Raw genomic sequence first — 62349 nt, 5'->3', positions numbered from 1 at the left:
GAGTTTGCCTGCCGCGCTGCCTTTGGTCTCCAGCCCAGCCCCGCGTCACCAAGGGACCCCCCGCGCCTCTGGGACTGCCCGCCGGGAGGGCGTGTTCCTGGGCGGGGCGTCTCGGGGCTTTCGTGGGAACTGCGGGAGGGAGCTCGGCCCCGCTCATGGCCAACACCCTCCCCCCCACCACTGCATCGAAACGCTGCCACCCACCCCGGCATCTTCGCTGTAGCCCCTCGGCAGCCCCGGAGCCTTCCTGTCAGGGGACGTGCCCTGAATAGCAGCGACATGCTGGACATGCTCTTGTGAAAGCTGGCCGACCCCCCCCCCCCCTTAATAGATTACAAGCGGCCAGTAAGGGGGAGGGGTGAGTACTGCTCATGGACACAGTAGCCTGAACTTTTTCACTCTCTCTTTTCTGCTGCCTCAAAGCAGGAAGGTCCTGCTCCAAACCAGTCAGTACTAGCCAGATAAGGGGAACGTGAGATTTTACACTTACCAATCAAGTATTAACACGCAAGGGTCTTTGTCTGAACGCGTATAAAAGGTTTGTGAAATTTGTGTAAGACAGAGTCTTTTGTGCCAAGGTGCAGGCTCTCCTTTTTCTGCAGAATAAAGCATTTTTCCTTATCCTTGTCAGGCTGTTAACTGGCTCTCAGGCTACGTCCAGACTACCCGCCGTATCGGCGGGTTAAAATCGATTGCTCAGGGATCGATATATCGCGTCTCATCTAGACGCGATATATCGATCCCCAAGCGCGCTTATATCGATTCCGGAACTCCATCAACCCCAACGGAGTTGTGGAATCGACAGGGAGAGCCGCGAACATCGATCCCGCGCGGTGAGGACGGGTGAGTAATCCGATCTTAGATATTCGACTTCAGCTACGTTATTCACGTAGCTGAAGTTACGTATCTAAGATCGATTTCCCCCTGTAGTGTGGACCTGCCCTCAGCTAGGCAGACCCGATATTTCGGTAACACTCTCCAGGGCTGCGTGTTTCTGGGCGGCTTGTGTCTGTGCTCCAGATCAGGAGTCTCAAATGACCAGAGGGCCACGTGAGGACTAGTATATTGGCCTGACACCTCTCCCCGCCCCTACTCCACCCCTTCCCTGAGGCTCTGCCCTTGCCTCGCCTCTTCCCACCCCTTCCCTGTCCCCAGTCCAACCCCTTCCCCGAAATCCCCACCCCAACTCTGCCCCCAGGGGGTGCAGGAGGGGTGTGGCGGGAGCTCGGTGCAGGGGGAGCGAGGGGTACAGCAGGGGCCCACGGTGCGGCAAGGGGCTCAGGGCAGGGGCTTGGGGTGCGGCAAGGGGCTCATGTCTGGGGTGCAGGCGGGGTCAGGGTGCGGCATGGGGTTTGGCTGCAGGAGGAGTTCGGGGGGCAGGATCTGGGCCAGTGCCCACCGGGGGCAGGGCAGGCTCCCTGCCTGTCTGCCGTGCCCCCAGCTGCTCTGGGAAGAGGCTGGAATGGTGGGGGCGGAGGGGCGGTGTGTTGCTGTTGCTTCAGGCACCGCCCCTAGCAGCTCCCATTGGCTGCGGTTCCCTGTTCCTGGCCAATTGGAGCTGCTGGGGGCGGTGCCTGAAGCAACAGCAACGTACAGCCCGTCCGCCCCCCCTTTCCCATGTTCCAGCCTCTTTGCAGGGCAGGGCATGAAGGCAGGGAGCATGCCCTGCCCCAGAACACGTGGGGCCGGAGCCGCTCTAGGTAAACACTTGGGGAGGGTGGGGGGGCTGTGAGGGGCTCGCGGGCTGCAGAAAATAGCCTCGTGACCACGTGTTTGAGACCCCTGGTACAGATCCACTCTCAGGAGGCTTGGGGAGAAGAAGGTCCTGGCTGCTTCTCTTCTGGATTGACCTACTTCAGCCTACCCCGTGCCCCATCCAGAAGGTAGGGTTGGTCCTGCTTTGAGCAGAGGGTTGGACTAGATGACTTCCTGAGGTCCCTTCCAATCCTAATCTATGATTCAATGATTCACTGCTAGTCCATCCTGGTCACAACCCACATCAGCCTGTGGAGTCTGTCGACGCTACGCCTGGCTCATGAGACAACTCATGGTGTCCGACACGATCAGGTGGTCCAGAGACATTTATATGGAACACATCACAGGATACTGTCAATACCACATTGAGTAATCGATAACCCACTTCCTTCCCTGACGATCCAAGGGACGCACCCAACCCATGAACTTATTCACTACACCGATACTGACTTGGACTCTTTATACATTCCATGGGTGGCGTATCTGAGCCCACTTATCCACTGACGCACTAAAAACTCCCACACCCCAATCTGGGTCTATGCTGGTTATGTGATATATATGTATCTCTTCATCCTTGTAACAGATACCTGTAATTCCTCATAACTCAAGACTGACCCCAGATGTACAGTACCTTCCCGCTTAACTTGTGTATATTTAATTTTAAACATTAATTTTAATAATTTTTTAAAATTTGAACTCAAATGCAGCGCTTCCTTCCCCTTGCAGCCTGGTGACGCCATGTACCTTGGTGATATTCACTCTTTTGCTTCCCCCCCTAGCAAAATGGAGGACCAGCAGAGATAACTTTAACCACCTGAGAGAGCACAGGGTGGGAATTAGGAGCGGCTCCAGGCCCCAGCACGCCAAGCGCATGCTTGGGGCAGCATGCCGCGGGGGGTGCTCTGCCAGTCGCCGGGAGGGCGGCAGGCAGGCAGCCTTCGGCGACATGCCTGTGGAGGGTCTGCTGGTCCCGCGGCTTCGGTGGAGCCGCGGGACCAGCGGACTGTCCGCAAGTACGCCTGCAGGAAGGTCCACCGAAGCCACGGGACCAGCGGACCGTCCGCAGGCACGCCTGTGGGAGGTCCACCGGAGCCGTGGGACCAGCAACCGGCAGAATGCCCCCCTCGGCATGCCGTCCCTGGTGGGAATAATCATAAAATTGTTTGATTTCACACAGTTTGCTTTCATTCCTTGGTTTGAATGATTGACTGATAGCTTGGCTGTTTCAGTTAATAAAAATAATTCCAGGTCCCCTAATTTTTGGAGACTATATAACACCTTCATTTTCTTGTTGGAACAATGATAGACATGAGCATTGGGCCAGATTTTTAAAGGCATTTATGCACCTAAAGATACAGATAGGGACTTATATACCTTTAAAAATCTGGCTTTTTTCCTTGTCCCTAGGAATTAAAGATTAATCTTTAATTAAAGATTATGTCGTGATGAAACCTCCAGGAATATATACACCGAAAATCGGCAACCGTATATTATTCATTTGCTCCAAGGTTCCTGTTATTTTTTGCACTGATGCTTTTGCCCAGTTACCAAGCTTGGAAGGGGATTAAAAATAGGGAGATTGTGATCAGTGCCTTCTGGATTTGTCACAGGACTCATTTAACAGTCAGTTCTGAGTGAAATTTTAAATATCTTATTGTAACATGCATTACAATATCCTTCCTTGCAAGAAGGGTTTGCTTTTGAACCAACCTTCACATTAATCCAAAATAGTGAGAGCTGGCAGTTCTGTAACATCAGGGTCTCTCAGAAATTAGATGTATATCCCATGGGTACCATTTTAAATAAATACCAGAGCCTTCTGCATTCCATGCACACATACTTTAGCAATAAATGATGGCTGAAAAGTTCGCTTTCTCATGCACAGCTCAGCGGACACATTTATATATCATTAATATATAATATATCATTATCACAACTGTCATTCTTTCCATCAAAAAATGTTTGATAGCACTGGTCTACAATTTTTGAGAAGTCGTCTGCTTCAGAGATAAAATGTGATATTTATTATGTATTTTGAGGTGCTGAATTCAAATATGACAATTAAAACAACTGATTGGCTACTGTTTCTAAGATATTTAAGTTTTTACATTTTATGTCTATGTATATTGTGTAGATAGTAGAGTTTTAATCATAAATTGTAAACCTAGGTCTTTTCATGTGTTTATGGTTGCTTTACATGATAATATTTCACCTGTCCTGTTTATGTAGCACTTTAAAAATCAGCAAAAGGGTTATATAAATAAAATGTATTATGAAACAAAAGGCAAAAAACAACTATGTACATAGTTTAGTCCTATTCAGTGTCTACTCGGCGCTTCTTGGCTTGTCTCTTGTATTCATTAAATGGAGCATCTCTTGTCACTGTCCAGCAAGAGTCTGCACGCATTGATGGGCTCCATTTGCCCTGATAGCCTGCCAGGAGATTCCACTGCTGTAGTCTGGAGCCCAACAGCTCTGCCTTACTCTTGAGTAGTTCCAAATCCCTGACAAGGTCATTCAGTTCACCTTGTGTTATAAGGTGTGGTTCAGAGGAGGAGGATGGGAGAAAATGTGGGTCCTGTGACATTGATGGTTCAGGACCAGAAGTTTCATCCTCTTTCTCTTCCTCGTCTGACTCAAGTGAGAATGATTCTGGTGCATCAGGAACCGGCAGTCCTTCTCCGTGGGGTACTGGGCGTATAGCTGATGGAATGTTTGGATAATGCACAGTCCACTTTTCTTCTTTGACACACCTTTCCCAACTGGAGGCACCATGCAGAAGTAACAATTGCTGGTATGATCTCTTGGCTCTCTCCAAATCATTGGCACTGCAAAAGGCATAGATTTCCTTTTCCTGTTCAACCACTGGTGAAGATTTGTTGCACAAGTGTTGCAGCATATGTGTGGGGCCCACCTCTTGTCCTGATCTCCAATTTTGCAGCCAAAATAAAGGTGATAGGCTATCTCAACCGTAGTGGTTATACTGTGCTTTTGTGATGCAAAAGTCACTTCACCACAAACATAGCAGACGTTATCTGCACTGTTCACACAAGTACGAGGCATCTCTGCTTACTTTGGCTAAACAGAAATGTGTCCCTTTGCAAAATCAAACACTGACAAATAAGAGAGCATGACGTATGATTTCTAGAGCTGATATAGGGCAATTTGTTCAGCAGAGTGATGTAAGCTTCGTTATGATTGCATCATCCACGACTTCTAGGAATAACATGATGCAATTCATATGATGTATGACGCAATACCAGCTTCAGATTGCATCATTCATTGTTTTGCCTAAAAAGCAAGTACTGTCCAAACCCAGTCATAGATTTATTCATAGATCCAGTCAAAGATGTATTTTGGTCATTTCTGGTTTAAATTGAGATCCCTTCCCTTTATAACTCACTTATCCTCCGCCATTCCCAAGTCAAGGGTCATATATACTGACCCAATAGCATATCTTGAAAACTAGAGCCAATCAACAATTTTAAGCATCATTTTCATTCTCAGTGACCCAGAATTAGTAGAGTTGGACTACATTTATTTCAGAAGCATTCTGGCTGTAGAGCAGTGTAGTTTTTGTTTTTTGTTTTTTTTAAAGTAGGAAGTTGCCTGTCTGTGGACAGGGAAGAGTTGTTCTAGAATCAAAAAACTAAAGAAAAAGATAATCACTTTCAGGATCTACTAGCCCAGAGGTTCTCAAACTGGGAGTCAGGACCCCTCAGAGGGTTGCAAGGTTATTACATGGTGGGTTGTGAGCTGTGAGCCTCCACCCCAAACCCTGCTTTGCCTCAGGCATTTATGACGGTGTTAAATAGATTTAAAAGTGTTTTTAATTCATAAAGGCGGGGGAGGGGGGTGTCACACTTAAAGACTTGCTATGTGAAAGGGGTCACCAGGACAAAAGTTTGAGAACCACTGTACTAGCCTGTAAAATAAATTTCTAAGGGAAGCGGTAGGAGCCTCAACACTTGGAACATGTAAACTAGCTGAATGTATTTATTGTACGTTTACTAACTTGCACTGGCAGCAGGATGGACTAGGTCTGACAGTTAATTATCTTACCCAACCTTATACATTTTCGGAGTATCCTTGTGGAACACTGTTGCTGCTTGGGCTGGGGGCAGGTGCCAGGAATGAAGGTTTTGGCTTCCATGAGACATGAAGCATATAATAAACTGCATTGAAAAGGCACCAGTAAGTTAACATTATTTGCAATTACCAGTTTATAGAAGACACTCTCCTCCACAACTGGTTGTTTCCCTCTTCTCTTCCCATGGTCTCTCATTGCCACAAATTTGTCTCCTGTCCAGTCCTTTTTTCTTCCTTTCCTCCTTACTTGTTTTGTCTCCTTCCTGGATTCTCCCACTCCTTCCTGGCTCTGTCTTCCTGCACTTCATTTGCCACTGTGCTCTTTCCACACCCGGAAAATATTTTTGCCCTATTATAAAGCCTTAGTCCGGGGAAGTCAGTGGATAAGTACCAATTGTTCACCAGGAAAAAAAATTAAAAAGGAGCTTCCAATTCTTGATTTGGCCAGCAGGAAGGTCCTGGTGTCATTCTGGGGACTCAGGTTAATTTCAGAATGCTGATCCTAGTGACAGAGCGCTGACCTCCAGCTTGCTTGTTCATTTTTTGGGGGAGTCAGGGGATGACAGGCTAAACCAGGGCAGCAGTCTTTGTACACTGCTGTAAAGATCTTTATCAATATGTTCAGCTGCTATTGAATAGGAAAGAAAAGGGAAGGGATAAAAAGCAGGCAATCTATTGCTCTGCAGGATGCAGAAAACCTTCTGTGTTTGCTAAAGGAGATAGTCACAAACAGTTTTCAGAGTAGCAGCTGTGTTAGTCTATATCCACAAAAAGAACAGGAGTACTTGTGGCACCTTAGAGACTAACAAATTTATTTGAGCATAAGCTTTCGTGGGCTACAGCCCACTTCATCACAAACAGAGGATTCAGAAAGACTGTTTGGGGAAGAAGGTATCTACGTTAATTTATTCACTGTGCTTGGCCAGAGCTGGAATGCGGAAGCCGTTACAGGAAAAAGAGCCAAAATTTTGTTTGATTTTGCAGGACGTCTGTATGTTACCCACATTGTTAAAGCCCTGCTGGTCAATGGCATGAATTTCCCCAAGGGAACTTAACAGTTGCCTGACCAGACCAGTAACAATTCCATTATATTTGAATACCCTTCAGAGGAGGATCTATTTCTATTTAGCTACTGTATATTATGAGCTATGTCTAGATACCCTGACAAACAATAGAAGCATATTAACAGTTGTGTGGTTACAATACCATAGGTCTCATTGCTATTAGAAATCTAAACTAAAATAATCAGTTCTCTTTTCTTCATTGCAAAGCTAAATACATTCAGGAATCACACAGCCACCTCTAGAGTAGGTGCACAGCTAGATGAACAACCAGCACACTGCAGTGGTGGAGAGGTGCCCAGGGCAATTCCTTATCTTACCCTGGGATCCAGTTGCCAAATCTCTAATCACACAAACCCAAACACCCTTGCTCTGCCCCCTTAACTGCCCCTTCCTCAAGGCCATGCCCATGCCCCGCCCCTTCCCCAAGGCCCTACCTGCACTCACTCCAGCCCCCGTCCCTCTGTTGCTCGCTCTCCCCCTCACTCATTCGCTTTCATAGGGCTGGGGCAGGGGGTTGGGGTGCAGGAGGGGGTGGGGGCTGCGGGGTGGGGCCAAGGGGTTTGGAATATAGGAGGGGGTTCTGAGCTGAGCTTCGTGCAGGGGGTTGGGGTGTGGTAGGGGGTGCGGGCACCAGGAGGGAGTTTGGGTATGGAAGGGGGCTCAGGGCTAGGACAGGGGATTGGGGTGCAGGAGGGGATGAGAGGTGTGGGCTCTTGGGGGCAGTTTGGGTGTGGGAGAGAGTTGGCTGAGGTTCCCCATTCCTGGGCAATGAAGTCTGCACTCCAGCCAGGGGCAATGCGCAGAGACCCCTGGCCACGCCTCCGTCTGGGAGCCATTGTCGGACATGTGGCCGCTTCTGAGAGCAGCATGGAGTTAGGGCAGGTAAGGAGTCTGCCTTAGCCCCACTGCACTGCAGACCGGACTTTTAGCCACCTAAAATCTCCCAGATTGGCTTAAGTAGCCTCCGGGAGATCGAGCCCTATTCCAGGAGACTCCTGGCCAAACTAGGAGGGTTGGCAACCCTATCTCATGTGTATGCAGAGCAAGCAGGACCATAGTTTTTAAGGTCTCATTCTAAAATTCTGTACACCATAAATGGAGCCCTCAAAGGACCAAGACAATCTTGCCAGGATTTCACCTGCAATTCATTCCACTGAGTCTAGGCATTTAAAACTCATGGTTTAGATTGCTAAACCATTATAGACTGTTTGTTTCTTGTTAGGAAGAATTATTGGGAACACTGACTGAGTGCACATATTTTGCCACTGAATAAAAGTTTTAGATTGTACTATCTGAGTACCTCACAATCTTTAGTGATTTTATCTTCACGACACCCTTATGAGATAGAGTACTAGTTGTCACAGATCCACAGGATTGGTGCTATGCCCTCAGCTTTGTAACAGGCTCTTGGAGGATCCATTTCAGTGTGCCAGACCCCCAACGGTTCTCACTCTTCCTCCAGGGCAGGCCATGCTACCTCACAGTCTCCTTGAGACCTCTGGAGTTTCAGCTCTTCTGCTTCACACTGTGAGCTTTGTTCAGTGAGTTCAACTGAGAGAGACTGCTGGCAGAGACTTGTACCAAGTACTTGCAGTGACACTCACGGTGTTGTTACAACAGTAGCATTTATTAGTCAGCTAGAACACAACATAGGAAGCCCTTAGGTTAGCACAGAGAACAAAGTTAAAGCATAGATCAGGGGTGGGAAAACTACAGCCCACGGGTCCTGTCTGGCCCATCAGATGTTTTAATCCAGCCCTTGAGTCCCACCAGGGACCAGGGTTGGGCGCTTGCCCTGCTCCATGCATGACGTGGCTCCGTGCGGCTCCTGCAAGCAATAGCATGTCCCCCCTCCAGCTCTTATGCGTAGGGGCAGCCAGGGGGCTCCACATGCTGCTTCCGCCCCAAGCGCTGCCCTTGCCGCTCCCATTAGCTGGGAACCACGGCCAATGGCAGCTGCAGGGGCGGCGCCTGCAGATGAGGCAGTGCGCAGAGCTGCCTGGCCAGCACAGCGCCTCCACATAGGAGCCAGAGATGGGACATGCTGCTGCTTCCAGGAGCTGCGAGAATGGGGCAGCATACAGAGCTGCCTGCCCATGCTTCTACGTAGGAGCCGGAGTGGGGATACGCCGCTGTTTCTGAGAGCTGCTTGAGGTAAACTCTGCCCAGACCCTGCACCCCTGACCTTGTCCCACGCCCGAACTCCCTGCCCCAGTCCTGATCCCCCTCCTGCCCTCCAAACCCCTCATTCCCAGCCACCGCCAGAGCCCTCACCCCCTGCACCCAAGCCTGGTCAGCAGTGCATCTGCCTTGCCAGAGGACAGAGCCACTGACTTAAGTTAGCAAGTGGCAAAGTCTACCACCACCAGAATGTATTTCTTCCCTGACCAGGTTGCCTTGCTATGGGGCCCCACAATGTCCATCACCACCTTTCTGGAAGGGTTCCCTCTATTATGGGCAGTGGTCTCAGGGCTGCTTTACACTTACTTCTACCCTCTGACAGGGATCACAGAACTTGCAGTACTGCTTGACTGCAGCAAAAGTCTGGGCCAATAAGTTCCGCAGCAGTTTTTGCCTGGTGCACTGGATCCCCAATATCCTGAGAGGGGAACATCATGGGCCAGCTATTATAGCCTCTGACGGTACCTCTGAGGAACCACCAACTACCTCCTGGTGACCCAAGACTCAGTGCTGGGGAGAAACCCATTTCCTATACAGGTATCGCTTCTCCCACAGGAATCTTATCCTGCAGGTAGCCTTAAAAAGTATGTAGCAATGCAGCTTGCCATGGCCCTCAGCTTCTCTAAGGGGGGATAGGGGAATATCCTCTTGCAGTCCTGCCTGAAATTCAGCTGCTAGGGCAGGGAGTGTGACCTGTCCCTCCTTGCTGGCAGGGACTGAAGTCAGAACCCCCTTATCTGTGCCTTGTTTTCCCCCGCTCTGGCTTAGCCCAATGCAGCATTGCCCCAAGGAGCACACTCCTTCAGTCAGACGCTTGCTAGCCTCAAGCTTGCTAGTCTGCAACTCTGGGTCTGGGCGGGGTGGTACTCTGTGCTTCTTGTTCCTGGTAAGGACCAAGCCATTCTGGGCACCATCTGGCCAGTCATCCAGATCATTTCCCAGGAACACCTTTGCAGGTCCTATATCCCAGTCTGTGTGCACCCCTCCTTAGTACCCCATTACAGGTACATCCTCACTATAGGCACCTTAACTGAGGGTCCAACCTCCCCCTCAGGATTATTCATTGGGCACAAACTGATCTGGGTCCCCCACTTTGGGCCTTGCCAGTATCACCTCAGCATCTGTGTCCCAGTACCCCAGACTCTTTCCCCACCTCTATCATCCCCTTTCACCTCTTATGGGGATGATAAACTGATTACGCCCCCGAGTCTGCTCTGTCTACACCCTGTGAATTGGATACACTGGTGCATGAGAGTTAAGACCAGAGGCCTGAACTTCACACTCCCCAAATGGAATAGCCTGGCTTGGAAGCCACCAAACCCCCCACCCCCATGCCACAAGTATGCTGTCAGCCCTGGTTCCAAGAGGATCTGAGTGACAGAGGCAGCAGCATAGCATCCTCAAGACCCACTTCCCCTTCCAGCAGGGTGTCTTCATGACCAGGTTTCCCATTGACAAATTTGAAGTGGTGGGAGTTGAAGCTGAGCACGAAGGAGCTAGCAGACTGAGAAGGAACCACTTGACCATGGGAATCAGCAAAAGCACCAAGGGAAGCAGAGAAAGTAGCAGAGGGGCAACAGGACCTATAGAGGGGTAAGAGGAGAAAGACCCCATGCTGCAAAATTCCCGCAGGGAGCCTAGATACCAAATTGTTGCCCCAGTTTAAGAAAGGGGTGGATATAGACGCCTACCTCACAGGCTTTAAAAAGACCTGCAATTTGTATATGTATATGACCCTGTAGACTAGCTCCGCTGTCTCACCCCCTCAATCCCAAAGCTTTAGAGGCATACAGCCAGATAGATGAGTTGATACTGGGACTCTGAACAGTTCAAAAATATCTCTACTGCTTACATCTGAACTGACACCTGAGGTTTATAGGGAAAAGTTTTGAGGTATGCAAGATACCCAGAGGTTCAGTCAAGGAGGCAGTAATGTAGCATGACCTACCCTGGAGGAAGAGTAAGATCCCTTAGGGAACTAGCACACTGAAGGGTTCCTCCTAGAGACTCTTCCAAAGCTGTGGACATAGCACCGATCCTGTGTATCCATGACATTGTTATCCCTGTTTTACAGATTGGAACGCATCAGTGAGTTTCAGTGACTTACCTATGGACAGACGGAAAGTCTGTGACAAAGAAGGGAATTGAGTGTGGGTCTCAAGTCTTATACTAGCACCGTAAGCACTAGATCATCCTTCCTCTACAATCCTTATATTTGTAGCCCTCTATTGTCAAGGTGAAGTACTACTGCATCAATCAGGGTTATAACTTTAAATGTTTAAAATTTCTCCTACTTAAATTGAATTGGTACTGATCTGAAATCAATGTGAACTGGTATCATTGAAAACTGCTGGTGCTCAGCCTCTCTAAACTTGGATCCCAAATACTGTAAAAATTACACTTGTCTGGTTAACTCAATTATTATACCTATTGTACTCTTTAAGCAGCAAAACACATGAAAGTTTCTATCCACCATAAACCAAGTAGTACTCTGAATATACCGTATTAGGTTTGAGAAATCTGTCTGCATCCATGCCATTAAGTATAGTGTGCATCAACAGGTATATAAAACCATATTTTATTGCTATTCCATAAGTAAATAAATACACACAAATGTCTTCCCTCACACAGGTTTTCCACAGAGTGATCACAACGCCATTTGACATTAGCTTGAACAGTGAAACCTGCTTTCAGGACTCCCAACTCCAAAAGGGATCACACCTTGCCAGTCTTTAGAAGCAGTTTCATTACTGAAGTTTTGGTACAAGTTGGTACAAACTTTACGGACCCATCTACAAATTGGTGACTGATTTTTGCTTGTTCATTGGTTGGCTGTTTATGATTGATGTATCAACAGTTCCAAAAGGGTCTATATCTCAAAATAAATAACAGCATTTCAGCACCAAATCTTTTATCTAATTTATTCCAGTCTGCAATGGCTCATTAAAAAATATTTAAAACAAACACCCCCCCATCCACTAGGGAAACAAGCCAACAAAAAAAGTCTCCTTTCAAATGAAACTATGATGCCACTTCAACAGTGATGACTTCACATTTTCCCGTATCTTGATCTGTGCAGGTAACATGTAAGGATCCATCCCTAAGCAAGAGAGAAATAAATATTTACAGATTGTACACCAGAAGTCTTGAAAATATATCTCAACAAAGCATGTATGAAAATTTTATTTAGGGACATCAAGAATCAACATTAACATTACTTTTGGGGAAGGCAGAAAAAGATAAACCAAAGATTTGCCACAAATTCATTCCCCTGTTGCAAGAGCCCCACAAATAATTAACTGCTGTTCTTTCTTAGAGAGAAAATAAATATAATCAATTCTCAGATGAAGTTCAGCAGCAGAAAAAAAAAGTCTATTTCTCTCAAATGTAGTTTTCATAGACACTCAGTGAGTTAATGCACAGACAAGGAAGTATTCTGGATTTCTCGTACCTTTTCATAGTGAGAACAGTTAATATGTCATGAAGACCACCTTCTTTTTTATCTAAATCCTGGAGTACAATCTGTTAAAAAAAAAAAAAAAAGGCTAAAGTTGATTATATGCACTGATACAAAGTAAGCTAAGCATGTGAACAGACCTTGTGTGCAAATTCCAGAAATACATTAGTCCAGGGATCGGCAACCTTTCAGAAGTGGTGTGCCGAATCTTCATTTATTCACTCTAATTTAAGGTTTTGCATGCTGGTAATACACGTTAACATTTTTAGAAGGTCTCTTTCTATAAGTCTATAATATATAACTAAACTACTGCTGTATGTAAAGTAAATAAGGCTTTTAAAATGTTTAAGAAGCTTCATTTAAAATTAAATTAAAATGCAGAGCCCCCTAGACTGGTGGCAAAGACCTTGGCAGTCTGAGTGCTACTGAGAATCAGCTCGTGTGCCGCCTTCGGCACCTGTGCCATAGGTTGCCTACCCCTGCATTAGTCGTTAGGAATGAAATCCCTTGCTCTAACTTTCTAGGCCACTGCTCACTTGCCTATTCTGCTGCTGTCTCTCGAAAGTCTAGAAATTTAAAACAAGAACCTAAACTCAGCTGACAAACTGAAAAATAGTCTGATAAAATTCAGTAAAGACAAATACAAAATACTACACTCAGGAAGGAATAATCAGTTACCCAAATACAAAATGGAAAATGACTGCCTAGGAAGGAGTACTGCAGAAAAGGATCTGGGGTTACAGTGGATCACAAACTAAAGATGAATCAACAATGTATATTTTTGCTAAAAAAGAGAACATCATTCTGGGATGTATTAGCAGGAGTGATGTATGCAAGATATGAGAAGTAATTCTTCTACTCTACTCAGCACTGATAAGGCCTCCCCTGGAGAACTGTGTCCAGTTCTGGGCACCACACTTCAGGAAAGATGTGGACAAAGTCCAGAGGAAAGCAATAAAAATGACTATTTTTTTAAAACTTCAAAAAAACAAAAGAAAACTCATGACCTATAAGGAAAGTCTGGGGGGAAAAAAAAAAGATTTGTTTAGTCTGGAGAAGAGAAGACTGACACAAGTCTTCAAGTAGGTAAGAAAATGGTGATAAATTATTGTCCTGTTCTCTGGATAAGGAGTAGTAGTAATGGGCTTAATTTGCAGCAAGGGATATTTATCTTACAGATTAAGAAAAGCTTCCTAACTAAGCGCAGTTAAGCACTGGAACATATTACCTAGGAGGGTTGTAGAATCTCTGTCACCGGAGGTTTCATGAACAGGTTAGATAAACACCTGTCAGGCATACTACTACCTAAGTGCAAGGGACTGGACTAGATGACCTACTGAGGTCCCTTCCAGTCCTACATTTCTGTGATTGTAACTCTCCCAAATGGAGGTGACCAAATCACAAGTACTGCATTTTCCGAAAATAATCAAAATTGTACATGCTGTAATTAAGCTGAATGTTATTTATTCTGTTCAGAATTTATTACTGGTAATTTAAGATACAAGGTAGGTTGCAAATCAGTAAGTCCATGTGTATGTGCAAGAGGGGTCCACACAGGAAGGGCTCTACCCTTCTGTTAAGGTCACTTCATGTAAAGGTAGCTCATTGAAATGGGAAAGACTATGCAAGGTCTGATCCTGAAAGGGGCCAGCACACCTTCAACTCCCTTTAACTTCAGTATCAGTTGAGCATGCTCACCACCTCTTTTGATCAGGTCCTAAAATACTCACTATGCGAACTTCAGAATACTCCCATTCCCATCCTCAAAACCTCAAGTTATGGAAAACCTTTGTCTTTGTCTACTAAGTGGTATGAAAGTACCTCCAGCTAGAGGTGATCAGCACTCTGCAGACTGCAGATCAACTAAAGTGCGCTTTTAGGAGGTGGCATTTCTTCAGGGATTCTGTTGATTTGCAGCAAGTACTCTATCCACTAAGCTAAAATTGAATCCTCTCCACTACTCATCCAGGGAGTATTAGATGTACGTGACTGATTTTTAACTTCTCTAAATCAGAAGTATATGCTACATGGTACTCTACTGTGTTTGTTTTTCAAAGCAGTATTTGAAACTAAGATCCTATCCAATCTAGGTGGACTTAAATAGATCCTGTAGCACTTTGTGTGCTATTTACCCCACCATTCCTGGCCAAAAAAGTTCTCTCTCCTAATTTACCATTGTGAGGTAAGTTGCTGGGCTGGTTGCTTGCTGCATTTCAGCAGTGCTCATATATAAACAGCTTGCAAAGCACTTGCAGGATTCTTCAGCATGATAAAGGTGCTAGGTAAAGGTAGAATTCCTTTTTAAAAAAATACTTTGCTTGGAAACTCAGTATGATCTGTTTATGGGAATGATTTAAAGGGAATTTCTAGTGAGACTGGTGTAGGGACTACCACTCCTCCCAACAAAAAGTCTGTTCTTGTACATCCACTGAATTTCCAAATAATTCCCAGCAAAAATTTTATATTAACTTCTTGTATGTACTCACCTGTGCAAATTTGCCCTCCTCTTTTGCAGGATTTTTCCCTAGAGACTCATACAGTTCAAGACATACAGAGGAATTATTTCCCGGGGCAAGCAGCGTGTGCTGCCTTCGTGCTGGCAAGGGAGTTCCCGACGGAAACAGCACTGTGAATTTGTTAGTCCCCGATTCATCTACACCCTAACAAACAAGAAAAGTCTGCATGAACTTTACAGAAGGGGTCAAATGTAAAGACATTAGTCTATAGCTTTATCCAGCTCTACTCAATGAGAGTTAAGCTAGCAAAAACTGATTTTTAATTATCAGATGGCTACATACAGTGGTCACTGCTTCAAAGTATAATTGAGCATTAATACTCACAATAAAGGCAAATGCTGCAGCATGGTAGTATTTGCAGCATTTCCTACTGCAGCTATAAAAAAATACTGCACACAGAATGGTAAATTCAGCTTTTATAGCATAAGAAGGATTTGATCCAAAGCCCAATGAAATCAATAGCAGTATGTCTATTGATTTTGATAGGCTATGGATCAGGCCCTACATGTTGATTTATTTAGTAGGAAGTTGCAATGTAATTGCTAGTGCTAGAATGGTTATTGGAGACTACCACCCCTGTAAATCAATGAATACAACATTTCCAAGTGAGTCACCACCAATATTGATCAATTTTTGCATTAGTGGAGTAAAAAAGTTTCAATATTAAACTGAGACTTACCTTAACTAGAATATCTTTGGTAGAACACTCAATAGATAGTGCCTCCTCCTCTAATGAGAGGTTCTCTTTCCCTACTAGGATCCCTGCTTCTGTGGCTGCCCCAATGGGAATGACCTCATCTGGTGTGATAGAATTCAGCAACTCCACAGCTGGGAAAAGGTCTTTAATCAGCTGTTGCAGCTTTGGGATTCGAGCAGACCCACCACATAGAACTACCTGGAAAATATTATTCCTTAGTGACTTCAGAACTTTTACAGAATGTAAGTGAACATGGAGCTACATTGTGGAAGGTTAAATTGCTCTACAATGTTTAATGCTCTATGGCCCATTGTATAAAAAACACACAGAAATGCTACAACAAAAAAAAAATGTTATTTTTGCCTGACCTCTGGATCCTTAGCATTTATCTTAAAAGACAGACAGCTTGCAAGCATGAAATCATTTCTGGAGAAGGCATCCTACTGTATTAGTCAGCTAGCTAAAAAACAGCATTCCATACAAGAAAAAAAAAAAAACCCATTGTTAAAGAACCCTTTAAATCCCCCCCAAAAAATACAACAACAGTGTCTTAGCTGAGGCCAACTAGACCTGGAAATGAAGCAAAAAATCATGACAGCCAACTATTTACATAAAACAGAGCTCAGGAGTTTTACTGCAAGGTAAAAGCAGAACATTTATCAAAAATGTTCATTTTTAAAAGACACTTCACTTAACATTTCACTTTTATTCATTGAATGTAGTTTCCTTTTAAAAAATTTAATGTTGCAATTTTCACTCACCATTTCCTGTTAGAAATTTCTTTTAAACACACTATGCTCAGTTCAGACTTGCAGGCACCATTTTAAGTGAGCTTTTCACAGCTTTCAAATCCCTGTGGAATACCTTGATGTGTTATTTTGCCTGCAGTTCCCATTCAAGGATCAGTTCCCACTGTGCTAAGAGGATCTGTTAGTTATTGCAGAACTTTATATCTTAGATGCCATCCCTTCTCTATACTATCACTGAAACTAAACAGATGTCACATGTGCAACACAGACTATGGAAATCCCAGTGGCATGCAGTAGTATCCTTTGTGCTGAACAACAGACTTATTGGCCTCAAGTATTCTGCAATATTACTGTAATTTATCTTGAGTTCTGCAAGCAGAGTTACAATATAAATGTGCAAATCTAAAAAAAAATTTTTTTTTTTTACTACTACTACTACATTACATACGTATATACATATGTACTTTACATACCTCTCCATCTTTAAGGCACTTTTAACTCTAGCTAAACAGCTCATATTTTTGTGATCTGGGTAAATACCAACCCAATTTAATGGGCCAGTGAGGCAGAGGTTAAGTGATTTACTCAAAGAGTAAATTTCAGAGATGAGCTAGAACTCAGGAGTTCCTTTAAAGACATGCGAAAAAGCCCCTCTCACACATTCAGAGCACAATCCAATTCCTGATGAAGACAAATGTAAAATTCCACAGACTTCAGTGGGTGTTGGAACAGACTTTTAGCCCTCAGTTATATAATGTACATGGTTTAAATTTTAAAATGTTTAAAAACTTAAAATAAACCTATGAAATCACTAGTTATAATAAATCTCCAAGTATAAAAGATTTTTGATAGACAACATTTTAGATAAGGTTAGTACAGTACCTATCCCAGCTTAGGCATATAAAACACAACATTAAAAAAAATCATATAACTGATTTTAGTTTCCTTGAATTGATCAAGGATTTGTTATCAATGTGCTACATAGATGAAAAGGGCAGTTAAACATTAAGGCTTTAGTCATCCTTTAATTTTTATAAACCCAAAGTCTTGCGTATGATAGGTTCTTCCCTTAATGTGAACACAATACCCCTCGGCAGTAATAAGCGCTACACACACGCAGAGGGTAAAGTGTACCTTTAACTATCATGACATTTAGCAGCCAGAAAATGCTTCACATACAATAATATACTTTGAGCTCCAGAAATTAACAGCTATTGGCTAATTCCTTGTTAATATATTCCCCAGGTGTTCTTCCAAATGAGTTCATAAACATCCTGAGAATAAAGACTGTTACCTTGTTAATGTCATCTGCTGTAAATCCAACTTGTTGCAAGAGTTTTTTAATTGCTTCTACACATTTATTAAAAAGTGGAGAACAAATCAGTTCAAATCTGGCCCTGTTTAACAAATAGAGAGAAAATGCTAAGTAAACAACAAATACAATCTCTCACCCGTTGGAAGAATCAGCAGTTAAAATGGAAGAGAAAGATATTTTCCATCACATACTCTGTTTCCATAGCCATGAACTGGTAGGGTTAAGTAACAGCAGGAGCAATGTACTGATGTGAAAGAGTCTCAGAAGGATTATGGCTTCACAAATATACCAAGAAAGCTGTGGATTCAATTTTGGTTTTGTGAAGAACAGCCGAAAAAAATGCAGCAGTTTAGACATACAAAAAAACCTGGTTTTGTCCCACCCAAAGTTTCTCCAATACACATTAATCCTGATGAGATAATGTGGTGGAGAAAGTGCCTGCATGCTATGAACTCCATCAGTGGCAGTACACCGGTAGAGAATTACAGGGCCAGTTTTTCCTCCTATAAAGACATACCCAGATGGTCCACAGAAAACAAACAGTCTCCATATGCAAGTTGTGGGGTGCAACAAGGTGGTAAGACAAAGTGGAAAAATTGAATCTAATTCTGATTTTTAATCTGAAGATGCACTGAAACACTAACACATTGTTTCACCTCTGCAGATAAAAGTAAGAAGAGTTCTTAAGAATTAACTGTCAACCTCTCGCTTTATGTTCACAAGCAAGTAGACCGTGGACCCGAGTATGTTTTACTACCTTTAATCAGGGCTTGAGAATACTGCTTGCCAAAGGTGACGGGGGAAGTTCTATGTGGTTGAAAGGTATACAATGAATCACTTTCATTAAAACAAAATATTAGTCCATAATGCTTAACTAGAGCAATCCAAACTGTTTTTTTTTTAAATCTGCAGATGGACTGCTCCTTTGTCTCTGCTACTGTGGTAGAGTTTTTTTGTTTTTGTTTTTAAATTTGTTTTTATACCAGGCTGCAGCAGCAAAATGGAACTGCTGCTATTCAGTTAAGAAACTGTCAACCATCCTATTTTATTCTGTTTCTACTGCCAACTGGGAAAGCAATGAGCAGTAGCAGAATTCACAGAGGACAATCTGCCTCCAAAGGAAAAAAAAAAAAAAAAAAGGCAAGCCTCTAGGGAGGGGTAGAGTAATATAAACAGTCCATTCTCACACCAGAGAAATGAGGAGGCGTGAAGGGAGAGAAAGTTTCTGCCCCTCTCAGCAAAAAGGATAGAACTTACTCTGTGCAGGGTCTTGGAACAGAACACTTGGTACAAATCCCAGCTCCCTACACCTCTCACTAATCAGGGCTCCCTATACACTTTTCTTTGATATCTAGCTCTGGCCAGCAGGTGTCTGGTAAAGTTTTCAAGCCTCGTCTTCAATAAAGTCAGATGCTATGTCATTATGCTATATTAGGCTAGTCATCCTTCAAGTAAAAGTCTGGAAAATAGTGCATAAGGAATAAAGATGAAATTCTGCTCCCAAACGTATACCTAAATTCTGGGGGACCTTTTCAAAAGTCAACAGTTAGAACCTGCAATGCAATGCTAGAAGCCTTCCTTAGTACTTAGAGCCCAATTCTTGCAGCCTTTACTCATCTGACACTAAAGCCAACGGAACTATTCACATAAGCAGAGACTTCTAGATATTGCAGGAACGCGCGATCAAAAACCCAGTTTTCATCTTCAGTACTCCCCCGCCGCTGAAATTCAATTCCCCCCCACACACACACCCAAAAAACAAAATCAAAATTGAAATATAATCCTAGAATTAATCCTAATAAAAATATCAAAAGTAATTTCAAAAGAATCACCCTTACCTGGACACATTACAATCAAAATCCAGACCATCATATAATGAGTCTACAAAACAGTTTGAACTTCCCAAGGTTGACAAAGAGTGCTTTGCAACATCAGCGCTGTTCATTAGCTTCATCATAGCTCTGGAATTTCCTCTTATATCATGTTTATAAGATCTGTATTAGAAAGAAGTCTTTAGGGTGACTGAGAAACTGTTTTAGACAAAATACATTAGACATTAATGCTTTCAAGAGGTTAGTATTAAAGTGGCTCCTTTCCCCATTCTTCAGTAAATTATTCTTGTAATGCCACACTGAATGACATTCAACATGTACAAAGCAAAATGTCTGCTTCAAATTCAAGCAAAGGACACATTCTACAGTGCTATTTGGGGAAAGCCAGGAATTAGTGTTTTAACAAGTACAGATTTCATCAATCTCTCCTCAGAACAATCTCCTAACCTAAATGAATGTAATATGGGGAAAAGATGCCTGAAACTAATCAATTTAAAGTTCAATCATCAGGGTTGTTTCAAGAAACAGAAAAACATTAAACAGAAGTTGTGACAACCTCATCCAAAAGATCTCAAAGCATTCTATAAACTTGACTAAATGATTAGGAACAATATATAGCAATTGTTTCACCAACTTCTTAATACAAGCTGCCATTATTTAAAACCAAAACAAAACACTCCAACAGCCCAGAGCTGGAATGAGACAGCTTGTAAACAAAAAAAGCTTACAGCAACACTGCACACCAGTTTGAGTCAGAAAATGAACGCTATCCATCTGAAACGTAGAATTCACCCTTCCCTACTTTTGCTGAAGTGCATGGGATTATTAGTCAATATTTATATGGTGGTAGCACCTTGAACAGGGGTTCTCAAACTGGGCGTTGGGACCCCTCAGGGGGTCGCAAGGTTATTACATGGGGGGGGTCGTGAGCTGTGAGCCCCCACCCCAAACCCCACTTTGCCTTCAGCATTTATAACAGTATTACTATATTTTAAAGTGTTTTTAAAGTATAAGGGAGTGTTCCACTTAAGAGGCTTGCTGTGTGAAAGGGGTCACCAGTACAAAAGTTTGAGAACCACTGACCTAGAACCTTCAACCAGGTGGAGGTTCCTACCATGCAAGGCACCTCACAAACAGCAAATGACAGTCCCTTTATTAAGCTGAAGAGCTTAATTTACAACCTTGAAGACCACAATTGGTGCAAACATTGGATTTACATCTTATCTAGAAGATGGCACATCCAGAAGCATGGTGCCCACTGATTTAGTATTGTCTCAGAGTAACGAGCAACATTCCTTCCAACACAGCTTATTTCAACAATGGGGCACTGCAGAGAATTTAAAAAAAGGTAGTCCTAACATTAATAGCAATGTATGTTTTTCTGTAGCTGTAAAATATTCAGCACTTACCTCTGAAATTCAGAAGCTAAATGTTGTGCTAAGGCTTCTGTGAAACAGACACCACCTATACTATCATCTGTGTTTGTGGCAAGAACACGATATATTCCACTATTTACTTCTATAACTGTCACAGAGAGCGATGTTCCTCCAAGCTTAAAAACCAACACATTGCTGCCAGGTTAAAAAAAAACAAAACAACAAAAAAATCTGATAACTAGATCAGTACAATATATACATTTCCTCATACTCATTTTTTCTAACTAAACACGTACACTATATAAATTAAGTTTTTTAAATTGCTTGTCAATAACATTTGATTGGAAGTACTGAAATATATACATCTATCATATCTATGGCTATTATTTTACAGTATTCCCCCAAGAAATAGAACAGTTGATAGCATGCTTACAAGTAGCAAGCCGCCTATGACTAAACAGAGCATAACTGGGAACTAATATTTACTTGCAGTTACGAGCCCTAGTTATACTTACAACAGGATAGAAAATGGATGCGTAGGCAGATCTCAACTTTTTAATTTTGTCCAGCACTTGAACACTCATGTAATAGAAGTTACACATATTAACTTAAAATTTGGATAGAACAGTAACATTTTTACTATTGCCATGACTTCCATAACAAACTGACTTACATTTTGGTTTTTATTTTCAAGTTAAGTAGGCATGGTCTTTTGTCAATCCAATCACAGCTCACTACTGAGCAAGACTTAATTTTTGTACATATTTTTCTCCATGTCCAGTGTAGCACAGTATGGGTTTTTAATTATGGTTATCAGTTCAAAGTCACGTAAGTAATTTAAAACAAATCTGTATTGAAAATGAAAGCTATAAAAACTTTTCAAATTCCAGTGACAAACTTAAATGTTAACTATAATATTGTGTACCCTGGGCATTTCCTAGCAAAGTTATGATTTTTTGCATTTATTGTTATGACAATACCACGACATCTCCCCATTTTTATAGTCATAATAAAGCCTTAATGATTACATCACTATTGTTTATCAAACCTCCAGTTTTCAAGCAACCACAGTTAAATCTATTTTAAAAAGCACACATGAAAGAAGATCAAAGCATTCTACCTTTTCCCAGTGGGTGAATCTTGTCCAATTCCATATGCCAAGAGAGCTGCAGATGGCTCATGAATTAATCTCAGAACATTAAATCCAGCTGCCCCAGCTGCTTTCCTGTGATAAGACACACCACAGCTAAAGGTCTGCATTTCACTTACTGTAATGGTACATATTAGTGAGGCCTCATCAGTGCACCTATACCACAGAGCCATGTTACCCGGATATAATATGATATTTTCAAGGTTTTGGCCTAGTCAAGGAACACTATTAAAAGTCCTGTCTATAATGCAAATTGTTACTGCATCCCCTGCCTTAATTGTATATATGAAGTGTCAAGGAAAAATGTATTGCAATGCATTAGAGTCTCTGACCCAAAATATAGCAAAGTGAAATTGACTGTTTTATTTGACAGCGGAAGATTTAACTTTAAGAACAAAATCTAACCGATAACATTCCAGAAAAAATCCCCATCAACTGTTCTGAGCACTGATATAGCAGGAAAGTTTGGTTTTATATCTGATCCAAATCACCTTGATTGCTTCAAAAAAAAAATCAATCTCTTGAAAATTCAATGTCTCTGAAACTCCTACAATTCATCTCTTCCAGGTAAAAGTCTACTACCTTTATGCTTGAAACAGAAGTACAGTTCTAAGTCATTCTGACACACTCCAATATGCATCTTGTAACAGCCACTGAACTAATGTAGCCTCTCTCAGATTAACTGGCGAGTTCGAAATGTTCTGAGTAACACTAAAACCTCAGAAGCGCTTTGCTCAATGACTCTTAAAAACCATTCGCTGGTTTAAGACTCACAATGCTTACTGTCCAAAGGGATTTTTAATAGATATCTGGCATCTGATTTTTTTTTAAATCTAAAAGCTGGAGCATTTCGACTTATAGTAAAATACTTTGTTTTTTTTTTAATGACCTGTACTTGTGTAATATAAAAAGGAGTGACAGCCCTGGAGAGAGAACCCCTACAAGAATAAACAGTGGTACAGCAAGTGGCCCTGTACTGTCCTGCCAGCATGCCTCAAACCTAGCATGGTGGGATAAGAGTTCAGTTTCCATACTCATACAGCATCTAATCTCCCTGGTAAGATCGCCCATAAAGGTGCAATTTGGTGCCAATTGTAATGCTCAGATTTATGATGTAAAAACTTAAGGAGGAACAGCATCAATGTCATTTGCATTTCAAGTGGAACACAACAGTCACCAGGTGATAAAACCTCTGGGGTGAAGTCTTTTCTACTGAAGTCAGTAGCAAAACTCCCACTATCTTCTACATGGCCAGGATTCTACCCCTGGTTATTGCCGGTGTATAATAACCAAATCTGAATTATCAAATTTGAACCAACAAACTGGGGTTCCAATCCTGTAACTATCAGAGGGGTAGCCGTGTTAGTCTGGATCTGTAAAAGCAGTAAAGAGTTCTGTGGCACCTTATAGACTAACAAATGTATTGGAGCATGAGCTTTCGTGGGTGAATACTCACTTCGTCGGATGCATGCATACAATCCTGTAATTTTTAGTGGACAATCAGACTGCTACACCTGTGAAGGCTCCATAGATGCACAGCAACCTGCCCATGCACTATCAGTTACAGGATTGGGGTCCAGATATGGAAGTCTCCATATCCCATCAGTAGGGCCTTACCAAATTCTCATCCAAGAAAAACGCATCAAGGAACAAGAAATATGGTCTCCCTCCATGAAATCTGGTCTTTTGTGCGCTTTTACCCTATACTATACATATTTCATGGGGGAGACCAGCATTTCTCAAATGTGGGGAGGGTCCTGACCCAATGTGAAGCTTGTGTGTGTGAATCTTATGATACCCCCTCCGCCCCCAACTCCCTTTTGGGTCAGGAGCCCTACAAATACAACACCGTGAAATTTCAGATTTAAATAGCTGAAATCATGACATTTACGGTTTTTAAAATCCTAGGACCACAATACTGACCAAAATAGACCATGAATTTGGTAGGGCTCTACCCATCAGCAATCCCCCTGCATCTAAGTGAAAAGAAAAGTCATTCTTCTTACCCAAGGGCATTTTTCTGGTTCTCTCCAAACTCAAATGGTACAGTAATAACCACATCACTGGCATCGGAACCCAAAGCAGACTGAGCAGTTTCTGTTTACAAACACAGGCAGAACATGTTGATTAAAATATTACTATTTTAAAAAGGTGCCTTAATATAGCGAAGGTGTTGATAACTTTTAAAGTTTTACTCCCTATTTACCTTTCATTTTACTGAATATGAGTTTTGCAACTTCTTCCGGGCAAACAAGTTTGTTATCTATTTCATACTGGAGTTTTCCATTCTTCTCAGTGACCTAGGAATAAAGTCAACATACGTGCATGTGAAATGATAAGACTCATTTTGTTTGTAATGAAAATTAATGTTTATGTCTAACTTGGTTTCCATTCTCAGAAAAGAAAACTAGACCAAGGAAACATTTTCATGTTTGTATTTAGTTCAAATGGTATGAAGGCTCCCCAACAGATCTGACCAAGGACGGGCTCATAAAGACATCTTACATTATCCAGGCCCATGGCACAAAACATTTAAAAACAAGGGCAAAAACGTTTAAGGATCTGGACCTCAAACATCATGGAAATGTTGGGGAAGGTTGCACTAAGACACAATTTCTCCCAGGCATACAGGGAGGACTTTGAGACCCTCATATTATCTCATTTTTTGCCCCAATTTACATGAATTTATCAAGATGGGAGGTCAAGGATTAACATAACCTGTGGGAAGAAGGAGGTGAGGCAAGGGCTGGATACAGAGCAGTCCACCGTTGATCTGTTACTCAGACTCTCCCATGCCTGTGAGCTCCTGAGATAGAGATCAGGCCAGTATCTTGATTTAATAAAGTTTTCTTTTAATCTTACTGTGCAACAAAGCTTTCGAGTAGCAAAGATAATGTGGTCTTAAGATTCAGTAATGTGGTTGCTTGTGTAATAGACATTTTTAATTTCATGCTTCCTAGGCTGAGCATTTTCTGCATTTATTTATGATGTTTTTAAAAGATAGTACCTATTCTCTTGGACTGCATTAAAGAGTCACCCTCCCTGGAGTTCTCTTTCAGACATACTGCCCAAGGGAGAACCCACATATAATGGATGGCTCTAACTCCACAAGAGAGAGACAAAAAGAGGGTTTGAAGCAGAATATAGCAAAACCTCTCTCATTAAAAAAGAAGCTTCTATCACACATGGTGTCCTGTAAAGCTTCAGATTGTGCCACATGGGTCTGATCACTAAGACACTGTAATGAGGTGTTTATGACACTAAAATAAATGATGGAATCAATGCAAATTTTTTCAACTCTAGGGAGAAAAAAGAAATTGGATCATACTTACTGGACATTTGCTTTCTGCAACATATTTCTCAGCTTGTGGGTCACCAGGGCTGTCAAAGCAAATTAAGAGTGATAGTTTTGCAGGTGGCATTGGACGTGTAGTTCCGCCTATCTAGCTGTTTATTTTTTCAGCTTATGACACTCAGTCTATGTGGTCCACTTGTATTTTATTTATTTTAGTCAAAACTCCTGTTGCAATTACTAGTAATAAACAGCAGGTCTGGGGCTCCACCCTTGTCATGGAAAAACCCAAGAGAAAGGGGCAACTTTTCTAAGGTTTTATCTACACTGGAACTTTGTCAGCAAAACTTTTGTCATTCAGGGGTGTTTAAAAAAACATTAAGACACAACACCCCTGACGACAAAAGTTTTACTGACGAAAAGCACCGGTGTGAACAGTGCTTTGTCATCAGGAGCGCTTTGCTCAGCTACACTGCAAACCTTTTAGCAGCACAGCTGTGTTGCTAAAAGGTGTGGAGTGCAGACAAAGCCTAAATTACATTTTAAAAAAAGAAAAGAAAGTGTACCCTGGAAAAATATCTGTAACTTCTTATTTACTTAATGCTACCCTCATGGATAAAAAATACAATCTGAACAATTAACAGTATCTTCTGCATTCAACATGATTTTTATTTCAGGACTATATTTCAATATAATTTTTGTTATATCAGTTATAAATAATCATAGCAGTTACAAACTGATTAACTTATTCTAGACGATGAGTGAAAGTTTAACTGTTAAAATCTACACCAGAAGGAAAATAAAATAAAAATCAGACTATCCACAGGTAGATTCTCTCATTCAACCTGCCATAAAGAATTCTGTTACAAATCTCTCTTGTTGACTTATTTGTCATCTTTCTGATTACACGGCTGGGTATTTTATTAGGCAGGACTAAAACCAAATAAAGTAGAACTTTGATAATTTGCAATGATGATTGATTTTTGTGTTCACTGGAGTTCACAAGATGTTCTTTGTTAATTTCTGGATTTACTTGTACTTTACTTTAAATTCAAGGTAATAATTCAGTAAACGCATTGCAGTATATTTTAACCTTTGTAACATTTTCCGCATACAAATACAGAAGTCTTGGCAATAAGAGCCCTCACCACAGTGGACAAGTAGGCCAAACCCACCATTATTCTGGGCAAGTTATGAAGTGTGAGGATTACCTATTGGCAAAGTCTTATTCTAGTTTGATTCTGCAAACAAATGCAGGCAAAGAATACTCAAAGTCTCTAACTTCTTATTCCACAGTTCATTAAAGAAAGGAAACTAACAGAGACAATTTTAGGGATGTAGTGACCTCTCTTATCAAAGCCAGATTATTAAATTGATTAACCTTTAGATCTTAAATTATATCTCATTAGCAGACCAGCTTTAGTGAGAAGACTTGTGAACAGATATGAGTTAAATAAGCATTTGCTATTTACATCCCCAATTTGTAATACACACACACACTCCTCAAATGAAATATTTTCTTTCGTATCTATTCACTTACCTTCTCCCAAGAATCTGCTTTACTTTAACTACTGTATTTGCAATATTTCTTACTCTACTTTGTTTTGCTGCCAAACCAACAACCTGCAAAATGGAAAAAAAATTATGAAATGAAAAATGGACATTCCTCTCTGCCGAAACTGCTAGTGAGGAAAAAAATTACCTCTTCATTTTTTGAGTAAGCAACAACAGCTGGCGTGACTCTGTCACCTGCATCATTGGCAACCACATCTGCACGGCCATCCTAAAAACAAAATATACCATCCAAAGGTAGAGAGAAGTCATTCAGTGAAATATTAACATACCTACCTTAGCAATGAAATATGTAGCATCAACGTTTATTACCAAACACAGCTAATGGTGCCAATTAAAAACCTGTGCTCTATGAGTGAGCTTAGTATTTCATTATTCCATCCTGCAGAGCGAGATACTCTATTGGGAACATAAGAACGGCCACAGAAGGTCAGACCAAAGGTCTATCTAGCCCAGTATCCTGTCTTCCGACAGTGGCCAATGCCAGGTGCCCCAGAGGGCATTGACAGAACAAGTAATCATCAAGTGATCCATCCCGTCATCCGTTCTCAACTTCTGGCAAACAGAGGCTAAAAGACACTATCCCTTGCTTATCCTGGCTAATAGCCATTGATGGACCTATCCTCCATGAACTTATGAAGTTCTTTTTTGAACCCTGTTATAGCCTTTGCCTTCACAACATCCTCTGGCAGAGTTCAACAGACTGATGGTGCATTGCGTGAAAAAATACTTCCTTTTGTTTGTTTTAAACCTGCTGCCTATTAATTTCATGTGGTGACCTCTAGTTCTTGTGTTATGAGGAGTAAGTAACACTTGCTTATTTACTTTCTCCACACCAGTCATGATTATACAGACTTCAATCATATTCCTCGCCCCCGTCATCTTTCCTAAGCTGAGAAGTCCCAGTCGTATTAATTTCTCCTCATATGGCAGCCATTCCATACGCCTAATCATTTTTGTTACCCCTTTCTCAACCTTTTCTAATTCCAATATATCAGGGATCAACAACCTTTAGCACATGGCCCGCCAGGGTAAGCACCCTGGTGGGCTGGGCCAGTTTGTTTACCTGCTGCATCCACAGATTTGGCAGACTGCGGCTCCCACTGGCCGCAGTTCACCACTCTAGGCCAGTGGGGACAGCGGGAAGTGGCGGCTAACACATCCTTGGCCTGTGCCACTTCCCGCAGCCCCTATTGGCCTGGTACGGCGAACCGCAGCCAGTGGAAACCGAGATCAGCCGACCCTGTGGATGCAGCAGGTAAGCAAACTGGCCCGGCCCTCCAGGGTGCTTACCCTGGCGGGCCGATCCCTATAATATATCATTTTTCACATGGGGCAATCACATCTGCACGCAGCTTTCAGGATGTGGGCGTACCATTGATTTATATAGAAGCGATGTGATATTTTCTGTCTTATTATCTATCCCTCTCTTAATGATTCCCAACATTCTGGTTTTTTTTTTTCCTTTTTCTGCCTGTTGCTGCATATTGAGGGGATGTTTTCAGAGAACTATCTACAATGACACCAAAATCTTTTCCTTGAGTGTTAACAGTTAAATGCCTCCCCTGAACAGCTCTGCTGCTAACAGCAACCGACTGACACCAGAACTGCACTTTGGCACATAGTGAGGTGCCCCGTACGGCCCAGTCCAGCCCAGAGAACTGCACCCAGGTGCCCCGTGTAACGTGGGTCCCACAAAAACACCAAGGGAGGGAGGGAGGAGGAATCCGTTACGTCCCTCGCTGGGCTGTCCAGGGGTTACTCATCCCGGCCCTTAACAGCCCGGGCCCCTGACTGTGCCGCACACGCACCGCGGCCACAGGGGTCCTGTCAATGGTGGCCCCGGCACCCCGCCCCCCACAGCAGCACCGGAGATGGCTCCGCCCGCCCAGCGGTTGGCCCGGAAGGAGACCACCCAACCCCCAGCGCGGCCCACCTTATACACGGCCACAGAGGCGCAGGTGCAACCCAAATGGACGCCTATGGCCGCCATGATCCTCTCACTCCTCGCGGCCGCAGCTTTCCCCTCCCACAATGCACCGCGACGCCGTCCGCACCAATCCTGCACGGCCGCTCTCCCGCCCTGCCAATCACATTCCGCATCCCCGGCGAGGCTATCGTTAGGACCAATCCCAGACACAGGGTCAGATTTAGGGGCGGGACCAGTCGGCCAACGACCAATGAAAAATCTAGCCGTATTCATCGTCACTTAGCATAGCAACCCAGGCACTTTTTTTCCTCCTGGCAGCCCCGCCCCGGAGGAGGGAAGGGGCGGAGTCTTGTCTCGTGCTAGGCAGCGCCGCCAGCACCATGCAGCGGCAGCCCGCGCGCGCTGTGCCCTGGGCCTGTGCAGGTCTGGCCCTGGGCCTCCTGTGCGCAGGTCCCTGGCTCGCTGCCGCCCTTGCCCCGTGGGGACAGGAAGCTCAGTGCGAAGGTGAGCGGCGCAGGGGGACCGGGGGCCGCTTCCTTACTGCACCGTTTGCTGCTGCCCTGGGCATCGCCCCCGTGCTATAAATAGCTGCATCCCCATGGCTGTTCTCCTCTGCGTGGCTGCGCAGACTCTGAAGGCGTTTTATTAACAATGTAACAGTCACCGTCCGTGTGTGAGGGGGAGGGGAGTGAGCGACCCCCCCCCCCGCCCCGAACTGTTTAATCCTCAATGGAAAGTGCAACCCCATGCATGGCTTAGATCCCTGCCTCTTCAAAGTGCTTTGCAAAAATTGATTCCTCCCGGCTCCCCGGTGCAGATCTACCTCCACTGGTTTGAATCTGAGCAGTCAGGCGAGTGTTAAAGAGGTTATGGGGTGGGCTACGCTGCCTGGCTCCTCCTCACTTGATTTTTGGAAGTGCTTAGACAGCCCATGAAAGTAAAGTGGGAGCTACCTGTGCTCGCTCAGCAACTTTGGAAATCAGATCAGAATCATAGAATATCAGGGTTGGAAGGGACCTCAGGAGGTCATCTAGTCCAGTCTGCTGCTCAAAGCAGGACCAATTCCCAACTAAATCATCCCAGCCAGGACTTTGTCAAGCATGACCTTAAAAACCTCTAAGGAAGGAGATTCCACCTCCTTCCTAGGTAACCTGTTCCAGTGCTTCGCTACTCTCTGAGTGAAAAAGTTTTTCCTAATATGTAACTTAAACCTCCCCCACTGCAACTTGAGACCATTATTCCTTGTTCTGTCATCGAGTACCACTGAGAACAGTCTAGATCCATCCTCTTTGGAACCCCCTTTCAGGTGGTTGAAAGCAGCTATCAAATCCCCCTCATTCTTCTCTTCCGCAGACTAAATCCCAGTTCCCTCAGCCTTCCTCATAAGTCATGTGCTCCTGCCCCCTAATCATTTTTGTTGCCCTCCGATGGACTCTTTCTAATTTTTCCACATCCTTCTTGTAGTGTGGGGCCCAAAACTGGACACAGTACTCCAGATGAGGCCTTACCAATGTCAAATAGAGGGGAATGATCACATCCCTCGATCTGCTTGCAGTGCCCCTACTTTTACAGCCCAAAATGCTGTTAGCCTTCTTGGCAACAAGGGCACACTGTTGACTCATATCCAGCTTCTCATCCACTGTAACCCCTAGGTCCTTTTCTGCAGAACTGCTGCCTAGCCACTTGGTCCCTAGTCTGTAACAGCGAATGGGATTCTTCCGTCCTAAGTGCAGGACTCTGCACTTATCCTTGATGAACCTCATCAGGTTTCTTTTGGCCCAGTCCTCTAATTTGTCTAGGTCCCTCTGTATTCTATCCCTACCCTCCAGCGTATCTACTACTCCTCCCAGTTTAGTGTCCTCTGCAAACTTGCTGAGACTGCAGTCCACACTATCCTCCAGATCATTAATGAAGATATTGAACAAAACTGGCCCCAGGACCGACCCTTGGGGCACTCCGCTTGAAACCGGCTGCCAACTAGAAATAGAGCCATTGATCACTGCCCACTGAGCCCAACAATCTAGCCAGCCTTCTATCCATCTTATAGTCCAATCATCCAACCCATACTTCTTTAGCTTGCTGGCAAGAATACTGTTGGAGACCGTATCAAAAGCTTTGCTAAAGTCAAGGAATAACACATCCACTGCTTTCCCCTCATCCACAGACCCAGTTATCTCCTCATAGAAGGCAATTAGATTAGTCAGGCATGACTTGCCCTTGGTGAATCCGTGCTGACTGTTCCTGATCACTTTCCTCTCCTCTAAGTGCTTCAGAATTGATTCCTTGAGGACCTGCTCCATGATTTTTCCAGGGGCTGAGGTGAGGCTGACTGGCCTGTAGTTCCCTGGATCTTCCTTCCTCCCTTTTTTGAAGATGGGCACTACATTAGCCTTTTTCCAGTCATCCGGGAGCTCCCTGTTCGCCATGAGTTTTCAAAGATAATGGCCAATGGCTCTGCAATCACATCCGCCAACTCTTTTAGCACCCTTGGATGCAGCGCATCCGGTCCCATGGAATTGTGCTCATCCAGTTTTTCTAAATAGTCCTGAACCACTTCTTTCTCCACAGAGGGCTGGTCACGTCCTCCCCATGCTGTGCTGCCCAGTGCAGCAGTCTGGGAGCTGACCTTGTTTGTGAAGACAGAGGCAAAAAAATCATTGAGTACATTAGCTTTTTCCACATCCTCTGTCACTAGGTTGCCTCCCTCATTCAGTAAGGGGCCCACACTTTCCTTGACTTTCTTCTTGTTGCTAACATACTTGAAGAAACCCTTCTTGTTACTCTTAACATCTCTTGCTAGCTGCAACTCCAAGTGTGATTTGTCCTTCCTGATTTCACTCCTGCATGGCTGAGCAATATTTTTATACTCCTCCTGGTCATTTGTCCAACCTTCCACTTCTTGTAAGCTGCTTTTTTGCTTTTAAGATCAGCAAAGATTTCACTGTTAAGCCAAGCTGGTCGCCTGCCATATTTACTATTCTTCCTACACATCGGGATGGTTTTTTCCTGCATCCTTAATAAGGATTCCTTAAAATACAGCCAGCTGTCCTGGACTCCTTTCCCTCTCATGTTATTTTCCCAGAGGATCCTGCCCATCAGCTCCCTGCGGGAGTCAAAGTCTGCTTTTCTGAAGTCCAGGGTCTGACAGACTGATGTCTTACACAAATGTCCCTTGTCTTTGCTCCTGTTGCTCTAGAGCAGTGATTTTTGAATGCTGCTTGCATAATTATACTTCAATGTCACTGACAAATGGTAGTGACTGTGATCCCAGGGGAGCCAGCTGAAGTCACTCAGCTAGGGTGAACTGCAAAGAATGGGGCAGGCAATCCCTAATACTGGTGGATATTCCAATACTTAGATTTACCAAGCCAGCACAAAACAGCTTCTGTTACACCTCACTGGTTACTCAGAAATCAACAACACAGTTCCCTTAAAATAACCCAGCCTCAGACATCCACCTGGACACTCAAGTTGGGTATGATGATTTCTGAAAATCTTATGTCATCATATAAAAAAGTTTCTACCAATCCCAAATGATTGGACACATTACCTCCCAGACAATTCTTATGAACTAAAATTTATCAAAAAAGAAAGGAGAAAGAGAGTATGGTTAAAAGATCAATATACATACAGACATGAGTTCAGTTCTTGAGGTTCAGATTCATAGCAGATATGATGAGCTTTGTAGTTGCAAAGAGTTATTTTAGAATTTAGTCCATAGATTATAGTCCAATATCATATTCAGGGTGTTCCAGTTTAACTGGGATCTCAGTCTTGCAACTCAAACTTCCCATGATGAAGCTTAAGCAGATCTGAGATGACAGGATCAGGACCCAAGGATCTTTTATACAATTTCAGGCCTTCTTTGATTGTTTGTAGTCCCTTGGCTTACAATAGGCAATCAAGGCAACTGTGAAGGAGGTCCATCACCGGTACTTAGCTACATAAATTAACATAAGGCAATTGCCTGTTTTTCCACCATTTGCAGGCTATACATTTCAAAGACAGATGAATACAACAATATCCCATGTTTACAGTTCATTTAAATGCTAAAATGTTCTTTTGATCTCTGAATTAACAGAATACAGCATAGAAAGGGACTGTTTGATTACACTGTTGACCTCTACCAATATATATGTAACTACACAAAAACAAACATTATCTCCCCATATGTTTTTAAGGGTTGAATTTGAGTCATTCATCCTGCAGGACGCTTAACCCTTTCTGGTCATGCGTCACAGGTAGAAATTGAGATTGGAATTCAGTTGTCAAAATTAAGGCTGCAGTTTCATCGAGCCAGGCCTCCATTTATTAGAGGCCTTTTTTGTAAGCACTGGTTGCTCTGGCCTGTTACACTTTGCCATTGATGGAGAAATAGAATAAAGAAAACAAAATACTGGCCACCTTTTAGGAATCTCTGCCTGGATCCAAGTGGTTCTGTCTGTTACACCAGGTTGTGTATCTGCTTGATTTAATGGGATCAGTGTGAAAGGCTGTAGAAAATGTTACAAATATTATTTATAATGAACCTCATAAATATGCTAACCACTGTGCAAATATACAAGACATGCTCTCTGCTTCTCAGAACTCAATCTTGTGGTCAAACAACAGGTGAAGGTTAGGGCAGAGGGATAAAACCTGCAGTGAAAGTTTTCTTCATGCCTCCTCTCTCGCCATTATGTTAGTTAATGGCTTGTAGAGGGGAGTCTTAAGGAGGGGTTGACAAAGAGCATTTTGAGCATAAAGAGGTAGTGTGGGAAAAGAGGACAAGGGGGTCAAGACTGGTATGTGCACAAGGTGTCAAAAGTTGGAATTGGGGCGCAATTGGGACTGTCATTGACAGTTGTAAAAATAACCCCTCCACCCAGTTAAATGAGACTCTTTGTGTAACGATGGCAAAAATTCAACTCAAGTCACACCATTTTGCCATCATGTCTCTCCTTGCTTGTAGCTTATGAAACTGTGGCTCATCTCTGCCACAGATGTACAATAATATGTGCTAAGTAAAATGTGTAAATAAAATTTTCTAACCTACCATCTGTGGTGGTGTGAATTTTCTTTAAAAGCTGTTACCGCTCACTGTTCAGCCCCTTGTTTCCTGCAAGTCCTGTATTCTAAATGAACACACAATCAGTCCATAAACAGTAGATGAATGTTGATATGATGCACACAAAAGCTTTCTCCAGCAGCTTTTCTTCTTGCAGCAAGATGGACATGGTGACACGCCAGTACTGTTAAGCAACGGAAAACAAACATAGGTCCCCAGAGCCTATGTGTGTGTGTAATGTTTTAGAACACACTTGATTTAAATGGAACGTGTCAGCTAAAAATTTTAGGCCCTTTTGAATCTTTTTTAAACAAAATCCAAATTGTAAAATGAATAAACATGTTTTATGCTCTAAACACTTTAAAAACCTCAAATACTGTGAGCCCCAAATGCAGCATTGTATTAGTACATGAGAATTGAGGCCCCGATCCTGCAAACCATTCCCATGCAAAGGCCCAAGCCAGTGTGGTTCCACAGAGGCCTGGGGGTTTGGCCCATGTGGAGCAGGTTTCAGGATCAAGATCTTAAGTGTTACACTGCAGTGTGATAATAGCATGGTGCTAGTGCATGCCAACCAGAAAGTGAAATTAAGCAATCTAATTTCACAATCCAAACTGACTAAAAAGCTGCAACTACCATAACTAGTGAAAAGTAAATGGAATTTTAAGAATTCTTTTGTCTTTAACCATTTGAGATGGTAACAGTAGCATAGGCAAAAAGTTCTTTTAAACATTTTACTTTCAACGAGAAAGTGGCGCACCATTACTTTAATCTCTGGGCTTCTCTAGTAGAGCTCAGGGACAGATTTCTCAGTGCTTCCATTCCATTGGCAAGTTAGTACTTCAGAAGGTGCCTGGGCAGCTCTGGAGCTGCCCTGATCCTGGGACTTACCTGGCACATGGGGCAGCTACCAAGTAGTTACATTTAAATAAGGAAAGTGGAAGAGATGCCCAGCTTGCATTAGCAATGTATTGTAAGTGTATTAAAGGCTTAATGGTGTTGACCTTCTCCTGCCTGGGGGAGGAGGGATGGTCAGGAGTGCATTGGATTGGGACTCAGAAGATCTGGGTTAAATTCCTGGCTCTGCTACAGAATTCCTACATGCCCATGACAAGTCACTCGCTGGGTATGTCTGCACTGCAACTGGAGGTGTGATTGCAGCACGCGTAGGCAGACCCAAGCTAGCTAGATCCAAGCTATCTCAAGTGACTATAGCAGAGGAACTGTGGGGCAGCATGTGCAGCGGCTGCTCAAGAATGTACCAGGGGTCCTGGGTGGGTGGGGCTAGGCCATGCTGCCATGGCTTCACTGCTGTTGTTACTCAAGTTGGCTTGGATACCAAGCAGTGAAGCTGCAGCAGTGTGGACTAGTCACCAGGGTCCCAGGTGGGCTCATACACCTTGTGCTGCAGTGGCTTCACTGCTCTTGTTATTCAATCAAAGCAGGCTCAGGTATGTCTACCCCTGCTGCAATCATGCCTCCCCAGTGCAGCATAGTCAGACCCTAAGATTCAGTTTCCCCTCTGTAAAATGGACACAGTACTACTTCCCTCTGTCATAGGGTTCTGTGAACTAAAATTCATAAATACGTGGAAGATAGGGTGACCAGATGTCCCAATTTTATAAGGACAGTTTTCATATTTGGGGCTTTTTCTATATAGGTGCCTGTTACCCCGCCACCTCGTGTCTCGATTTTTCACCCTTGCTATCTGGTCACTCTGTTGGAAGATGTTCAGATACTATAATGAACGAGTCATGTGTGTCTCTGAACAGAGAGGTTCAATTTCCTTTAAGTCTAGAGAGATCTCACACTGAATCAGGGCCGCTCGGGGGGGGGGGCAAGTGGGGCAATTTGCCCCGGGCTCCGCAGGGGCCCCCAAGAGAATGGGTGAGGCCCCGGCCCGCCTCCGTCCCTCTCCCGGAGCCTTAGTGCATCCAGGAGCGTCCCTGAACAGCGCTGCAGCGTGGCTCTGGCAGGGCCTGAGCTCCGCCCCGCTCAGAGCTGCGTGGTAAGGGGACGGGGCTGCGAGCTCCAGGCCGAGCAGAGGGAGCTCAGGCCTCACTGGAGCTCTCAGCCCTGCCCCCTTACCACGCAGCTCTGAGCGGGGCGAAGCTCAGGAGCCCCACTGGAGCCCCGCTGCAGCTGTTCAGGGACGCTCCTGGATGCGGTGCACTGAGGCTCCGGGTGAGGGGGCGAGCCGGGGGTAAGAGGCTGGGGTGGGGAGTTTGGCTAAGGGGCAGGGAGTCCCAGGGACAGTCATGGCACAGGTAGGGGGCAGAGGTTGGGGGGGCGGTCAGGGGACAGGGAACGGGGGGGGTGGATTGGGGGCGTTCCGGGGTCTGTTAGGACTCAGCGGGGGGTGGGGGGTGGATAGGGGTCGGGGCAGTCAAGGAACAGGGAGCAGGGGTGGGGTCCCGAGGGGGTGGTGGAGGGTCTCTGGGGGATGGTGAGGGGACAAGGAGCAGGATGGGTCGGGGATTCTGAGGGGGGCAGGCAGTTGGGGGGCAGGAAGTGGGTGGGGGTCGGATAGGAGGCAGGGCCAGGCTGTTTGGGAGGCACAGCCTTCCCTACCCTAAAGCTCATTCAGCAGTTTGAGGCTTGCAGAAGAGCCAAGCTGTTAGCTTTTCCATTAGGGCTACCATCACTTTCACTTCTCAAATGCTAAATTATAGTGTATATTTAATTTCAGTGCCATAGGGAGATTCAGGTCAGGGGAGGGTAGCTTCATTTAAAATTAGCCACTCGGGGAGGGATCACATGAGAAGAGCAATGTCCTACACCACTTACCTCCTTCCCAACCCTGCCAAGGGAGACCCTCCCCATCCCCGCATTCGTTGAGGCTTCAGAGGGGTTAATTCAGTGGTTCTCAGTCTTTTGTCCTGGTGACCCTTTTCATATAGCAAACCTCTGAGTGTGACACCTCTGCCCCTTATAAATTGAAAACACTTTTAAATATATTTAACACTATTATAAATGCTGGAGACAAAGCGGGGTTTGAGGTGGAGGCTGACAGCTCGCAACCCCCAGTAATAACTTTGTGATCCTCTAAGGGGTCCCGACCCCCAGTTTGAGAACCCCTGGGTTAATTTAATTTTAGCACCCTGTGACTATTCACATGCATGTGCTATTTTGAGCATGTCAGTTTTCACAACTGTCATAAACAGATAAGAAAAGTTAATAGCCCAGAAGTACTTTATATCTCTTTGACTATAAAGGGTTAACAAGTTCAGTGAGCCTGGCTGTCACCTGACCAGAGGACCAATCAGAGGACAGGATACTTTCAAATCTTGAGGGAGGGAAGTTTGTGTGTGTGCTGTTAGATTTTGGTTGTTGTTCACTCTGGGGGCTCAGAGGGACCAGACGTGCAACCAGGTTTCTCTCCAATCTCCCTGATACATGTTTTTATATGTCCAGAATAGTGAGTACTAGGTAGCTAAAGCGAGTTAGGCTTATGGTTGTTTTTCTTTATTTGCAAATGTGTATTTGGCTGGAAGGAGTTCAAATTTGTACTTTGCTGAAAGGATTTTAATTTGTACTTGTTTACTTAGGCTGGGAGGGTATTCCCAGTGTCTATAGCTGAAAGACCCTGTAACATATTCCATCTTGAATTTACAAGATCATTTTTACTGTTTTTCTTTCTTTAATTAAAAGCTTTTCTTGTTTAAGAACTTAATTGTTTGGTTTTTTATTCTGGTGAGACCCCAGGGGACTGGGTCTGGAGTCACCAGGGAATTGGTGGGGAGAAAGGAGGGAAGGGGGAGAGAGGCTAAATTCTCTCTGTGTTAGGATTACTGTCTCTCTCAGGGAGAATCTGGGAGGGGAAGAGAGAAGGAGGGGGGAAGGTGCATTTTCCTCTCTGTTTCAGGATTCAAGGGGTTTGAATCACAGTGATCTTCCAGGGTAACCCAGGGAGGGGAAGCCTGGGAGAGGCAACGGTGAAGGAAAGGGTTTACTTCCCTTGTGTTAAGATCCAGAGGGTCTGGGTCTTGGGGGTTATGGGGGGACCAGAGTGTACCAGGCCCTGGAATTCCTGGTTGGTGGCAGCGCTACAGGTTCTAAGCTGGTAATTAGCTTAGAGGAATTCATGCTGGTACCCCATCTTTTGGACGCTAAGGTTCAAAGTGGGGAATTGTACCATGACAACAACATAGGCTCATCCCAGATTCTGGAACAAGCTCATATGCTCAGTTCTTGAAGTATGTACATAAGCTGTACTAAAGACAAACCCACAGTAACCATCTCCAGTTTGTGAGGGACCCCATGGAGCCAGTCTCTAGGAAACAAATAAATGCATGGAGGTTAAGTCCATTAATGGCTATTAGCCAGGATGGGTAATGAATGGTGTCCCTAGCCTCTGTTTGTCAGAGGGTGGAGATGGATGGCAGGAGAGAGATCACTTGATCGTTACCTGTTAGGTTCACTCCCTGTGGGGCAGTTGACATTGGCCATTGTCAGTAGACAGGATACTTGGCTGGATGGACTTTTGGTTTGACCCAGTATGGCTGTTCTTATGTTCTAACCTAAATGAACCCAAAGTTATGGAGACAGATATGAGTCAAGGAAGCCAGCAGAGTATCAGAAACCTGGAAAAATCTCTGACTGGATGGGCTCAGGCATTTGGTCACAAGCTGAGGTGGTTCAAAAGTTTTGGATTTTTTTTAAGCAGAATTTTTTTATTGTTTCTTTAAACAACCAAAAACAGCAAGCAGCAAATATTTGGCCACACACTACTGAAACCCCAAACCATATTCAGGATTTGGCAGACTAATTTCAGGTTTTCAATTAAAAAAACAACAACAAATTTTGAAGGAAAGCAGACACTGTCCATGATTTTTTTCTGCTTTTTAAAAACTCCTAGTTTTCTATCCAAAAAAAGTTTTAACAGAAAATATTTGTCCAATCCTTTTAATGAGCTTTAGTGCCTCTTAGCACTAGCTGATTCTGAGAACCAGTGATACCTTGTAAAGAAGTTTTCTCAAAACTGGGTTTGTGCCGAGATGCGGAAGGTTTATTTTTCCCAGGGCTGCCCATGGGGAGAGCAAGTGGGGCAATTTGCCTAGGCTCCGCAGGGGCCCCCATGAGAATATAATATTGCAATTTTTTTTTTATGGAAGGGGCCCCCAAAATTGCTTTGCCCCGGGCCCCCTGAATCCTCTGGGTGGCCCTGCACTGAAATTCAAGGAGATAGAGTTTTAGCCAAGAGTTCTGCTGAAATCTGTTAGTTCAGCTCCTCAGATGGCAAACTATCAGCACCCGCCTTCAGTATAAACTACTGATGGCAGGCACTGAGCAAAGCAAACATTTCCCAGTCTGCAGACCTATTTCCTTCCTCAGTAGCTAGGCCTGTGGGGGAGATCACACAAGTCACCACAGGCCTGCATAATCTCCAGTCCCCCTCCCAGGAGTGGGAGGCAACTCATGGCATGATTCTTCTCATCTGGCACATTGGCGCTCCACAAATTCAAAGGTCAGACCTGCCAGCGAGATGCACTGTTAGCACATTGTGAGCCCATCTATAGTAGGAATCCAAGCTAATATGCACTGAAAGCCCAGGGTCAGCCTGAAACGCTGAGATTCAAAAAGCTCTCCCTCAGATTTTAGCAGGCTGGCCTGTACCTGCAGTAAAATCACAGTGATAAAAACAAGCAAAAACATCTGTTAGATATTTAGCTAGGAAACAAAAACATGTATGCAGTGCCCAGCATCAGTGGTATATTGGTAAAAAAAGCAGGCAAACTAATCTAACCTAACCTCCATATTCCTCAAATGAGAGGCAGGTAACCTGAATTTACCCTTGACTGTACTACTGCCAAGCATGCTGCTGGTGCTCAGTAAATAATATATGTTCTAAAATGTCCCTAGGGGGTAAAAGAATCTCTTTTAATTATCTTTTGCATGTGCTGCCTTAATTCCTGGAAAATTAAGCTTGTAGGAGGCTGTGGGTGACAGCTGTATCATCACGGTCTGTGCTCTTGTCAGATTGCAGGAGGTAAGCGAGGCAAACTGAGTCAATACTTAGGAAACCCCCAGGGAAAATCCAGATGCTGCAGGAAATGGTGTTGGTGAACCAGTAGATGGCACTTTCCCCTCTGAAAAGAGAACAAGGAATCCTTGTGGCACCTTAGAAACTAACAAATTTATTTGGGCATAAGCTTTCTTGGGCTAAAGCCCACTTCATCGGATGCATGCAGTGGAAAATACAGTAGGAAGATAGATATATAGATATAGAGGTATACAGAGGACTTGAAAAAATGGGTGTTGCCATACTAACTATAACAAGAGTAAAGTCAACTGTTGAAAATGGGCCATCCTGATTATCACTACAAAAGTTTTTTTTCTCCTGCTGATAATAGCCCACCTTAACTGATTACTCTCATTATAGTTAGTATGGCAACATCCATTTTTTCATGTCCTCAGTGTATATATATCTCCCTACTGTATTTTCCACTGCATGCATCCGATGAAGTGGGTTTTAGCCCACAAAAGCTTATGCTCAAATAAATTTGTTAATCTCTAAGGTGCCACAAGTACTCCTGTTCTTTTTGCTGATACAGACTAACACGGCTACCACTCTGAAACCTTTCCCCTCTGAGTTTGTACAGAACCAAATTCCTCACTATGGTATTAGGAGCATTGTGCTACTGGAGGTGCTGGCTTTTTAAAGAGATGTAAAACTGAGGTTCTGATCACTTGTGATCATGAAAGTTCTCATGGAAGTTTTTATAAAATTAGGGCTATTAATCTCCACCCACCCCCGGCTAAATTCCATACAGCGTAGCTACATCCTGCCCAGGTCAGAATACTTTCTTCAGTTTCAGATAGACACAGGGGTACTCTTCATTTCCTGTCGTAAATGGTTATGTAGTGAATCTGTTAAACTGCTGCTCCCCAAAGGAGGATAGATTTCAGTGGAGTGATAATTCTCAGAGCACTTTGGATGAAAAATGTGATATAGTTGTAAGGTACAATAACAATATTACATAGAGCTTTTCATCAATAGATCTCAAAGCGCGTTACAAAGGAAGTCATTATCATTATCCCCATTTCAGAGTTGAAATAATTGGGACATGGGAAAGTGACTATTAAATACTTTATAAAACCTGCCATTAGTGAATTATATGCCTTAAATGTTTTGGTTAATTAATGATAACTTGAATAGGATTTTTTTATGAGTGGAGTGTCCAGTGATACTAGATCATCAATCTTGCACAACAGCAATTAAAAAAAAAAGTATTCATGCAAAGCTTTACAAGCAAAATCTCTTGAAGGGATGTGTTATTTCCTGTAGGTGGCATGAACATATCATACAATTACCACCCGATAAGTCTTTTGCAGCTTTGAGACTGTTTGGCAGGTTGGTGATTTTGCAGTAAAGTTTTAAGCATTGGCAAAGCTTGGTGCCAAAGGGTATATTAACCAACATCACTGGGCTTTTTGTTAGGTTTTTACATAACAAACACCTATAAAATTCCCTTTGCTGTTGTCCAAGAGTTGAGTTGTTGCTTTTCTTCTTTTTCCTTGAAAGGACATTGATAGCCTGGTAAGTGGTAACCACACCTCCTTTATAATACACTGAGTGACAAGTTTTAGTCACCCAGATGGAAAAATTCTATTGTCTGACAGCCTGAGACAACCAAAATCCAGACTTGCAACAAGAGTCTTTAAATTACTGTCCCCTAGACAAAGCTGCTTCCCTGCACCAAACAATCCTGGGATAATTGACCAGTCAGTCCAACTGATTTTGTTTGCTTGTAAACAGCACTGAACTGAATAAAATAATCAATGACTTGCTAAATCCCTTCTCTTGCTCCATTCAGTCAGCAGCTCCCCGCCTAATTCTTCACTTTGGAAAGAGCGCACATGGCTGACTACACAAGGCCACCAAGTTATCTTCCATATTTCCATACTTTATAGCTAGACTTGAGACCTTTGAATAAGTTACCATTTTAAAAAATAACATTTGTAGCTGTCATAAACAGATAGCTAAGGGTTAATGTTCTTTTACCTGGAAAGGAGTAACCTGAAACACCTGACCAGAGGACCAATCAGGAAACAAGACTTTTTCAAATCTGGGTGGAGGGAAGTTTGTGTGTGAGTTCTTTGTCTTCTGCCTGTACTCTCTTGGCTATGAGAGGATTTTTCTGCCTCCTGCTTTTCTAATCTTCTGTTTCCCAGTTGTAAGTACAAAAGATAAGATAGTGATTTATATGGTTTTTATTTTGTATTTACATGTGTGTAGTTGCTGAAGTGTTTTAAATTGTGTTCTTTTGAATAAGGCTGTTTATTCATATTTCTTTTAAGCAATTGACCCTGTATTTGTCACCTTCATACAAAGAGACCATTTTTATGTATTTTTCTTTCTTTTTACATAAAGCTTTCTTTTTAAGACCTGTTGAAGTTTTTCTTTAGTGGGGAACTCCAGGGAATTGAGTCTGTAGCTCACCAGGGAATTGGTGGGAGGAAGAAGTCAGGGGGATAGCTGTGTGTTAGATTTACTAGCCTGAGTTTGCATTCCCTCTGGAAGGAGGGGGGTAGGGGGGGGAGCAGCTTGGCTCTCTCTCTCGGTACTTCCGTTTTCCAGGACTGAAAATAAGGAGGGTGAAATCCCTCTGTTTAGATTCATGGAGCTTGCTTCTGTGTATCTCTCCAGAAACCCAGGGAGGGAACATCTGGAAGGGAGAAGTGGGGGGGAAATGGTTTATTCCCCTTTGTTGTAAGACTCAAGGAATTTGGGTCTTGGGGTCCCCAGGGAAGGTTTTTGGGGGGACCAGAGTGCCCCAAACACTCTAATTTTTTGGGTGGTGGCAGCTTTACCAGGTCCAAGCTGGTAACTAAGCTTGGAGGTTTTCATGCTAACACCCATATTTTGGACGCTAAGGTCCAAATCTGGGAATATGTTATGACAGTAGCAAATCATCATATTCATGCCCACATTGGATTATCCTCAGGGGCAGATACCAGGATGTTGCAAATAAAATTACATCTGCACTTCACATTAATAAAACAAAAGAACAAATAAGCAGCATGTTCCCCAGATTACCCTACTGGAAACTTCAATAGACTCCATTAAAATCATTCAAGTAGTCACTGGCAGATTCTGCTGGCCTCTGGTAGTTCTTACTGGAGGATCAACTGCCCCAGGAACTAAAAGACTGATTGCTTTGTTCCAAACCTATACCCCAACTCAGCAAAGTATTTAAGCATACATTGAACTTTAAGCAAGTGCTTTACTGAATATGGGTGCTTTGCTAAACTGGATGCCTAGTTAACAACTAGAACTAGTAGGAACCTACTGAACATTTTCAACTGGAATTTCCTCCAGGGTAGTAACTGGCAATGCCAGTACTTACTCTGCAAGTTCAAATATTTGTAACTGATGAAATGAGGGGGAAAATCGGCCCTTTTAAATTCATGTTCAGTTTACGTTGTCTGCATGCAGTATTAAAATCTGGATTTAGGTACCCAGCAGCAGATGCCAAGGTTTGAAAAGGTTGGCCTTTCACCTCTCTAGGCCCCAGTTTTCCCACCTATTAAATGGTGCTAATATGTCAAAGCAGTGTTGTCAGGCTTAATTAATTAATGTTTATGAAGCATTTTGAGACCCTTGGCTGGAAGGAACTGCATAAATGCAAAAGTATTGTGTTAATGACATAGCTCCAAGATGGGTCATGGGAAATTGTAACAGGGGACACTCCTTGAGTGCCTCTTGTTGCTGCATGCAGTACTGCAGGCCTTCTTCTGTGACTGGAGCCCCCTGTATGTTGCTGATCTTTCTTGGTAGGTCTTCAGTGGCTTGGCTTTCTGGTCAGGTCACACAGTCAAAAAGAAACCCCTTCTGGGATAGCAAAAAAACCAAACAACTGTCTGCCCTTGCCAGGGTCTTCAGTTGCAGCTCTAGGGTCTTTAAATTTAGTCATTTGCTTGGGCTTCTAAACAGGTCTTGTCTTCTTTTCAGATCTTAGGTCACTTTGCCAGTGGCTGGTTATGGATATCTTTATGCAGATTCAGCAGAGTTTCTGTACTGTTTTGCCCACAGCTTTTAGTATCTGGCTTAGTAACACCTGCTTTTGTTCTTTCTGTACTCACACTGTTGCATGGATGCCATTCAGTATGTTAGGATCATTTTTAATCTTCCTTTTTCCTCCTGGGGAGAGCTCTTTTTAGCTGGGTCTGGCTGTGGCTTTGCCTTGCAGCCTTTTTGTGTTCCTGTATCATCTGAGCTAAGGTGAGGAGACAGCTCTTAATTTCAACTGTTTGAGGTCTCGCGTGGCTCAAGCTATCATTCAGGGTGCAACCACTACAACTCTTTTCAAGTGTAACCCACACACCTCCTGGGTGTGGTGTTCTGTCCCCTCTAGTGGCACCGAGACCACTTAGAGATTAATGAGACTGCTACAGCCTTAACTAAGGGTATGTCCAGACTACCTGCCGGATTGGTGGGTAGCAATCGATCTATTGGGGATCGATATATCGCATGTCATCTAGACGTGATATATCGATCCCCGAATGGGCTCCTGCCGACTCTGGAACTCCACCAGGGCAAGCGGCGGAAGCAGAGTTGACAGGGGAGCCGTGGCCGTCAATCCCACTCTGTGAGGACGGGAAGTAAGTTGAAATAAGATACTTCGACTTCAGCTACGCTATTCCTGTAGCTGAAGTTGTGTATCTTACATCGACACCCCTACCAGTGTAGACCAGGCCTAAGAGCAATGTGGCTTTTAGCTCATGCATTAAGCTCCAGAGGTCCCAGGTTCAATCCTGCCAACGACGACTGGGGTCTGTCAATGTTACATACGGATGACTCCTTCAGGCTCTCCAGTTCCTCACCTTTATCCATGCTGGACCTGAGGCAAGCTGGACCTTAAGCAAGTTCTGGAGCTTAGTCTGCTCCTCTGCAGCATCAAACACTTGTTCCCTGTGACGGGGTCTGGTTACCCCACACAAGCCCAGAGAGGGTTAAGCCCATGTTATTGACAGTGGAAGTCCCGCCTCCCAGGCAAGACTGGGCATGCTCCAAGTGCTCTAGTAGTATAAAGAGAGGGAGCCCAGCTCATTCTGGATGGGAGATTGCAGGGGAAGTGCCTGTGGAGGGCCAGCCACAGCCCCTGACTTCACTAGGAATTGAAGCCATCCACAGCCTGCCTGCACCCTGATGACTGGAGGAACCCTTGGAGATAACTAGCCCTGCTGAACACAGAGAACCTGACATCTCATGGTAAATCACAACACAGAAACTGGTAGGAAGTGACCCTGGGAGGGTGATGGAGTGGTACCTCCCCCTGGGGAAACTCAGTGTATTTTGGTCGGACCCCCCTGCTGAGTCAGTGGCAAGCTGTTAGGGCCCTGGGTTGGGGCCTGGTGGAGTTGGGTGGGCCTGGGACCCCCTACTGAAGCTGCCATACCCTATAAGGGGTGCCCCAATGCTATAGACTCTGGCTGCTAGGCCATGCTACCCTGCACTGAAGGGCTGCTTTATAGACTGACCGATGGGCCATGCAGCCCTGACCCTAGGGGTGTGTGGACCATCACATTCCCCAATCTCTTTTTCAATTCTGGCCAAGTCCTGTTCCCAATGTATAGCTTGAGCTCACATCCTGTCTCTTGAGGAGTACTTCTCTTTGAGTTCTTGCAAGTCCTCAACCCTTTAGGCCTGTAGGATATTGAGTTGAGCCATGACTTCCTCTTTGACCCTGTCTTCTGTTTTTCTCCATTCCAGTAGGGGTTGGGTTTGTTGAGTAGCTGTAAAGGCTATGGCCATCACAGCAGCCTCTATAGTTGACACAATCTCTGTATTAGTGGCTGTTGATACTTGGTGGTGAATCCACACACTTATACCATTCTTCTAGGTGCTTGAATCCTTACCCCATTCACCTGTGGGAATATAAGCTTTCCGGTCAGCAGTCACTATGCTTGTGTGCTTATCACACTTCTCTGCCCTCTTCGGGACCATCAACCTCAGTCCTCTATTTTCCTCCATTTGTTCCAGGAGGAGGTGGTTGGCTTGGCTGTTGAGGTCATCCTGCTGTCTTGTGACCATCTTCTTGTTCTGTTGCTGTAGCTCCCATCTGAGCACTGCATTTCAGTCTTGCAAACTCATTGGCTGGGTCTCCAACACCTGAATCTGGGTCTGGAGTTTTTGCAGAGCTGGCTCATGTTCTTTATGCTGGCTCTGTAGCTGGCCCTGCACCTCAAAGACATTCTGCATAGCTGTCTGTAGAGTCTATTGTAATTTCAGGTTCCCAAATTGCTGAAATTTCTGCTCATCTGTCCTCTTCTGGATCACCTCAGTCTCGCTCTCGCTGTTACTATGAAGAGCTTCCTTCTACATGAGTAGCTGTCAGAAACTCTCTTGCTTCTCCTTTCACTCTTTAGTGAGCGTGACTAGCTCTTCTTGGAGCTAGGAGATCTCAGCCTGCTCTGTTACCTGCAGATTTTTCAGTTGCTTCTTTAGCAGCATCTTTTCCTTTTTCTCACTCTCCCATTTTAAGCTCCTTCTGTTTCAGCTCAGTCATCTGCTGCTCCAGGGCAAGCGTGAGCCTCTCTATCTCCTGAACTTCAGCTACTGCCTTTCCACATTTCTTGTAGTGAGAGGTGCAGTTCTTCTCCAGAGCTAGCAGGTGTTCCACCTCCTACCTGTTTTCTAGGTGGGCAACTGCCTTCTCAAGGCCTCTGTTCAGTTTGGCTTCTTCACATATCTGCTCTTTGAAGTGGTCTTTCTCTGCCTCCACCTGGGTCTTGAGACTCCATGTCCAGCACTGCTTTTCTTGTGAGAACTCTTTTGCTTTCTGTGCACAGATCCTCAGGTCTCTCACAGTGTCCACAGATGTGAGAACTGCTCTCCCCCGGCTCGGCCTTCCTGGGCCACCGTTCATACTGGAGGCCGGGGGCAGGCTACTTGTTACTTGTTCCCACCTGTTGAAAATGTTTTATTTGCCAAATAGAAGTGTCTTAACTTCATTGGCCAGCACAGAATAAAACTTGCTTTGCCCTTTCCAGATCTGCTTCTACCTGCTTTGTTCATGCTGTGCAGTCATCTCCTCCAACAGAACCTGGGAATGTGTCTGTATTTCTTGGATTTGTGCTTCCTGCACTTTTAGCCAACTAGCCAATTGTGGACAAAAATCCTTCATCTGGGCCTGTAGTTTCTGAAATTGTTTGCCAGCACCAACCCGGGGCTCAGCAATTCCCTGGTTCTCTAGAACCCTGGTGTCACTTTCCATCTGAGTGTCTTCATCCCTACAACTCTGCTGTCCTTGAGGTCAGTTGGCCAGATCCTTGTGTGGAGCCCCTTCCATCTCCTGCGTCTGACCTGGCTTTTGTAACAAAGTAGGCAGTGTCTCCAAGTTCTTACCCACTGGGGCTAAATGTGGAGTCAGGGTTTACCCCCATAAACAATGGAGAGTTGGAAGTCTCAGGTCAACTTCTCCCACTTAGGTTGATACCTCAGAGTCTGTTTTATTGACTCCCAGTATGCACCTCTTCTGGTGGACTCCAAGCTTCCCATAGTTACAGTCCCTCTGTCCAAACTGCCACATTTTGGCAGGATAAGATCCTTCTATGTGGCCCAGAGGGCCCCTACAGCCTTACATTTTCGCAAACTTGATCCCCACAGTTATTTGTACTCTGTAATCTGGGTCCCACTACCTTTGGGAACAGCATCTTTAATAGTTGGAACCTGCCCAGTTCTCTACCTACTCTGGAGAATAGAGTGTTTCACTCTCCTTGTTCCTACAGGGGGACACACAGCTTACATGCCCCTCTTGCCTGGAGAGAGTGTACACAATTGGACAAGCCCCATGCCTCCTCCCTTTTTAGCATCTACAGCAACTGTCTCATCAGCATTGCTGGATCACACGCACACACGCTAGTCTTCCTGCAACTGTTGCTGGCCCTCCGTATGCATATTCAGGATATCAGACATCTCACACTTGAGATAGGCCTAAGCATTGCTCTTCAATATCCATGCCTGATGGGAGGGGGACTCACACTCCACTTCTGGTTCCAAGCTGGAACAGGGGGCACTCATCTCTTGAGCACCTTCTGCTGGTGTGTGTGTGGTACTGCAGGCCTTTTCATGTTCCTGGCACCCCCTGCAGCTGTCGCCCTTGCTTGGTGGGTCTTCAGCAGCTCAACCCTCCAGCTGGATCACACAGTCAAAAAGGAACCTCTTCCAGGGTAACAAACAGTCCAACAAACTCTGTATCAGCTCTCGCCAGGTCTTCAGCACCAGCTCTGGGGCCTTTGAATTAAGCCCTTCACTCAGGCTTTTAAATAAGCCTTGGCCCCTTCTCAAGGATTAAGTCACTTTGCCAGTGGCTGGTGGGGGGAACCCAGGCCTGCCCACCCACTTAGGGTGACCAGACAGCAAATGTGAAAAATCAGGATTGGGGTAGGGGGTAATAGGAACCTATATAAGAAAAAGACTCCAAAATCTGGACTGCCCTATAAAATCGGACATCTGGTCACCCTACACCCACTACTCTAGTCCCAACCTAAGCACCCTATAAATAGCAGCTACATATTGATTCCTTTGACTGGTTGCTGCTACTTCCCTGGGGCCTCTTCCCACCCACCCGTCTATCTTTACCTCTAACCTCAGAGGTGGAGTTCTCAGGGCTTCTTTCTCCCAGATTAAGGAAATGCAGTCAGTTGCACTCCTGTGGCCAGACAGGAGACCCTTTAATCCTCACCCTTCTAGTCCCAGCCAGGCAGTGAGCTACTAAGGCCCTGCAGCTCCTTTTATCTGATCCTACTGGGCTCTGACTGCTTCCATACTATATCTCTAGGCAGGCCTAGAGGACCCACCTTTTCTGCTCATTTCCTGGGGCAGGGTGTAGTAGGATCATAGGGCCTTGTACATTCAGTCACAGAGATACTATCATGTTGTCAAAGAGCCTCATAAATTAGAATATGCATGAAAAACACCTTAATGCTCTGCACAATCAGTGTGGTGGACCTTGCATGGACCTTCAACACCAGAGTGAACTTTAATCTTGTATGATCTTGTTCTCACTAGGAACTGTAATCACATTTAAACTAGCTTCTTTACCAGTTGAATCACCTGACACAATGCTGACTGGTCCATAAACATGGACAAGGCAGGGATGATCTAGGTTTACTTGGTCCTGCCTCAGCATCGGGGTAGACTTGATGACCTCTTGAAATCCTTTCCCATGAGTGACCCTTCCTTGAGTAAGGTTTTTGTCCAGCGGTTAGAGTGCTAGCTGGGAGGCCCAGGTTCAAATGCCTGTTCTGTCATATAGATTTCCTGTCTGACCTTACCCAAGTCATTTAGTTTTTCTATGCCTCAGTTCCCCATCCATAAAATGGGGATAACAGCACTTACAGAGCTCAGAAGTGTTGGGAGAATAAATGCATTAAAGACTGAGGCAATCAGATACTATGGTAATGGGGGCCAGATGCGTATTTAAAATGGACAGAACATAAAATTTCCTTGTCTTCCCTGGCCAGTCATGGGCAGTATCGTCTCACTTAAACTGATTTTTTTTAAATGGTGATTAAACACAGTTAAATTTTCTAGTTGAGATTAGCTTAATCAAACCAAGACCAAAATGCTGATGTATTCTGATCTCCTGTTATAATAAAAGACTTAAGGCCAGGAGAGACATCTGGAGCTGACAGGACAAATTCTATTCCTACATATAAAGCTGTTGGCAATACCGGGAGCTAAAATGCTGAAATAAATCTTTGGTTTGTTTGGTTTTTTTAATTCTTCATTTGTTAAAATCTGTAATTTTCTGTTTTTATGAAGTGCTAATGGATCCCTGTTCTTATCCAACCTATTAAAATTCCTTAAGCTTTGCTAGATCCTACTGGGTGGCTTATATATTTTGTTTTCTTATTACAGTCTGTAAAGGATTTTTGGACAGATTTTACAACTCATTAAAAGAAAAACATTCTGACTTCACCATGGCCACCATAGAGAAAGAACTGGTTGACAGCTGCATGGATACAAAAGGAAAAGAACACCGCTTGGTACTAGTCTCTTTTTTTCTTTAAGTTCATGATACTTTGAAAAAAAAACACTGATTAGATGGTTCTTTGATTAAAATAGTGGTTCATCTGCACTGTTATTTAGTATTGAGCTGTAGGGCACTGGTTCAAATCCAGCTACATCAACAATGGCTGAAAATTATTACCAACTGCTAGCTTACATAAAATAAGTTTGAAGGCTTCCATTTAATTTCAGGTGTATAAGGGCCCACATTAAGACCCTGATCCAACACTCTTTGAAATTAATGGGAATCTTTCCTTTAATTCATTGGGCATTGGATGGGACCCCAAATGCTCCACCTCAGTTGGCACTAATTAGCACCCTTTTCAACAGTTTAGCTAAGAGGGCAAGGCAAGGAACTGAGATGCCCTTTCATTCCTAGAAGTGATCCTTCCAGATCAAAGCAGGTAGGATGATGTGGAAGAGCTTTGCCCTGCTGCCATCCATGATGTACCTGTTCTGTGAATAAACAGATTTGTTTCCTGGGTTCAGGGGTAGCACTAATCACAGGCCTACATCCTACAGCTGGATGGGGACAACACATTTTTCAAGCCTGTGGTAGGTGCACAGCCTTGAGTAAGTAGAAGAGCTGTCATTGTGCAAGGATGTGGGCTGACGCTGCGGACACCAAAGGCCATTAGGCCACCCTCCATTTTGAAAGTGGAGGCCTCTGGCCTGCAGAAGAGACTGGGGCTGGCTGAAGCCTACTGCACTATCTAACGACTGTTACCTTAGTTGTTAATGCCAAGTTCTCCTGCCATGCCTTAATGCTGAGTCCTTCACAATTCAGAGGCTTTTCAGCTGTTTCCCAGTGTTCACTGGGGAGAAAAAATGCCCTTCATTCTTCTTTCTGCTCTGCTAAGCTGCCAAGAGACAAGGAGTAGGAGAGGAATCACAGAGCCCCATAGCGAAGAGCTTCTGGGCAGGGCACAATGCTGCAGTGCTATTCAGCACCTCACCAGCCTGGCTTTAGGCTAGTGACAGTTCTGATGACCTATGTGGTGTCTTTAGCTTTGTTATGCATGGGTGGTCTGTATTCTACCAATTTAAATCTTGAAGGACTGTTGTTTGCAAAGGCTGGTAGCCATTTTGTTTTCAGTTCTTTGAAAACTGTTAAATCTCTCTCTCTCTCACACACACACACACACACACACACACACACTCTCTGACTGCATGGTCACACAGTGATGTCACTATGTCCTCTCTTGTTTTGTTAGCTTCCTAGAGCCTGGTGTTGTTGTTGTTTGTTGTTTGTATTACTGTAGCTCCTACACTGCATGGGAGCATGTCATGGACCAGGACTCCACTGTGCTAGGTACCATACAAACCCAGAGCAAAAAGACTGTCCCTGCCCCAACGAGTCTACGGTCTAAATATAAGACAAGAGACAACAGGTGGATACAGACAGACAGATGGGGGAACACAAGGAGGCAACAAAACAGTCTTAGCCAGCGTGATGGGCAGTGACCTCAGCACACCAACTGCCTAACCATTCTCATGCTGAATAGTACCCCATACGCCAAGTAGTCCCATTTTCCTCCGTGAGATTATTCAACATGAGTAAGGGTGGCAAAATCTGACCCCTAATACAAAACAAAGATCCTTCTGATTGAAAGTATTAATTTGCTCTCTGCCTACTGAAAGATGTAACAAAAATAGGCTATTGTTTTCCATCAAATGCACCCCATTCTAGAAGGTGTTATGTTGAGACGGAAATGTCCCCTTGGTTTCAAATTATGATTTATTGAGTTAAGAGTGATATATTTCATGTCCTGGAGACAGAATTTTGTATTTTCAATGGCTTATTAATAATACTTTGTACAAAATAGTAATCAGAGTAAGAGGAATCTGTTATTTGCACAATAACAGCTTCCAAGTTGCTTCATATAAGGTGTATCTAACACAAACACACATTGTTTTCTGTGAGCTGTGCCAGACCTGCAATATCCCAACATTCCACCAAGCATAACAATGCATTCATTTAACACACTACCACAGGGAAGGTCCTTCTGTCAAAAGAGGAAGTGGTAGGAGTCTGAGTTTTAGGGTACAATCCTTCAGGGTGCTAAGCATCCTCAAATCCCATCAACTTCAATGGGAGTTGGAGGTATAAAGTACTAAATGTGAACCCCTCAGCAGTTGGCAGGAGCCACTCCTCATTTTGTCTTAGTGCTGATGATGTGTCCTGCTTGTTTCAGTGCTATTACATTGGGGCAACAAGCGATGCAGCCACGAAGATCATCAGTGAGGTCAGCCGCCCAATGAGTGCTCATGTACCTGTGTCGAAGATATGTGAGAAACTGAAGAAGAATGACATTCAGATCTGTGAGCTCAAATATGGTAGGGCCAGAGTCTGGAGCAAACTGGTGGGCCTAGAGATCTAGTTGCATTCTGTACCTAGTTATCCCCATGTATCCCCATTGGCACCTGCCTGCATGGCACATCTCTATTCATTGTCAAGTGAGATGTAGAAAGAAAAATAAATAGGTTTCTACTCTTTTTGCTTCTAAAAAATTAGGCCAGAAATGCCCTCCCCCAATTAGAAATATCAGGAGCATTAAGTCTTGTCTTCACTATTTTTGCTGGAGAACTCTTTGGCTGGCTTAGGTATGTGGGTGAGCACTCTCTCAGCCCTTACATGAAGGGGCAGTTGTGTTGAACTCTCTAAAGAGAGAGCTTTTTTTGCATGTGTTTTTGTTAAGTAGCTGTTAACAAAAAATGAACCATTTTAAACATGGTGAATTAAAAAACCTCTGTTCTCTCTCTTCAGTTGGGCTGCACATCCTTCGTGTAACTAATGTTGAATGTCTACTACTTTCTACTTGTCCATGTAGTTTTCTGTGATAAACCTGAATGTACAATGCAAAAAAACGAGCAAGGAAAAAATCCTTATAATTTATGTGTATTAAAAATCTTTTCAGGCCTGTATGCACCAGGAAGACACAGAAACAAAGCACAACCCCTTTGTTCCTTTCCTTTGCAAGTCACCTTCAATTTGAAGAGCTGGCAGGGTGCTGACCCCATGCCTTTTATCCTTCATTTGTGTTTTAATGTCCCTAAGCAGAGGCAAAGGTATCCTGTTGTCTAGCTGAGCAGAACCACTCACATGGCACTCTTGAGTATATTTGCAAGCAATTTTTATGCAGGACTTGGAATGGATGCAAGTCAGGGCTTGAGAAGCTTAGGAAGTGAGCTCTGCTAAGCCAGTTCCACAAGGAATTAGTCTGCCCACACAAGCCATTTAAAATAAAGTCTCTACTACTGGATGCCAAGCCACAGAGAGATGGTGAGGAATGGCCAAGGAAATTACTAACTCATGAAAATGCACCTTCTTCCATTCTCTGTACCCAATTCAGCCAGTATTTCCATCCTGCCTTTAGGACACTGAAGTGTCCTGTTCCCTCTCCCCACCCCCGAGAGTTACTCTGACCCAACGTCCACTGTACCAATATGTTGCTAAAGCTCAGAGTCCTTAGGGCATGATGCAAAGCCCCCTGAAAGCAGCATGAGTCCTGCTGTTGGCATCAGTGAGCAGTGTTGTCCAGCTTTGCCAATTCCAGCTGGGAAGGTTTCTACTCAGAATGAGGGCTACTGTTGAGAAGCTGGCCATTTAACAGGCCCAATTCTTTCCCCTGTGCAGTTGTGGGAGCTGTTTCATAGCCTCCAAAGGCACAATTTCTTTTTATTAAGAAGTTGAAAATGGTTGAAAATTCTAAAAGAGTAAAATGATCAATTTTTTTAAAGGATTTTGATTTTATTTTTAAAATAACATATCATGACTCCTCCTCCTCCTCCTCGGAGAGCTACAAACTGCTCACCAGCGGTCTCTCTCCAGATAGAAGTGAAATACTGTGCTGTTCAACATACTCATAAATGATCTGGAAAAGGGGGTAAACAGCGAGATGGCAAAATTTGCAGACAATAGAAAGTTATTCAAGATAAAACTGACTGCAAAGAGTCACAAAGGGATCTCACTAAGCTGGGTGATTGGACAACAAAATGGCAGATGATGTTCAATGCTGATAAATGCATAATGCACGTTTGGAAAACCATCCTAACTATACATACAAAGTGAGGGGGGTCTAAATTAACCGTTGCCATTCAAGAAAGATCTTGGAGTCATAATGGATAGTTCTCTGAAAACATCTGCTCAATGTGCAGTGATAGTCAAAAAAGCTAACAGAATGTTAGGAACCATTAGGAAAGGGATAGATAATACTGCCACCATCGCATGCAGTTCAGGTCCCCCGATCTTAAAAAAACAAACAAACCAGAACTGGAAGAGGTACAGCTAAGGGCAACAAAAGTGATTATTCATATGGAATAGCTTCCATATGAGATGAGATGAAAAAACAGACTGGGACTGTTCAGCTTGGAAAAGAGATGAGTAAGAGGGGTTATGATAGAAGTCTATGCTATCATGAATGGTGTGGAGAAAGTGAATAGGGAAGTGTTATTTACCCCTTCACAAAACCCACAAACCACCCAATAAAATTAATAGGCAGCCGGTTTAAAACAAACAAAGGTAAGTACTTCTTCACCCGATGCACAGTCAACCTGTGGAACTCGTTGCCAGGGGATGTTGTCTAGGCCAAAACTATAACTGGGTTAAAAGAATGAGAAATTCATGGGGGATAGGTCCATCAATGGCTATTAGACAAGATGGTCAAGGACGCAACTCCAACTCTGGGTGTCCCTAAGCCTCTGACTGCCAGAAGCTGGGACTGGATAACAGGGGATAGATCACTTGATAATTGCCCTTTTCCGGTCATTCCCCCCTGAAGCATCTGGCACTGGTCACTGTCAGACAGGATACTGGGCTAGATGGACCATAGGAATGGCTATGATGGGACACATCAATGTTTTTACTTGCCTTAAAAACAAAGATAGGAGTTACATCACTATGTGTAGCAAGGGTCCTTCTGGGTACATGTGTCAGGTGAATAAGGCAGAAAAATAGTTGCCAAATTTCCTTATATGAGTCCATGTCTTGTTACATGAGGGCCATATGGCTCTGTGTTGTAGCTCCTTCAAAGATCTAATTACCATCCTTTTTATATAGACCTCATTTTGAGCCACAGAAGGTAGGATATTCAGTAGATAGAGGAAGATCTGTCCTTTTTATCAGATTTGGTCAAAAAACAATTCCAAATTTTGCAAAAATCATTGAAAAATATTATTCAAATTTTGAAAAAAAAAAACCATTGCAAAAAAATTGAACTATCTGTAACTGGTTGAAAAGAAAATTGATGGATTTTTGTTGAAAACTCCAATTTTCAATAGTTACAACCATGTACTTCTTATACAAGTGGTCACTTTGAGGAGAAAAGTTGGGTCTGATCCTGCTTTCACACTGGTGTAAATCAGGAGTAACGTCATTAAAGTCAATGGGGTTTCCACTTTTATATGTGTCTTAATGAGATCAGAATCAGATTTGATAGGCCAGATCCTCAGCTGGTATAAATCAGTGTAATTCTATTGTTTTTCAAGTGAGCTATGCAGATATACAATAGGTGAGGATCTGGCCCCTTATGTTTAACTTTTTGTCCCTCACTCAACTATCACCTGAGTTATAAGAGATACTTTTGGAACATTTGTAGGAACTAGAATTTTTTTCTTTGGCAGCATAGAAGAGTTGAGGACAAATATTAACTCTCCTGTGGTCTCTAAAGCATGTCTCACATTCTTTGTTTTTGCAGAAAGGAAACTGGACTTAAACTCGGTGGATCTCTCCAAGATGAGAGTGGCTGAGCTGAGGAAGATCCTGGATAGCTGGGGAGAAGTGTGCAGAGCATGCATAGAGAAAACAGACTTTGTGAACTTGATTAAGGAGCTGGCACCTAAGTATACGCTTACAAACCCCAAATCAGACCTTTGATACTTGTGCCAACCTAGTGCTTGCTATGGTAGGTCATCTCTCTGTGCACAAAGAATGACTGACAATGGAATAGCTGGGCTAAAAAACTTATTTGGTTACAACTGACAAGTGCCAAAAAACGGAGTTATTATTAATAATTGCTTATCTAGCACCACAGAAGGGCATAGTACTTTACAGACAAGACAAAGTCACTGCACCAAAGAACATAATATATAAGAATCAAATCGTATTTGTATTGCCATAGCAAATAAAGTCCTCAGCCCCACAGTGCTAGCAGTGTACACACACATAACAAAAAAATGACCACTGCCCCAGAGATCTTTTACTTTCAAGTAGAAGAGACCAAACCCCACCCCCCTAAACAAACCCCAAACAGACCTTTAGCTAAACTGGTGTAATGTGTGTAGACAATCTTAGGGCTTATACGGTTTTCACCATATTGGTTTAAAAACCATTAAATATTATTGACAAAATACTATTATTTTCCATGACATAATATACACAGTTATAAGCAATTTGATAATAGTATAACTGCATCCACAGTAGAGGGTTGCATCAGTTCAACTACATTGGTTTCTAAACCAATCTGTTTAAGTCAATACACAAACTGTGTGGAGACCAGCCCTTGTGTCTATTCAAACCTGGCTTATATTGATATAGTTTGTAATGTGAAGGTACAACTTGTACATTCATGCACACCTTTCAACTGCTGCAGTGAATGAGGCAGGGGCCTTACAACCAGCATTGTGTAGTGAATGAGGCTGTTATCTCATCCACTGTCCATCTTGTGCATTTCCAATCCTAGGTCGACACCTTGATATATTCAGGGAAGAGCAATATTTTTATTTAAGGAGTTTGGAAACAGAGAAATTAGAAGCGTAAAAGACTATTTGATTATTTAGTATATTCCTCCTTCTAGCTGAGGTATTCCAGGGGGTCCATAGGCCCTGCTGATTAACTTCTCCTACTTCCTCCCTCAACTCCTCCGCCTCCCTCCCAGTGCATCCTGCATGCCACAGAACAGCTGTCCCTCGGCATGAAGGAGGTGCTGGGAGGGAGGAGAAGGAGTGGAGACAAGGCACGCTCAGGGTGTGTGTGGAAAGAGGTGGGGCAGAGGTGGAGCGGGGGCAGGAAGAGGTGGGGCCTTGGAGGAAGGGCTGGAGTGGGGCCTGGGGCTGAGTTGAGGGAAAGGGCTGAGGGTCCAGGAAAAATTGTAAATCAAAACGGGAGTTCTCGGGTTGCTATAGTTTGAGAACCGCTGTTCTAGAACATTTTAGAAACTTGCAAACAAACCAACCTACCTTTTTGGTTCATTGAAACTAATTCGTTCCTTCTCAGATATTGACACTCTTCAAGTATTTGCAGCTGGCTAGCATATCCAACTTATTTGCTGCTTGGCCACAACAAGCATATTTTGCTCTTTTAGGATGGAATTTTGGCCCCTAACTTCCTTAGACTCCTTTGAGAATTCCTCAGTTTCTTCATTCTCTCACATATTTTGTTTGGCCTTCTTTGAATTCCCTTAAGTTAATAAGTTGTACCACTAATGTTGACAGAGAGTATCACTAGATCAAGAAGTTTTGTCCAAGTTTGTTTGAAGTCATTACTTTACATGTATGCACATAGGCCCCAGACCAGCAAGGCACTTAAGCACATGCTCAAGTTTAAGCATGTGAAAAGTCCCATTGAAATCAATGGGACTATTCACATGTTGAAAGTGAAGTAGGTCACATGCATCCAACGAAGTGGGTATTCACCCACGAAAGCTCATGCTCCAATACGTCTGGTAGTCTATAAGGTGCCAGAGGACCCTTTGCTACTTTTAGGTCTTAATTGTTCTTCTGGATCGGGGCTAACTGATTATGATTACAGAGTTCCAACTCATTGTGCAATATGAAAGTGACCCAATATGCAAACATTTACATTTTAGAAAAGAAGGTTTTGTGTACACTGGCGAAAGCTATTTCAGTGCTTATCTTTAGAAGTGTTTGAAATATGGAAGATAGAGGTTACTATGAATTCACTGCCAGATATTTTCATCTTGATTGCATAAATCCCTGCATTTAATTGAAATCCAGTGGTTATTTGCATGATTAATGTCTTATGCTTGCAAAAAATATTTAAGCCCAGATTCTCAAAGGTATTTAGGCATTAGGTGCCTTTGAAGACCCAGGAATTAGTGGACCCACATCCTAAATTATGCAAGCCAAAATTCTATTCTTTGATACAGAGACAACTCCCATTGAATTGAAAAGGCATTACACCTTTGTTTTTTAGAGAACAGGCTTCATGACTGTCTCCTTTACATGGGTATAAATCAAAAGTAAATTCACTGAAGTCAGTGGAGTTACTCCAGTGTAAACTGCTGTGAGAAAAGAATCAAGCTTGAGATTCCTGCTGTGTGTGTAGTAGGAAAGAATCAGGCTTATACATTAGTAATGACCAAATCTCAAAAGGGATTGAGGCCCAGTTCAGATCTGCATCCAACTGTAGAGGTGTGAAATAACCAGCCATCTGTGATATGGTAACCTTGCAATATGTGGTTTCTCTTAAAGTTTATAGTATTTCCTGCTGCAGAATTACCCTTTCACGAGTTATTTGTGTACTTCTGCTTCTTGCTGAAAGAAGGAACTGCAGGGATGTGTAAACATTGAATTAAAGAGAATTAAGTAGAATCTTTTTTGAATTTCAGAAATGGTCTAAGTGCAGTTTGACTTATGGATAAAGAATCAGATTGGTTCTTATTACAACAAACCAATGGTCTATTTTTATTAGAAACCAGCTGGCTGAATCTTAGCTTGCCTATGCTCTAAATTAATGTCAGTCCAGTTTTTGTATGAAAAAAGACAGATCGTAACGTCTACTTCAAAGCAACATTCTGATCTCATTTAAAGTAGTGTAATTCCACACACTTCAATAGTTACATTATTGTAAACAGTAGCAAAACCAGATCCTTGGCGCCAAATTCTTTGCTGATGTAACGCCATTGACTTCACCAGCAGAGAATTTGGCCCTTCGTTTCTAGTAACTAACTTGTGTTTTAATATTTTAAGACTTATTAATATCCCACCCCCAAGTTAGTATCACCTAATGCTGTACGATCCTTTCACATCTCACAAGCTAAACTTGTCCATGTTTGACCAGCTCTTGAAAACCTAGGAAGTAATACTGGTGATTCAGGAGGTGGCATTGTTCCTTCTAAATCAGTAATGAACTAATGCCCTGGAATGGTGTTAATGTCACTCTTCTGCTGGAAGTGCTATCTTCTGCAAGAGACATAAATCTGAGTTTCTGACCTTTCATGGACATTTAAGATCTTCAAGCATTTATTAATCAGAACATCAGTGGTTAACCCCGAGTTCCTAGACAAACTCCAACTTGCTTAATAACATTCTGCCAACCTACATGTCCCTCCCAGTTTGATCTGAATAAGATATTCTGCATTTCCTACCCAAAACTAGTCTACTTTTGCTGCATGGTGTTAAATTGTGCAACATTTTGTCTCAGATGCCACAGGTTGCTTTGTAGCAATATACACGTATATTTACTATTGTGTAAATACAATGCAGAGAGATGGTTAAGAAAGGATCGGATAAACGGGTTTCGCCTTCTAGTCAATAATTTGTTTTTTTAACTCAGTCATGACTACATTTTCATATGAAACTATCATGGAGCCAAGTGAACACATATGGCCAGATTTTCACTATCTCTCTGTCAGGTGATGTCAATGGAGCTATGCCCGTTTGCACCAGCTGAGAATCTGGCTCATAGCTTGCCTGATATTTATAACCAAAATAATACATGGGTGGATACTGTGTAGCCTCATGGGCATTTTAGCAATAGTTTTTAAACCAAGGTAGAGGGAAACATTACTGACAACATATGGGAACAGTGCAATGTGTTGGATACCAAGGATGGCTGCCACACCCTGTTGGCCAATACAGGAATAACTGCTATCAGCATACATCAGCTTCGAATTGTGTGGCTCTAAAAATGACTGCATTTGCTGATGCCAACTATTTTTTCCTCCATGCTGTTGAGGATGCCACTCCACATACTCTGGCAGAAGAGGTACTTTGTCTCCCCAGGTCCCGTGACAAGAAGAGAAAGCCCTTTGTCCACCTACAGTAGAGCTGGTGGTGAAGAAGGAAATGTGAAACACTAGCTCCTGTTACCAGCAACTGAGCCATAAAGGATGATTCTGCCAAGAGGACACAAGCTTGTTCAGCCTCCTGTATTGGGCTACTGTAAGCTGAACATAGAGAGGCTGGTATCACCAGAGACATCTCTGCTGCATGTATGACTGTGCTTATCTGAGCCAATAATGCCCGTAAAGTTAGGGCTTTGTTATCATACTGATTCAGAGATACAAGCTGGTCTCAGAAATAATAATGATACTTGGCCTCTTGTACCTTCCATCAAAGGATCTCAAACATTATAAATTACTGCTAGTTTCACAACAACCCTATGAAGTAGGTAGATATAGAATCATAGAAATGTAGGGCTGGCAGGGACTTCAAGAGGTCATCAAGTCCAGCCCCCTATACTGAGGCAGGACCAAGTAAACCTAGACCATCCCTGACAGGTGTTTGTCCACCTTGTTCTTAAAAGCCGCCAATGATGGGGATTCCACAAACTCCCTTGGAAGCCTATTACACAGCGTTAACAGTCCTTATAGTCAGAAAGTTTCCCCTAATATCTAACCTAAATTTCCCTTTCTGCAGATTAAGCCCCTTACTTCTTGTTCTACTTTCAGTGGACATGGAGAACAATTGATTACTGTCCTCATTACAACAGCCCTTAACATATTTGAAGACTGTTATCAGGTCCCCTCTCAGTCTTCTTTTCTCAAGACTAAAGCTGTCCAGTTTTTTAAACCTTTCCTCATAGGTCAGGTTTCCTAAATCTTTTCTCATTTTTGTTGCTGTTCTATGGACTGTATCCAGTTTGTCCACATCTTTTCTGATGTGTGAAACCCAGAACTGGACACAGTACTTCAGCTGAAGCCTCACCAGTGTCAAGCAAAGCAGAACAATTACCTCCTACGTCTTACATACAACACCCTACAATGACATTAGCTTTTTTTGCAACTGCATCACTTTGTTGACTCATTCAATTTGTGATCCGCTACTGCCACATCCTTTTTAATGGTACTACCAGTTATTCTCCATTTTGTAGTTGTGCTTTTGATCTTTCCTTCCTAAGCGTAGTACTTTGCACTTCTCTTTATTGAATTTCATCTTGTTAAATTCAGGCCAATTCTCCAATTTGCCAAGAATTCTAATGCTGTCCTCCAGAGTCCTTGCAACTCCTCCCAGTGTGGTGTTACCTGAAAATGTTATAATCATACTCTACTCCATTATCCAAGTGATTAATGAAAATATGGACTAGTACTGGACTCAGAAAGAGTAGGGGACTCTGAGTATTGTTTTTCAACCAGTTGTGTGCCTACCTTATAGTAATTTCATCTAGACTACATTTCCCTAGTTTATTTATGAGAACTTCAAGAAGGGCTACATCAAATGCCTTACTAAAAATCAAGGTATATCACAGCTACAGCATTCCCCCTATCCACTAGGCCAGTAATCATGCCAAAGAAGGAAATTAGGTTGGTTTGGCATGATTGGTTCTTGACAAATCCATGGCTGGCTATTTTTTATATCCCTATTATCCTCTAGGTGCTTATAGATATCCCTGTTTTAATAATATCCCAGTTTTACAGATAGAGAGGCACGCAACCCAGGATTGGATGAAGGTAGCCCAAGGCTCCAGGCACTCACCCCTCACAGTAGGCTCTCTCATCATAGTCTGTCTCGGAGCATGTAGTGATGGCAGTGGCCCCCTTCCCGGAGAAAGGGCTATGGTGGTAAGTCTGGCAGCAGGAATCTCCTTCCTCAGCTCTAGGGGCTGCTCTTCCTTCCCCTGCTGGAATCTGTCTGCAGAGTCAGGCAGATATCAGTGCATTGGTTGCACTGGGCATGTTTTCAGGCTTTACTTTTCTTTGCTAGTGTAAGCGGAGTCTGAATGAGTTCTCCCCTCACATCTAGTGGTGAGCTGTGGAAGACGACTTCTGGAGCTGATCTCGTTTGCATGGGCACACCCACCTTGCCTAGGTGCTCAGCATGATGGGATTGCTTGCTCAAATGGCCACTTTTGGCTGGTTTTGGATCCCCAGTCTCCTTGTTATTGGGGCAGGAGTAATAAAGGGTTGTTATCCTTGTTGTGTGAATGGAGGGCAGCAGAACTGTACTTGGCATACCCTGGTTGAGGGACTCACCCTCAACTCAATGGCATTCTCTAAGCAGGGGACATGGGTTCCAAAGCCCATTGAGTAGAGAGAGGGTGGGGATAGACAGCTGTGCCTGGCTGTGGGAGTCCTGCTTATGGGTCTTAGACACTGATACTTCCTATCTTCATTGTGTAATGAATGAGCT

At 43.6% G+C, this 62349-nt stretch overlaps 2 protein-coding genes across 3 annotated transcripts; one reads left to right on the top strand and one right to left on the bottom strand.

Annotated features, from left to right (window-relative positions):
* Positions 1-11651: 11651 nt before the first annotated feature.
* On the bottom strand, positions 11652-29070 carry HSPA14 (heat shock protein family A (Hsp70) member 14). 2 transcript variants are annotated; one of them, XM_050936923.1, is made up of 14 exons: positions 28982-29070; positions 27176-27256; positions 27014-27096; positions 25514-25562; positions 24388-24481; positions 24188-24278; positions 22152-22256; positions 21065-21226; positions 19662-19817; positions 17803-17905; positions 15742-15957; positions 15033-15206; positions 12541-12611; positions 11652-12189 (listed from the first exon to the last, which is right to left on the bottom strand). In XM_050936923.1, the coding sequence occupies exons 1-14, from the start codon at positions 29036-29038 to the stop codon at positions 12111-12113; spliced, it is 1521 nt and encodes a 506-aa protein (XP_050792880.1). In that variant the 5' UTR covers positions 29039-29070; the 3' UTR covers positions 11652-12110. The 2 variants fall into 2 exon arrangements, with proteins under 2 accessions (XP_050792880.1, XP_050792881.1); XM_050936924.1 differs by lacking the exon at positions 15033-15206.
* Positions 29071-29334: 264 nt separating this feature from the next.
* On the top strand, positions 29335-59528 carry CDNF (cerebral dopamine neurotrophic factor). Its single transcript, XM_050937022.1, has 4 exons — positions 29335-29479; positions 49891-50018; positions 52236-52377; positions 55737-59528. Exons 1-4 carry the CDS (start codon positions 29356-29358, stop codon positions 55913-55915), a joined length of 573 nt encoding a protein of 190 aa, XP_050792979.1. The 5' UTR covers positions 29335-29355; the 3' UTR covers positions 55916-59528.
* The last annotated feature ends 2821 nt before the right edge of the window (positions 59529-62349 follow it).

This window comes from Gopherus flavomarginatus, chromosome 1, assembly GCF_025201925.1.
Source record: "Gopherus flavomarginatus isolate rGopFla2 chromosome 1, rGopFla2.mat.asm, whole genome shotgun sequence".
Classification (NCBI taxonomy): Eukaryota; Metazoa; Chordata; order Testudines; family Testudinidae; genus Gopherus; species Gopherus flavomarginatus.
The sequence above is the reverse complement of the archived record's forward strand: the minus strand, read 5'-3'. Positions and strand labels throughout refer to the sequence as shown.

Excerpts from the sequence above, each read along its gene's own strand:
- HSPA14 (XM_050936923.1), bottom strand. The coding sequence starts at position 29,038 with ATGGCGGCCATAGGCGTCCATTTGGGTTGCACCTGCGCCTCTGTGGCC. Across the intron at positions 27,257-28,981 it reads CCTCTGTGGCCGTGTATAAG|GATGGCCGTGCAGATGTGGT; the intron begins GTGGGCCGCGCT and ends TTTTGTTTTTAG. Across the intron at positions 12,612-15,032 it reads AGGAGGGCAAATTTGCACAG|ATTGTACTCCAGGATTTAGA; the intron begins GTGAGTACATAC and ends TTTTTTTAACAG.
- CDNF (XM_050937022.1), top strand. The coding sequence starts at position 29,356 with ATGCAGCGGCAGCCCGCGCGCGCTGTGCCCTGGGCCTGTGCAGGTCTG. Across the intron at positions 29,480-49,890 it reads ACAGGAAGCTCAGTGCGAAG|TCTGTAAAGGATTTTTGGAC; the intron begins GTGAGCGGCGCA and ends TTCTTATTACAG. Across the intron at positions 52,378-55,736 it reads GATCTGTGAGCTCAAATATG|AAAGGAAACTGGACTTAAAC; the intron begins GTAGGGCCAGAG and ends TTGTTTTTGCAG.